The sequence below is a fragment of the Gallinula chloropus genome (genome assembly GCF_964237585.1).
Source record: "Gallinula chloropus genome assembly, chromosome: 5".
In the NCBI taxonomy this organism is placed as follows: domain Eukaryota; kingdom Metazoa; phylum Chordata; class Aves; order Gruiformes; family Rallidae; genus Gallinula; species Gallinula chloropus.
This window is the reverse complement of record NC_140090.1, coordinates 52,911,675-52,980,394: the sequence shown is the minus strand read 5'-3', so window position 1 is coordinate 52,980,394 and position 68,720 is coordinate 52,911,675. Positions and strand designations below refer to the sequence as shown.

At 40.8% G+C, this 68,720-nt stretch overlaps 2 protein-coding genes across 2 annotated transcripts; one reads left to right on the top strand and one right to left on the bottom strand.

Annotated features, from left to right (window-relative positions):
* Positions 1 to 39,504: 39,504 nt before the first annotated feature.
* On the top strand, positions 39,505 to 48,171 carry LOC311192177 (synaptotagmin-15-like; the record flags this gene model as incomplete). The annotated part of the gene is made up of 9 exons (XM_084264600.1): positions 39,505 to 39,667; positions 39,766 to 39,891; positions 42,423 to 42,621; positions 43,287 to 43,429; positions 43,946 to 44,241; positions 45,050 to 45,220; positions 45,732 to 45,852; positions 46,521 to 46,700; positions 47,886 to 48,171. The coding sequence occupies 9 exons, from the start codon at positions 39,505 to 39,507 to the stop codon at positions 48,020 to 48,022; spliced, it is 1,536 nt and encodes a 511-aa protein (XP_084120726.1). The 3' UTR covers positions 48,023 to 48,171.
* Positions 48,172 to 53,649: 5,478 nt separating this feature from the next.
* Positions 53,650 to 68,048, bottom strand: SHLD2 (shieldin complex subunit 2; the record flags this gene model as incomplete). Its single annotated transcript, XM_084264799.1, has 8 exons — positions 53,650 to 54,004; positions 54,585 to 54,700; positions 58,082 to 58,316; positions 58,987 to 59,193; positions 61,480 to 61,614; positions 64,346 to 64,540; positions 65,359 to 65,466; positions 66,548 to 68,048. 8 exons carry the CDS (start codon positions 68,046 to 68,048, stop codon positions 53,832 to 53,834), a joined length of 2,670 nt encoding a protein of 889 aa, XP_084120925.1. The 3' UTR covers positions 53,650 to 53,831.
* Positions 68,049 to 68,720: the final 672 nt, after the last annotated feature.

Here is a 68,720-nt window from a genome sequence, read left to right as displayed (position 1 = left end):
TCCATTTTCATTGATAACTTTGGCAGGCTAATATATTGTTTCGGTTGCAGTTGTCCCATCACCTGAAATCCACTCACGTTGCCTGTTTCCCATAATGCAATTGAGCAGAATGACATTCAAACACAGCAAAGTTTCCCATCTTCTGTGAGAAGCTTTTCACCGCGAGCTGCGTCGTGGAGACTTGTGATTGGCAGCAGTACCCTCTAGCATCAGGGTTCACGCAAATTTGGATGGTATGCAGGAAAAAGGCACATGTCCTTGTTCAATTAGAAGTTAAACTCATTACAGACTCCACCTGCACAAAGCCTGACCTGTACAACACACAGGCTCTCTGGCCTGTGGGACTCCACAGGCTGCAGGCACCTAGGGACAAGACAAAAGCATGTCTTCTTCTGGGAATGGAATTTCAGACTCCTGGGTTAGAGGCACTGCTGAGTCTATCTAGAGTCAAGCAAACCACTTCTCGCCAGGCTGGCCAGCAAGGTATTTCTGCATGGTTTTCAAAAGCCCTCACAAAGTATCACTCAGAAGAGAAACAAGACCTGGGAAACTGACAGTTTTAAAGCACTTCATTCATCTTCTCCAGCATATTATCTATCCTGCAGTCACTTACACGTATGGAATACAGTCTGCCACACAGAGTTCAAAGGAGTCAATAGGATTACACACCAGAGCATAGCTGTCTGCAAGGTGAAGACCTTATATTTAATCCCTTTACAAGATAACACCTGCTCTCACACACACGGGGTTGAAACATTTACAGATGGGAATCCTCAGTCACAAATACTGGGTCTCAGGTGAAAGGCAGATTCACACATATCCAGTTACAGGTGATGTAAGGCTGTGCAGACTTGGAAGGGCTCTCTCACAAAGCCTACAAGGCTCAAATACACCTACATACACAGATAGAGAGACCTCTGTTGGCTTTCTTTATACAACATTACTGCAGAAACCTCTGTACCTGGAGGAAATTATGTAAATTTGAGCCTGAACTGAACAAAACAGTTCAAATATATTGACATCTCTGAAAGGAACATCCAGTGGGATGTTGACAATGAAACCTTCAGAGCACTCTGAAGGCATTTATTTTTGCCCCATCTGCATAGGCTCCAACTGCAGGTGAAATCATGACTAAACACAGGGCAATGCTACATATATTACACATAATGAAAAGCATATATAACGTTATAACCAGCAACTACCAACAGCAATTGAGCATCTCTGCTCAGACAGACCAGTGTTCTGTGCTGGCACAACTGTAACAATTACCCTATGCCTTTTGGGCCTTAAAAGCAATGGGAACAATTACCAGTTAAGAAAAGCAGCATCTCACCTGATGGTTATCCTTAACTAGGCCCTAACTTTAGGACATGGTTAAGGATTGAGAAAAAAAAATAGTAACAAAGAAAACAAAGCCCCATTCACACAAGAAGAATCAGCTTCCTTTAGAATAATGAGCTTTCTTACCACATACAAATCCAAAGTTACATTTTCCCAGATACCCTGAACACTTCCCCATTTATAGGCCACTGACTGCTTCCCCCCTTCATTCCCTGATCCTTCTCCCCACTCTGGAAAGACCTACAAGCTCTTACACAACCAGAACATTTTGTCTCCCTGGCAGAGGCAGGGCCCTGAGCCAGAGTTGCCTACGTGGAGCTCTGCATGGAGGGTGATGGCTGCAGACCAAATCCATGCCAGGTAGACCCATCCTTTCCTCTGCCCCAGCCAAATGTTCTGTCAGCACAAGTGAGCATGCAGGTGTGCCACAAGCTGTATCAGTCTGCTAACCATGAATTTTCTTTTCTTATTTCTTACTTTTCTTTTTTTTTAAACTGGCTCAGCTCTCACTACATGAAATCATCAATCCAGCCACACCAATCACTAATGCCAACACAGGGAGGAACAGAAGACCACTCTCCTCTGCAGAAACACAAACTTACTAGCAGCATAAACCCAGAGCAAACCTGCACATGCCGTGCTCCTTCCCAAGATTTTGTCAATGGCAGAAGTGCCTGGATGGTCAAACCAGCACGGGTGGCAGGTACAAAGAATGGGGTGACAAGCTTTCTAAAGCAACCACCAAACAAAAGCACAGAACCTCTCTAATTTCACAGCCATGCGATGCCATTGTATTTTGTGAGTCAGCGACTTGGGAATGGGTCATACCTGCGTGAACACAGATATAAACACATCTGACTTAGCTGGTACTTAGTGACCTGAAACAACTTCTCTGTGCATGTTGAGTGGAGAAGACAGCTGTGATTAACTTTGCTCTTTAAAAAGTCAATAGCAATTTATAGGAAACTAATTTTATTTAAAAATACCTGTTGTAGATTCTGAGTTGATCTGAGAGATTTTAGTTTTGAAATTCAAAGGAAATGTGCACCTGAATACACAAACAAGGAAGCATGAACTTTGAGGCCGATATCCTGCTATGAATATATAGAAAATTGTTAGACAAACAGAGAAGGGATTAGGATAGAAATGGAATTAACATCCACTATTTTTGGCTTAGCTTCAGATAGCTTATGAGGGGATCTAGGCTGCTTTCACTAATTCCAATGAACTACTTTAAAGCAACAAATGTGTATTTTGCTATGACTTATGATTAAAGTTGTGACCTATTTAATGCAGTAGTAATTTTAGTCTCAGGATATTTAATATCATGTATGTTATCAATTGAAAGACGTTAATTGGTAAGATAATTATGATTCCAAAATTCTTCAGTATTTCTGTCTTCTATGCCTGTACTTTTAGTCACAAATTTGATAACAAACACAAATGCATATAAAGCAGAACAACTCCTTACTAACTCATCAATAAGTAAATCAAGCTTTTATGTAATATATATGATGCCAAATGGTATTTCCATATGATTGTATTTAGCATCTCCATTATGTATTTGCTAGCGATTACTTTCTCCCTTGCACTGGCAGGCTTTCTGGGAGATACAGTAAACAAGACATCCAGAAATAATCACTTTTCATAAGGAGGATAGTAACATGGGATATTAACATAAGAGGATGCATTAATAACAAAAGAAATCCAGCCATGCATGCATTTCATCCAACAAGCAAAGAAAGAAACTACAAAAATGCCACAGAAGTAATTCAGCTAATGGATTCTTTATCTGGGGAAAGGGTCTTTTTTGAGTGCTCTCTTGAGCAAAAATCTGTGCCACAAATTAACTTCCACACTGACAGTGCTCTTGTGTAAGTGCTCTTTTCCTACAGTGTCCTGGTTTCAGCTGGGATAGAGTTACCTTTCTTCCTAGCAGCTGGTATGGTGGCTGTGGTTTGGACTGAGGATGAGAGTAATGTTGATAACATGTTGATATTTCAGTTGTCACCAAGCAGCCAGGGACTTCTTATCTTCTCATGCTGTCCTGCCAACAGGAAGGTGGGGGGTGCCTAAGAAGCTGGGAGGGGACACAGCCAGGACAGCAGACCCAGACTGGCCAAAGGGACAGTCCATACCAGGCGATGTCATGCTCCGTATATAACTGGGGAAGCTGGCCAGAAGGCAGCACAGGAATAAGCACAGGAGCTGAGCATGGGCTCTGGGTGGTGAGCAAATGTGCTGTGCATCAAACACATGTTTTATACATGGAGAACAGGGTGATATTAATTAATTCACAAGATTGACTTCAATAGAAGGCTGCTATCTAATCTTATTACATGCACCATGGTAATGAATTTGAAAAGGCAAAAGCAGTTTATGGTTAAAATGACAGCACTTTGATTATAACCGAAGGTACAGCTGTCACTTAGCCATAAACACTGCTGACACCTGCCTGGGACACAAGACAGCACGCAGAAATAACTAAATTCATGCCTAAACAGCCAAGTTACCAGAAGCAACGCAGCATATTCATACTGTGCTCTCTTCAGGCCTGGTATTTTAAGCAATGTGTCTTCCTCGTTGGTGTCTACAACAACCTCTAAGATAGATATTTACCATGGTAAACGACACAAAGAACATCCTCTAATACAACATTAATTTCCTTTAGAGGTGAACTCATAACACCAACACTTGAAAAACAGAGTATGGTCAATGGCCACGTTGAGAATTACTGCTAATAAGATAAGAAACATTTGTTTTGCACTTAGGCAAAGGTTGATGTGGTAGTATTATGGGACCTGACAGCCTCTTCCTAACTACCCACCCCCCCTCCTGAAAGAGATAGCATTCACTAATATCTACTGCTGGGTGAGTGGGGGTGGGGGTGGGGTAGTGGGGTGTCAAACCACTTGAAAGGCATTGACAAAACAGGATTAGCCACGGTAAAAAGCTTAGAGGGTTTTTGTGTTTTGAATTGTTGTTTTATTGTGTGATGTGTAAGGGAAAAGCAGAAATAGAGGAGTTAAAATAAGGCAAAAGGTATCACTCATCAGGGAACTTCAAAGTTCCCTCTTTCTCTAAATTCTGTAGATAGAACTATATCAACACAACTAGATTAATACAGAATCAGGTTGAGACCCCAATTACTTAACCTTTAATCCATCGTCTTCCCTTAGGCTTTCCCTTTGGAACAGCATTATAAATTAACTATGCCTTGCTCAGTTCAATCTGCTAATGCCCTCTTGTAAATATTTTGGGTGATAATATTTCCAGCTATCAGACACTAGTGATCTGGGCATCTACAAACAGTCAGGTGCACACAACAGACAAGTGCACACTGTGTATGTGGAGTGAATGGGACTTTCAGTTCTCTCCCACTAGAAGCACCAGTACCAGTGGTGCATGTCCCTGGGACCATAACTCACTTGCAGGAAGAGGCGTCCATTTGACAGGCTAGAAAACAAGAGAGCAGAAGAGTTACAACCCTTAGTACTAAGCACAGCAAAAGCATAGATTGTGTGAATTACATACATGTGAGATGACTAATCACAGCTTTTCTTTAATTTCTGTTAATTACCACTTTACCTATCAGGCTTAGCTTGATATTTCCAGCCCTGACTTTGTCGTTTCCCCAACTGAATCTGAGTATGCTGGAAAGATAACTCTCTGCACTGATTTGCCACAAGATGGAAAGGAAAGAGTGCCCTTTATACTGTGTATCAATGAACCCTTGGAACCCTAGCAGAGATCTCTTGTCCCAAATGGGACCCTAGCAGAGATCTCTTCTTCTAAATGCTGAAGTTACCATAAATAGCTTGATGACCAATGACCTCACCAGGGAATAATATAATAGTTGCCATGTCAGATAATGAACAGAGTCAAACCTTTGCAGATACATTCACCTCAAGGCAGAATGACAAGGCTACTGTGTCCACAATTATCCCAACAGCATAAGAAAATTAATGCCAAGATGATGTGTATTTGCTTTCAAGAAACAGCAGGGGCAGCTTGCAGCCCTGGTAGAATCTGAGACAGGAAAAAGAGCTGGGAACTCTAAATTCTAAAATTAAAAAGGCTAAAATGACAGTGCCATGAGAGACCAGCCTGAGAAGGATGAACCAAAAGTAACTTTTAATGACAACTATAACTGAATTCCCAGAAAGGAGAATTTATGTGGGGCTGTAAATTGGGAAACCAGAGGGGTGCACTCTATCATAAGGTGGGCATGCATAGGGATATGGTCCTGACACCACTACATGATGCACTGTGCAACTATGTGTCCTCTTCACCACCCTTCTTTATTTAAACATCTGTCCCAGAAAGAACTTTAAAGATCCCTTGGGTTTTTGATATTTCTTTAGAAGACATTTATAAGCAAAATATCACTCCCTCTGTGCCTCCATGTGCACACAGACCTACCTCAATGTACAAACTGCCATACAATATACATGACAGAGCTAAAATATGAGACATTGTACAGCCGTATTTGATGCTCACTGTCAGTATTTGACTGTCAGTATTCTTTAAAGCTTATCTTTTCAGCCCTAAGACTTAAAAGTTTTTTTCATTATAAACAAAATATGCTGATACAGTCATGTAATCAACTGTTTTCAGCAGCTGGGGCTTAAAAAAACCCAAATCATCAAATGTCATGACAGCAGGCAACACTGACCTAGAATCATGCTTACAGTTAACAGTGTGAGCCTACAGTAGTGGTTTAAGTAAAGCAGAATTGTGCAAAATGAAACTGTTAATTCAGCTGCCAGGTTTATGCTGTTAGGAACTGCTGGCTACTAATAGCCACTGGCAGTACAAAAGCCCTGTGAGAAAAAAAAATATGATTTCTTTATCTATATTTGGGTTTATTTCAGAGAGACAGACAGCAGTGAACCATTTCCTCTTCACAGTAGCTGATCAAATCCCATTCCATCACATGTACCAATTTGGAGGGGACAGGGTCAGTCAGTACTGCAGGACTCATCCTCTCTCTCAAGGTCCCTCTTTGGGTCCACTTTTCAATCCCAAACAGACTATCCCAAAACAAACCTATAGAACTGGAACTCTGCAGAAAAAAACCATGGCCACAGCTTGCTCAGCAAGCCTCTACCCATCAGCGGCTCAAGTCTGAAAACTGGCTGAATCACAGTTGTCTGTGAAGCATCACAAACTTAATCATATGGCAAACAAAACCCCCAGTTATGGCCTGCTTCCAATTCCGTAGCAAGGGAGTACAGCTATGCATTAATGGGATCTGCTTGTATGAGGCTAGGGGTCTACACATCTAACAAACTCCACCCAAACTAGAGAAGTGATTAAAATATCCCCTTGCAAATTCACGGGTCTTAGTAGAAAACATTAACATCTTCATCTTTTCTCTTTGCTTGAAAACTTAACAGCAACAGTTAGAGGGAAGAGGTGTGCTCAGCTTGGCTTAGTCTCCCTGCCCTACAGATATCCTAGCTTTAACTTCAGGGATCAGCCCTGTAGTTATAGTTACCACTGAACAGGAGGGCAGTGACATACTCCACTCTCACAAGTGAACAACGTGCAGACAGCCTACGCCCTGCCACACAATCTGTGCGAGCTGACGGACAGCTCGTGTGCCTGTGGCTCTGCAATGACTGGAAGGAGGTGGCCAAAGCACAGAGCTCAGCCTCTAAGACGCCAAGCTTCCCAGAAAACCCTCTCTCTCAGGGACAGTGTTAGGCCAATAGCCATCTCAGCTCTATCACTGGTTACAGTGGCAGACAAAGCAAGGTCAAACCAGCCTTAGAAATACTGACTGCAAGGACAGCAGCTTTCACGTTCATTTATCATCCCTAATGGAAGGATGGCAATTCCTATAGCAGTGTCAAATGGGAATAATGGTGACATAAGCAAAAGTAACAGCAATCTGAATCAAAATTCTCTGTTAGGAAAAAGGAAGACAACATTGAAGGATGATCCACCAAAAGAAAGATGGTTCATTCTTCTACATGTGATACCTTAATCTCTTTCCTGCCTAAAATACCTGGCAATTTACCTAGATAGACCTAGCAGTTCACCCTTGTTTCTTGTTCCCTTATTTTCCCCTGTGACTGAACACCACACAAGGGCTACAACCCCCCCTTTAATTCTTTATTTAAATAGCAGTGTTTACAAACTGTACACAAAACGTTGAAAAAAAGAAAGACTCAAAATGCAATCCATCCACCTCCAGAGGTTGCTCTCAGCAGTGGCAGGGAAAAGACCAACTTCTAGATTATAGACTGACAGAAGATTGACTTCTACATTATTATAAAAAAAAGTTCAGTAATTAGAAATAGGAAACAATTCCCTTATAACTCTGCCTGTGCTCACTGACATACTGCATGACCTTGAGACAGTCATTCACTTTGTGACTCAGTTTACTCATCTGTGACTCAGGGATTAGATGCAGAAGCCCCTGATGCAGATAGGTAAAGGCTTAATTAATGATTTGCAAAGCACTCTGAAAACCTAGAATGAAAGATATTAAACATAAGACATTGAGAAGAATGTACTCTGGCTCTTGTTCGTAATATTTGGTTTGAGAGGAATAAATAGAGTATCTCTATGTGAAATTCTTGTTGCACTTGCAAAAAACCTCATCTTATCAGTGAAGTTCATACAGTATCCATGCCTCAGAAGCATCTGCTTAAAGCACCCCCCGTCCTCCCACTTCCCAGCATCAGGTAAATCTTAAGGATTCCCCAGTATTAACAAAATTTCTCAAATTAGTTGCCATATGTATATATCGTATATCATATTATACATAAAATATATATTACATGTGCATGGTATATTAAGTAGGAATGATTCAGTGTAAGTAGATCCATTATGCCTTCATAAACAGTGCTGTCACAACTGCAGACAACGTTCTCCTACAGCGCTGCATTCACTTACAGGCTTTTATTTACTACGATGAACTTCTCATGAAAATCTCCCTGGCAGAAAGATTCTGTGACAGACTTAAGCCTGGTTCAGACTGCAAGATGCCTTTTGTGCAGCTGTAGGCTGGAAAAGAAGTGACAGTCTCTAGTCAAAGGGATAAGTGATGCTACACACACATAGTCAAGTGAGTGTTGAGAAAGATTAAAAATACTATCTAATCATGTTTCATAGCATTGCCAAAAGTTCACATTGTCTGTCTGTAGTATAAGACAGCTTTGAAAATGAACGACAAATATAGGAGGAACAAGGAAGAACAGTTTCCTTTTCAAATGTAGTGTTTTGTCATAAATAACAGTTATTGTGGGAAACTAAGTCCCAGTCACTCTGTGGTCTAGTAGGGCCTCTGTGGGCAACGATGAGTTTTCAAAACAATATGTGGGCAATCATAGTTTTCAGAAAACATCTGAAAGGGATGAAAGGGAGCATCTCTCTACTGTCTCAGGACTGAGAGAAGAAAGACATTAGAAATTTGCTAGAGGAGAGCCCAAGTTCACAAGATGCTGTCTAAAGCCTGTTTGACAGCAGAGGCTTACAGAGAGAAAAACCAAGACACAGTAAAGCAGCAGACTGAAGCTTGCAAATAGTTTGTCTAATCCAAGTATGCAGAGAACTTACATGAGCCAGCAGTGTGCTCTTGCAGCTCACAAGGCCAATGGAATCCTGGGCTCCATCAGAAGAGGGGTGGCCAGCAGGGACAGGGAGGTGATTGTCCCTCCCTACTCTGCCCACGTGAGGCCCCATCTGGAGTCCTGTGTCCAGGTCTGGGGCCCACAATACAAGAAAGATGGGGAACTGTTGGAGAGGGTTTAGAGGAGGGCCACAAGGATGATTAGAGGGCTGGAGCACCTGCCCTGTGAAGAGAGGCTGGGGAAGCTGGGCTTGTTCAGCCTGGAGAAGAGAAGGCTGAGAGGGGACCTCATTGCAGCCTTCCAGTACCTGAAGGGAGCTTATAAGCAGGAAGGGATTCGACATTTTAAAAGGGTAGACAATGGCAGGACAAGGGGGAGTGGATTAAAACTAAAGGAAGGAAGGTTTAGATGAGATATTAGGGGGAAGTTCTTTACAGAGAGAGTGGTGAGGTGCTGGAACAGGCTTCCCAGAGAGGTGGTGGATGCCCCGTCCCTGGAAGTGTTCAAGGCCAGGCTGGATGGGGACCTGGGCCACCTTGTGTAGCTCCAGGCCTGGAAGTTGGTGGCCCTGCCTGTGGCAGGGGGGTTGGAGCTCTATGATCCCTGGGGTCCATTCCAACCCAGACCATTCTCTGATTCTATGATTTACACCCTGCTTTACATACAGAAGCAACTTTCCTCTCTCCTTGGTTAGTCTCAACTACAAAAAGAGCTGCAGAAGACTCTACTTGCTATTTATAGTTCTGTCATTCTTAAACGTTAATATAGCGAGCTTATTTGTTAATAAGCAATGCTGATTCCTGTCAGGACCGGGGTAGAGGAAGATCCCACCCGTATGACATGGCCAGCTAGATGATAACTCTTTAAGCATTTGCTGTTAACTGCTAACAACAAGATGCTGATTGTAAAGAATTAAGTCTCTGATACAAGAAATGGTTGCTTTTCAAACACTGATTTGACCATATTCAAGACCAAAGTGGACAAAAGTCTCAGAAATCTGATCTGACCTCAGAGCTGCCTCTGCTCTGGGCAAGAAGCTGGAACAGATGAGTTCCCAAGGTCACTTCCAAACCAATGATTTTTATTATTTTTATTGATGTCATAATTTTGTGCTTTTATCTGTCATTGCCAATGATAAGTTATCATATAGCTCCTCATCATGAGCCTCAAAAGAAGGAATGTGCAACCATTCTGCAATGTTAAAAACTTTGTTTAATTGATGAGTGGAATTAGTGGAAGGTAAAACAGGAATGACTTTTGAAAGGAACCACAAAAGTGATCCATGTTTTCTACAGGCAAGTTGATATATATGAAGGAGACAATGAACTACATAATCTGTTAGCACCTTTCCTGTTACTAAACCAACAAGAGCACTCCAACCCTTCCAGACTTTAGAGACCATTCAGAAACAAAAACACCAAAACAAGATCTATCTTTCTCCTTGACATTTCTAAACGTACTTATCCAACTTATTCAGTCATAGACACCCAACTTTGCCAGCAGATTCTTTGCAGAAAACAATAATTTTCAGTCTAAAAAAATAATATATCCAGTTTAGAAGAGTTAGGGTGGCTTTGCACATTCATAATCGCTCCGATATCCATGCCATGTTTGCTTAGTTTGAGCTGAAAAGGGAGTCAGATCTTTCACTTCAGCTCAGGTGAACTGGGTTCTATCAGTCTTACGCACTGTTGACTAGAGTAAAGCTCTCCTAGTCGAATGAAGGTCTTACAACTGCTCAATCCCATTAATCTTTATTTGCACACTCAGGTGTGCCCTTGCTAAAGCTTAATTAGCAAATTCTGCAGATGGAGAACTCTTGCTCCTTTCCCTGTAAGAGTTCAGCTCCGAGTTTGGAAGACAGACTATTTTGAGGATGTGCAGGGGGACAGGCCAGCTTAAAGTCAATCTTTCTCACAGTGCTTTTTTGGTGCAGAATGATGCTTGGATATAACTTGTATGCTTAATGCTCTCTCTCAACACCATGCTAGCAAAGACCTGGCTGATGTCAGCTTCCTTTAGTTAGCCTGTGGCTATTCCTATATGCTGAGTATATACACCTAAGCAGTCCCAAAGTGACTTTTTGTGGTTCCTCTTGCTAAAGATACTTTCTCTGAGTGGAACTTTATTTGAAGAACTTTAACTTATATGGAAAAGAGACCATCTTTGCTCCCATTATCTACTAAGGACCTGGAGGATCCTCCTAAAGGACAGTTCCTAACATACATATGAATTATCAGCTGCATAGCTTTAGATTAATTCAATAGTTATACAGCTATAAAAAATATTGCATTAAATTATCTTAACCAGACAATGACTCATTAGTGTCTCAGTTCACTGCCTTCTCCATTGTATCCCTCAGGCAGATATTCCTGACCACCGTACAATGTTTAATTCTCCCCCTTTCTGCTTTTACAGAAAGGAACTCTCAGTACTGAAACACCCTCACCCCAGGAAAAGAAAAACACCCTGACTTTTAAGAGTTTGGATGATTCGGATCTTCCAGAATTGTAATAGCTCCAAGAGAAGTGCTTCACATATGATACTGTATAAGCTTTACAGTTTACGCCAGTTAAAAAACCTCTTATTACTGTACAATGAAACTGTAAGAATTAACCAGAAGGCCAATGCCCACAGACCTTGTGGTGTTGCTCATGGTCACTGGAAATGAAAGAGGGAGAGAGGGAAAAAAGAAAAGTATGAGTGCAAGACTGAGAAGGAAATTAAAGCATAGAATCATTTGCAGCCTGTTGTTCTTGGGCCAGAATGGTTGGGACTACAAGCAACAAACATCACATACATTTGCCAAAGATACAAACGTTGTTTTCATTTAGGAAGTGAGAATTACCCAATGACCTGAGGGTCCCTCACAACAATAAAACTGTGACACGTGGTAACAAATATGGGACTTTTGGGTTTTTCTGATTCACTGAAAAAATACTTACAATACATGTAAAACAAATAAATACTATTAACAGCACTCTGTCAGGTTCCCCAGCCTTTGAGAACATCTTTCCTAGGCTGCATTCTCCTGCAAATTGTGTAACGTACTTTGATACCCAAATACAAGGCACCAGTCAAGTATACTCCACCCTCATTTAAAAACATTAACTGTAGGGGAAAGGAATGGAAAATTCAGCCTCTTTAACCTCCAGAAGAGGTCCTGAAGAAGGAAGAAGACTTTGCTGCTGCTCTGCACGGAACAGCCAGCCTGCAGAAAGGTCTAACCTTGCATCAGTGGTACAGCAAATACCTCTGCTCCTCTGCGGTGTTTTAGAGCACCTCCAATTTACCCACTGCCGTTTCCCTCAACAGAAAGAAAAGTAAACTGCAGGAGTACAACAACCATCAATCACAATCTTTGTCTGTCCCACCCTCCCTCGTATGCTCTTGTTTTTCAAGTGTACAGTTTTCCATGGAAGGAAAAATGTGTATTTGGTATGGTTACCTAGTGGGGAACTGGCACATCTGGTAACTCCCCAGACATCCCACGGCTATATGCAGTTTACTGCTTTTCTTCTTTATGTGGCCTGAGATAACTGTCAGATGAACTGAACAGCAACTGCAGCTCTCTCTAGAGTACAGCTAAGACAAAATGTCTGAATAGTAAAAATCAACAAAACCCTACAAACAGAGGAGTGATTTACAGAGTGAATGAGCCACAACATGAAAACACCAAGACCTCATTTAATCCACCTTCATAAATGAAACATTCCCCAAATGTAATTCTTTTAACACAAAGGCTTCATGCAGAGGTCTTTGAACTCGGCTCTTGCTGCAATCTAGGTCAAATGCAAACATTCAGACATATGCTGAGACCTCAACATGCAAACAACTATTTGCAAGCTTTAATCAACATCCTGGTGCAAGGAAATCACCCATACTTTTCTATCAGATGATTACTTTGAAGTATGAGTCACTGGAAAGGAGGTAGGTTTTGATTTTTATATGGTCCATCTTATTTATGCCTGAGCTCAACATCTTACAAAATGTATTTAACCAATGGTTGTTTTTCCAGCCACTTTTCATGCTTCATGCATCTGCTCTCGCTCGCTCTCTCCCTCCCTTTTAAACCCCTTCCCCTAGAACCAGAAGTGCATCAGTACAAATTCTTACTTTTAATCACAGAAGGTTATAAACTACAGCATATGCACGAAACACTCTTGTGCTATGGCTTCTGATTTAAAACATGTACCCTAGTGACAATAAAAAGTCAAGCCAAATCAAAGCTTTGAGCTTGGAGAAGACATGTTTTGGTTGAAGAGTGATTCTAAAAGAGCGATTGATCATTTATCTAGAAGAGCTGATATGCAGAAGGCACTGAAATAATCCCTAGTTTTTCTCTAGTGTTGGATTTAAAAAACATGTGGTACACATGGTGGCAAAACCAAGGGAAGCCTTTATCTGGCAGCTAAGAAAGAGCTCAAAGGTAATACTTAAAAAGCAATACAATTTATTCTTTTTAGCATCAAAAGCCCCACATACACACAAGACATAATAAAAAAGCATCTTCACAAACTTGTAGATGTACACAGGAATAAAGTGAACAGAATTATAGGGATATTTTCCTCCCCCAAAGAAACAGTGACGAGCATATTCCAGAAACACTTGCTGAAAGACTAACACATTCACATTGACTGGGAACGCACCAGCACAACCCGGCCCCGCCACCCCTTCTGCAGGACTACATTACATTCAGTGAAAGCTCAGAGTCACAGTTCCCATTATTTCAGTAAAAGAAAGAGCTACAATTGCCTGGGCTTTTCAGTCCAGCTATCAACCCCCCGCTGTCAATGCAGCACTTACAGAAGCCTGGGTCTGTCTCTGTGCAGCTCCTCTCCCTTCCCCTCATCTGCTTTGTTACTCCCAAAGACCTGCTGGCAGAACAGAGAGGGCTCGGTGTCCTTACAGAAGACAAGAGAACAGGCAACGCACGACTCCCGTGGTCCTTACCTTGCCCCTACTCAGAGACTGCACACCCAGCTTCCCTGTCCAACTTACTTGCGAGGGTATTTAAAAGAGATGCTCAGAAATCCGTGGAGAATGAACGCCAAGAGTTCAGATTTCCTTTAGAAACTGGGCTCCTTGATACGCCTGATGCTGTTGACGCTAAGGTGAGCATACGATAAGGGCAAGGAGGAGGGATTGTTAGTGAGCATCAAAGACAGGAGACTGGGAGATGGGGTTTCCTCTGCCTAGACGTGACGCCCCTTCCTGCCTCCCCCCTTGGCTGGAGAGGAAATAAAATGGAGCCTGTGAGGGAGGGAGAGAGATAATCCTGCAGCTTCATCTGATTAGGGAAACTGGGCCTGTGCAGAGCTGGCAATGCCGCCAAGGAAGCACAGGGAGGGGGAGCAAAGAGGGTCAGGGAGAGGAGGACTGTGGGGTGGGCAGGAGGGGAATAGAAATAAGGGGAAAAGGAAAATTATAAATGGTATAGAGAGCAACTGGCATCTCAGCCAAACTACCTCAGATATGTTCAATTTCTACCCTCATGTAAACATGGAATCATCAGTAGGAAACACCCATTGCTTCTGGTAATTTGTCAGGATCAAAAAAGCCCCCCAAAACCCCAAACCCAAAGCAAAACAAACCCAAACCCCAGAAATGTATCAGTTATATAGGCATGGACTGGGAACAGGGATGTCTGAGTGGACTGAAGAATGAGATTGTTTAAGCTGAGTAGGGAGAAATGGGAAAAGCAGTGTGCTACAGATAGTTACCGAGTCTGTCATGGACAAGTTTATCCCCAGCCAGCAACTAAGCCCCACACAGCCACTTGCTCACTGCCCCTTCTGCCGGGGTGGGTGAGAGGCTAAAAGTGAGAAAACTGGTGTGTTGAGATAAACCAGCTGCAAAACCAGTCATTTCCTACATGCTTCCTGAAGACACTCCCATGCACATGCAGAGTGAGTGATTACTCCCTCGGGCTACAGGTCAAGAAGGATTTCAACGGTTAACAGCTGTGCACAAGTCAGCAGCAGCTGTCGGCTCCTTTCTGTTACTTTACTACAATGAGGCGGAGTAAGCACCTGAAATCACCCTTTTGGGCTGACCTTGTGCATCCTTCCTGCAAGGCCAGAACCAGAAGCGCCTTGAAGCCGTCCCTTCCAGAGCAGTTTTGCCAGCATTCCTGGCAGCCCAGGATCATGCCCAAGTGGCTCTCCCCACAGTTCTATAGGACTACAGCGGTGCTGTGGGGAGAGAACAACTCTACAGCATTTTGCTTCCTTTCTTATTCCAGCGAAAGACTTTTGGCTGCCTCACTGAGACACACCCCTGGCACTGCAGCTATTCCAATACTATTCCTTGGCAGCCAGTAGCCAGCTATAGAACAACTCAGCGTATGATCCTTTAAGTCAAGTGCAGAATACAATGTGAAGGTAATACTGTATTTCTCTTTTTCTTTGAAGCCTCTTTAGGAAGAAGTTGAGTAGCTCTCTTGTCCTTGATTTGGTAGGTCCAGCAAGGTTGACTATTTTCAATAAAAGCATCAAACTGGGCTTACTGGCGACCAAGTTTTTCCTCAACAGGTTACACATCTGAGCAACCATAACAATATGATTAGCATAAAGCTTTTTCATTTTACATTTAATGACAAAAGGTGTAAAGATGTCTTAAATTCAAATATGGAGTATTTATTCTGGATCTTTCTTTAACAAAGTTGGCAGTTAAAGTAAACTGGGAAGTCAACAGTTTACAGACACATTAGGCTAAATCCAGACAATGTTGATTGATCTATTTTGGGAAGAAGGGAAACACTGTTTTTCCACAGCATATTTACAGAGCAGTGCTGCCACTGCTGCTCAGCCTGACTAGCATTTCACTGAGAACTCCACCCAGGATTTAAACATGTGAGAATGTGTTTGATTTCACGGAATTAAAAAGTCCCATGCACAGCCACAGAGGAGGGATTTCAAAACGAGTATTTTCTAAATTGAGTGCTTTAAGATCAGAAGCAAGCAACCCACCAGACCCATGATTTTGAGTCACCTTGTGTAAGGGAAGGCAGTTATCTCTGCTTGCCTGCTAAAGAAGAGCACCATCGGGCAAGTGCTGTCAGACCCACAGGCCAGTTTTTGTCACCCCAGCCTCCAATGCAGGCAATCAAAGCTTACACATTCCAGAGAGAAGCAGCCCAGTCCAAGCACAGAAGCCCTCTCTCTAACCTCATGCACCTCTATGCAGACCCTGGAAGGCTGATATTTGTTGTCTGTTGATTTAAAGGCACTTAAGCCAGTGAAACTGCACCTGCAACCAGGCTGACTTGAGCTTCATGTGTTTCTGGGGTATGTTCTAGTCTCCAACAATAATGGAGCCCTTCAGGAACAATACGCTGTCTTGAGGGTAACGCTGCCTGAATGTCACTTGCCACAGTCAATTTACATCAGGCCTTGGCTATCTCCATTTCTGAGTATTTCTGAAGAGTAGAAGCACTTTAGTGCAGGCTGACAGCACTTTCAAGCTAATAACTAATGCACCACAGGCAAACTTACTGTGTCTGTAACCAGTCAGAAGCTCTCTGCTCCAGACACTGCCAGGCCCTCACTGAAATATACATTCTGTACACAGTGCCAGGCTTTCAGCTTTGCTTATACTTGGATACCCAAAATAATTCCAGCCAGTTCAGTACAGGAGCCAGCACAGCAAGTGTTTTCACACACATTGGAGGTGAGGGAAATGCATCTTAGACTGTCTGAAAACATAAAACTGACCATCACCACCTATTTGATGGAAGAAACTAATTTCTAACAGACTTTTACAAAGAAAACAATTCTATCAGATTAGCAATATCACAAAAAGCTGCAAATTAAAATTTTAGATAAACATGTAATACCTGTAATTCAAAGATAAGTTACAGACAGAATCCATCTGATCACATTAATGTTCTACTTAAGAAAGCAATTCCATTTGCATATGTAAATGCTTAATTTACTAATAACATCCGCAACTCCAGACTATCTTCTCATGTATAGGAGATATTTAGGAAAATGAGCCCTTCTCAGATTCTCAGACTCCCCCATGCTGCTGTACTGACTAAGGACTAGGCACAGAAACTCGTGTGTTTAGGTATCTACATCCAAACAACCCACAGAATCACGACCTCCCTCCATTATCATTTCCCCAGAGTATAAACCAGTCTGTGTGATTTCTGTGTTCCTAACCCTCCAGCCACTCCTGGCATTTATCTCCCCAGTGAAAACCTTACACTGCGGGGTTAGGTTAGCACTATAGTGCTGAGGCTGAGTGTGAATACGGGGTGGTGTGGCTGTAAAACCACACCAGCTAGGGGTGGCCTTGTCTCCTGTAGAACAACCTGCTTGGGCATGAATACTTTTAGCCTGCTTAAGGCAGTGCTTGCCATTAACAACTCAAAGATCCACTGAGAATTAGAGGGAAAAGTGAGAATGAACATGGCAATCTAGTCTAGTGATTAGTCAAAATGTAGATGGGAGACTGGGGTCCAGTCTCTGTTCTAAGGATGGTTTATTCATTTAATCTGATGAGCATTCTGTGTCACAAAGCCTGAGACCAAACCCTTTCCCTAGAGATTTTTATTGCCTGAGTTGCACTACAATACATATGAAAACCTAAGAAAAAGCTACTGTTAAAAAGCAGCCTTACTCTTTAAGGATTCCACTATTATATATTGAAGATAGATATATCAGTAGGAAAAAACCCAAACATTTTTATACAACCAATTAAGGATATGCCAGGATGGGAGGGGTATGTGTATCTTTTTAGGAAAGAGTAGCTGTCTGACACATGCAAGCAGCATGATGACTACTTCTGCCTGGGAGAAAATAACATCCGGTTAGACAGCCTAACGGTAGCAAGTATGGTCTATGAATAAACCTCTATTCTGTAATTTTATTCTTCTGTGAAAAGGAAGACGATTTGTGTGGGTTTCTCTCATCTGTTGGTTTTATAAAGTCATCATAAAATCTGATAGGTCATCTACATTCATCTTTCTTGGGAATAATGCTGTAACACTACTGACATGAGTTATTTTCAAGGAGCAGCACTCTTCTTCATGAGATTAATCTTTTTGAAAGCTGTCAGGCTTTTTAGTACTGTGAAAACTGGTGGGTTTAAGCCGTGTCATCTCCTTTCTTTTTCATCTTGGATTTAAGAGCAGCTTTCTCAGCAAAGCAGAACAGATCTTTTGCCTTTAGTTTGCCATGGCAGTCCACAAGGCAGCCTGCTGATATCAGCAGTCTCATATATTTGAAAGACTTAGCAAATCTCTACACAGCAGCACTAGTTTTTTGTTTGGTTACCAAGTGAACAGGACAACAGCCGATTATGAAGAATGCAAACAAGATCCCTCTTTTAAGCACATTTTGTTATAAAACAAAGATTTCATGATGTGAAACTTTAAATCTTATCTTAAATCAAGGGACTATCACATGGGCACTCCACTCTCACTTCTCCTTTTCCTCAGATCTCATTTCCTACCAAGCACAACCACCAGAATGTCTCCCCTGTTCTCTACAGTTCTTAAAATCCAGTAGGAAAAAGCAATAAAAAATTGCACAAAGAATAACACTTCAAGCCACTATTGGGGTAGCTTTAAGCTGCCTTTCATGCAATAAGGGCTTTGGCCTTTTTGAGAGTTTAATCACATGTTTAGCTTTGCTCTGCATTTCATTTCTAGGCTTCCTTCCATCTGTTCCGTTGGGCTCAGACGAAAAGAAGGCAAGCTACCGGTGCCTAAGCCATGGGGCTCCCAGGGTCTGCTCCCAGAAAAAACAGAAACAAAAACCCAAACAAACAAACAAACCAACCCCACATAAAAAAAAAAACAACAACCCAACAACCATGCAATACAAAGCACAGTGCTCTGAGAAGTCACCAAGAATTCTGTCCTATGTGACTTGTCCACCAAGACACTTTTAAAAACCTGGGTATGAACTCTTACAAAAACACATTCACATATATACTATACCTCTTTAGTTTACTTTTTTAAATGGTGTGATTCAAAAAATTATTTGGTCTTTGGACAACAAATAGAAACAGAAGTATCAGAGTCTTTTCTAGATCTTAGCTGGTGCCCAGGGCTGAGTGCTGTGAACAATGCCTGCCGGAGAGACAGTTCTACCTGATGGGAGTCAAGCATCTAAATACAGATTTCAACTTTGATGCCTCATTCCCAGATGTAAAATGAGGAAATGGTATCAGCAAAAAGCTGGGGAAAGCACCAAGGAAAACACTGTGCAAGAGGAAAGTACTGCAGCCTGGGAGCATCATTTCTGACCCTGACGTACACAGCTCTGCAACTCCAAGAAAGGCTTTCGTTTTCCTGTATGACCTGGAACATTCCCAAGTTATTTAGACCACAGTCATCCTAATGTAATTGTCTGTTGGTCCCATGGCATGTGGATTGACTCCAGCCTACTCAACACTCCTAATCCAGCCTCCCTCTTCCTAGATAATATGCTTGGGCAGCATACTTCTTATACTGGTCTTGTGGGCTAATCACAGAATGATCCAAGATGCTCATCCAGGATATGCTGGAGAGGGAGAGTATGGTGGAAGGAAGAGAGACAGAGGACAGATGCTCCAGGGAAGTTGGGGGAATTTGAAGAGGATTTGGATCTAGTCACTGTAGCTGCCTATATTGGACCACCCTCATAGGAGGCATGGATCTTGATTAAATGAAACACAGACAAAACTATTATGCAACCAATATACCAGGGTAACATTCCAAATTAGTCACCAACTGGGAGTATCAGCACTGTATATTAAATAAGGTTTGCACAAATAAGACCTGTAAAGTAGTACATACAGATTTCAGAGCTGCCTCACAGAAGGGAATAATGCTATTTCAAGTGCCAGCGGCAGCCCAGTGAGATGGACTGTAAACCCCAGGCTAGCTCTGCCTGCAGTAATCTGCAGGGTTGACTCTGTGACAGATTGAAATGCAGTAACAGTGTTTATGCAACTAAATCTTGTTCTAATCTACTAGTTTATGTAACCTTTGCTCACGGACATACTGACTTACAGGCCTTGGGAATCTACAGAAAATCTCCTTCTTTAACTCTCTCCCACCCTTCAAACCCTCGTTGCCAAATAAGCAAATAAATTGTCAGAGAGCTCTTCTATTCTATTTGAGGAAAGATTACATGGGTAAGGAGGAAAAAAGATATAAAGTCCTAAAACCAGTGTACTTCTCCATACATACAACCCAAGTTATATAACAAGCTGGCTGTTGGTAGGCAGGAGCCCCCCCCAGGTCAGTTTTTCCAACCACAAAATATAACATTTGAGCCCCATGCTGGGAAAGGAATAGAAACTGTTTACTTAGCTCAGCATGAAAAAATACTGCTTTCTATCACTCAGACATTACTTTTCCAAGTAAGGGAAGGCTATAGAATCTGTGGGACTGATACTGATCCTTTTTAAAGATTTACTTCTTTCCTTCTCCTATTTCTTGCATTTTCTGGCTCATTTTCACATGTATTTTAAGTGAAGGGCTAATGATGGCAACAGTGTGCAGCATTCCTGCCACATGATCAGAGTTTGAGTGGTCACTATATGAAGGGTCCCCACATCAGCTTACTTTGGCCCTTCCTAGGCTCTAAACTAGATTAGTGAAAGGATTTAAGATAAACCCTTCCTGGGGTTTTGAGGTCAGGTGGCTTTTTGGGTTTTCTTGTGGTTTTTTCTGCCATTTGAATAGCTGCTGCAATGTTGCCCATATGACACTTGTTACCTACGTTATATCTGACTTAATTTCTAAACCTTTGTATGGAGGATTCATGCACAGCTCAAAGCTGACCAACATCACTGGGAATTCAATGCATTTGGAGCCAAATCCCATTGTAATAAAGTGTATTTGGGCAAGGTCATTATGTATTTTTGATGCCTCTCAGTGCTACACCAGTATTCTGTAAATGGATCAGGTATTCCTTACTATTTGTTGCAAAAGGAATTATAAGAACAGCCACAGTGCCTTTTTCTAAGTCCCTTCACATATTAGGATGGTCTTCTAAGGGATTCTGTGATGACACTGATCCATTTATTCTAGTGGAGCCAGAAGCTGGGCCCAGACAAAGTCAGTCCCCTTTTGGCTCTGCGCTGTGTGACAGCTGGCGAAGGAAAAGCCAGCGGAGAGCAGCCAAGGGTGGTGCCTACCTGGCAATCCCCTAGCTGCCTTGCCAAGAGAAAGGGATCCCTTCTGCAGATGAAACAAAGGCTTAATTATATGTAAGGTTTATTCTTTTTTCCCTACACTCAGGATTTAAAAAAATATTCTTATATCCTTGACCCTCAAGATCTCACTCACTACAGCCTCTCCCAGGCTTTTGGGCATAATTCTTTTTTTTAACACAAAAATGTATGCAATGACACCTGTAAATCCGTTGTTGCCATACATGCAACAGGTTTAGGTGCATGTGCCTGCAGAGGCAACGGTAAGCTAAAGCAAACAGATCTTCAGCTTTCAGTATCTCCTTCCAATTGTGTATGTTCCCCCAAAACAAACATCACATTTTGAGCTCAGTTAAAAGTTTGCACTGAAACGGGGAATGTTATAGGAATGTTATGTTATAGGAAGGTTATAGGAATGTTTGTTATAGGATTAAATGGTTGAGGGTCTGGCAAGTAGAAGTGTCATAGGGATGTTTGTTATAGGATTAAATGGTTGAGGGTCTGGCCAGTAGGAATGTCACACTCTTTATTCCATGGATGGCCTGCTTAAGATATGTAAACGACCAGAGAGATATGGAGTAGATAACGGGAAGCTCCCGAGGACTGGTGGCGCCTGGTTTGGCCCCCTGCTCAGATAAAAGCCCAGCTTGCCTAGTACGCATGCGTCAAGAAGAGAGGTGAAAAGTTTATTTCTGAGGATGACTTTGAGCCTTCATCTTGGGACCCCCGACCACCACCCCCAAAAGACACTGCGCCTGCGCCACTAGGAGGAGACTATGGAAATGCTGATCTTAATACGAAGCGGGACAGGCCATGCATATGTATAGGCGTGTTGGGCAATCTTATGAATTTTGTAACAATTTGCTGTATAAATATGAGTGCGTTACTGTACCGGGCGCACGTCTTTGGAGGAACTATCCCCCGTGCGTCCGCCGGCGATTGAACATACCTTCTTTACAACTTTTTAAGTTGTAAAGTGTGTTTTCCGCCTATCAGTTTTGGCACCCCAGATGGGACCTTCTCTGCCTGGCTGCGGGACCGCCTGAGGCGCGGACGCCCTAGCTGCAGCCCGAAACACTTTCCTTCGGAGGGACTCCGCTCTCAGCTGGTCACCACAGGGGTAGACAAGGACCATCTTCTTTGCGGACAAGGTATGTGAAATCATATTTCTGGGATCGTGCACCTGTATTGATCGCGATCGGGGCGGTCGATAAGCCGCGGAGAGTCCCCTTGTCCTGGACCTGGAAGTGCCAGAGCAGTGGGGGGGTCACTGAACTGTGACTTATGGCCCATACGGCTAGTACCTGGTAACTGGTTGACTCGAGTCATCTGTGTACTGTTTTGTCTTGTTCTACTGCAATTGCGTCCCTTTTGCTATAACTGAGTGTAACTGTTTATCGTGTGAGTGACCTGAGTGAAGGAATGAATGAATGAGACGTAGTCTGACTGTGAAGCAAGTGCGGAGTCCCGCCCCGCGGCTCTGAGACGGACAAAGTGTATGAAAACCATTGTCGTGCATTGTATGTTGTTTCAAGCACTACCTAAAACTTTAAAGAAATAGTGCTTGGGTGCGTTTCAGTGTTGGCAACACCTTGTCGGTATTTCTTAAAGTGAAAAGGGAAATTTCTGGGCTAAGTAGCTAACGGTTTGAGATTGAGATATTAAGGAGAGAAATAAGAGACATGGGTAATATTCAGGCAGGGATTGTGAAAAAGAGTCCATTAGGATGCATACTGGCACATCGGAAGGAAACTGTTGGAACAAAGGGAAAAGAGAAAAGGAAAACGCTTATTAAATATTGCAATATTTTGTGGCCAGTCTATAAATTGGAAGATGAGGAAAAATGGCCTTGTAATGGAACCTTGACCTATAATACCATCTTGGAATTGCTGTTACATTTAAGAAGGGAAAGAAAATGGGATGAAGCTGCATATGCAGAGATGTTTTTCAGCCTTAGAAACCATCCTGAGTGGCAGCGGGACTGCGGGCTAGTTCCCCCTCAGGACCATCTGATATTAGCCCATGAAGAGAATCGTAAAAGGGGGACAAAAAACGAATTAAAGCAGTGCTGCTCGTCCTGTAACTTAGGACACAGATGTACTAATAAAAACAAAGTTTATCAAACAAAAGACCCGGACAGGTTGGAGGATTATATGCCTCCTCCCGCTCCTCAGGCTGTAGCAGAAGCAGGAGGAGTTGAGGAAGAACAGGAACTGGATGATGGACCTGGGTTTAGTCCTATTAGAACTCGCAGCTATGGGCGGGGACGCCCAGTGATTCAACCTCCCCTAAGGGAAGCAGTGGGCTCGACGGCACCAACAAGAATTAAGGTCCCCTTTACAATGAATGATTTGGATGATTGGAAAGGAGTTGTAAAAAACTATCGGGATGATCCCTCCGGGGTTGCTAAACGATTTAAGTTAATAATTAAGACCCAGGACCCTGACTGGCAGGATATTGATGCCATGTTAGATGCAATGACAGAGACGGAAAAACAGCTGGTTTTAAAAACAGCTAAGGTGCAGGTACAAGCCCAGATTACAGCAGGGACATTAAGGGGACAGGTTGAACATCATATCCCTCTGACAGACCCAAGGTGGGACCCAAATGATAATAACGACTATCAGTTGTTGAAACAATATCAGGCATGGGTTGAATTTGGTCTGGAGAATGCAATTCCCAAAACTATAAATTGGTCAGCACTCTATGCAGTAAAGCAAAATCCCTCCGAAACCCCTACAGAGTTTTTGGAGAGACTCAGGCTAGCAATGCGTAAATATACCACCTTGGATCCCTCAGCTGAGGATGGTCAGCAGCAGTTAGTATCGTTATTCCTGGGTCAGTCATCTGATGATATTCGTAAAAAGTTACAGAAATTGAAGGAGCCGGATATACGGGACATAGAGAAGTTGACTGAAGAAGCCTGGAGGGCATACAGAAATCGGGAAAATAGCGAGAAAAAAAGGATGGAAAGGAGAATAGCGACAGCCATTGTTGCAGCCTTGGAACAACAAAAGTCACAAAGACGGGACTTCCCGAAAATAGATAAAGATCAGTGTGCATATTGTAAAAGGAAGGGACATTGGAAAAACGAGTGTTTTGAGCGGCAAAGAAAAGGGGGGTTCAAGCAACGACAGCGGAGGCCCATAGTTGCTGCCCATAGTTGCTAATATTGAACAGGATTGATGGGGACCGGGGGACTCTACCTTAGCGGATCCACTGGTTGTATTAAAGCTAGGGGAAAAACAAAAACGTGTGGAATTTTTATTAGATACAGGGGTAACGTATTCAGTACTGAACCAAGCGTTGATCCCTGTCGGAAAGGATTACGCGGTTGTAAAAGGGGCTACTGGCCAACAGGAAAAGGCATATTTCTGTGAACCTTTAAAATATAAAATAGGGAAACAAGTTGGCATTCATAGGTTCTTATATATGCCTAATTCGCCAAAACGCCTCCTGGGGAGGGACTTATTAGAACAATTGGGGGCAGTTATTAAATTTAAAAAGGGAGAAATTACTCTAGAGGTAGAGAACCAACAATATATTCAAATAATGAGTTTGCTTTTATCAACAATCCCCACTGAAAGTAAAATTGATGAAGAAATTGTAAACCAAGTGTACCCGGGAGTGTGGGCCACTGACACCCCAGGAAGGGCGAAAAATGCACTACCAGTTGAAATAAAGTTAAAGGATAACCAACGCCCGGTAAGGATAAAGCAATATCCACTAAGGCGGGAGGGCAGGGAAGGAATTCGGCCAGTTATAGAAAAATTTCAGCAATTAGGATTGTTAAAGGAATGTGAATCTGATTGTAATACCCCAATATTACCTATCTGTGGAAAGTGCTAAGAAATGTTGCTTTTGCAAACTGAAAAATGTTATTGTATTCTTTACTGACTTAAAGGACTTAGGCTGCCTCATCAGGAATCCTGTGTAGAGAATTTAGGATAGCACATAAAATAAGGTGGAATACTGTTCTCAAATAAGGGTTCAATTTGAGTACATAGCTCTGCTAAAAGATACAGATGATCCTGCACAATGAGATAAGGGGTTAAATCGTGACTGAGGACATGGGCTGGAACTTAAGGAAATCAGGCTCAACGAACAGGCTTCAACCATGTTGATTGTACATCAAGGCAAACAGGAAAAACGGGCAAAACGATGCGGGGTCTCTGGGGTCTCGATAAATCTAAACACTTTGACCAGGAGAGAACAAACCTTTTCAGAGGCTACAAAATTAACACGTGTAATCTGAAACCTGTATTGGAGCTTTGACTTCCTTCAGCCCTAGGCCATGTCAGTTGCTGGGAAGGTTAAGATAAAGACAACTACTTGCCAGTAAGCAGTTGTCCCAGACAGAAGGACTCATACATTTTAATTTACTTCACCAATGGAAGTGGGAATGTCCCAGACATGCCATGTGTATTATATTGTGTACTGCTGTGGATGGGGCGCCTGGGTTGAGCCTGTAAAATCCATAGTTAAACAGAGGAAGGAGGTGAAAGGCTCAACCTGAGGAAGACTCGGAGCCTTCATCGCTGAGACCCCCGACGACCACTACCACAGGACAATGCGCAGACGCAATTGGGAGGAGTTTATGGAAACCACCTCTTTGAACTCATCTTAATAGGAAGCGGGACAGGTGATGAATATGTATAGATGTATGGTATAAAAAGGCTGCAAACTCTGACCAAAGGTGTGCCTACTTTGTTGGGTCACCCGGTCTTGCAAGAACGTATAATAAATTACTGCTTCACTACTTGTCTACCTTAAGTCCTGTTTTTAGGACCTTTTGTCATTTCTAACAGTTTGGGGGCTCGTCCAGGATCAACATCATCGCCGTGTGGAGCTCCTGCCGCCGAAGGACAGGGAGACACGTCCCGTTGATTTCAACGTTCTCGTGTATCGTCGACCGGAGTTCCAGCGGCAGACTGACTAGATCCCGAGACCAATTTTAAAGGTAGACCTAGTGAACCAGTGGGAAGGATAGTAGGCGCTATTGTAGCGACCAGGCAACTCTGTGCATGGGCCAAGGTAAGAAAATCGGATGTTAAGTATTCCCTTGGTGGTCGGGACATTCGGGGAGACGTGTGTGTGTGTGTGTGTGAGACACACACAGTTAAGTACGAAGTGAGTGCGGGGCCCGGATCCGCGGTTCCGTCTTTCCGCGAGGGAAGCGGCCGGAGAAGGGCAAAGGAAAAGGTGGATTTGTTGTTAAAAAGTCTCCAAGGAACCGAATGGGAAATAAGGATAGCCGGCTTAGCGAGAAAAAGGGGTTGGGGAGAGAACCCCTGGAAACCTTCCTCCATACAGTCCCTTAGGGAGGATGGAAAGACATGCCTTGTTGGGGATACCTGTAAGTTGTGAGGAGACGTCCTACGCGAGGTAAAGAGCATTGGTGCTCGCCCCACGGGTGGATTCGAAACTGGTAAAGGTTTGCGCGCATACGTGAGAGACCCTTTGGTGATCTGGGCTTCTCGCTATTTGGGCTAGCAGAAACAATGTGGGATAGCTATCATTGATAACATTCTGCAGCCCATGGGAATTGAAATTGACATCCTTGTGGTTATAATTGGGATTTTCATAACCATTGTTACGCTTTGTGTGTGCAATAAGTTTTTGTGCCCGGTACCGTGTGTTGTAGGAGAGGTTTGTGTGAGAGGTTTTTGAGTGAACAAGCCAGTCTGACTGCGGGGCGAGTGCTGAGTCTCCACGAGGAGAGCAGCTGGAGACGGACAAAGTGAATGGCAGATTTAAACTGTTTGTGTAAGGGAAATGAGTTTTGAACCAGGTGCTGTTTTCTGGTGCTCTGTATGCGGATCGAAGGATTTTTGTGTATGTGTAAACTGTTGTTTGTATGTTCTGTATGTAAGCAGGAGGTTGTGATGCAATTTGGAAGCAATCTTTGGTGTGATGAATGAAAGGGAGATTGGTCTGATTGGGATGGCGTTTTTGGTTCGGTCCAGTTTGAGCAAGTGGTGTGTATGGATTTGAAAAGTGATAAAAAAATCGGTGGTGTATGGGAGGAGGACTGTTAAGAGAACTTTTGGGTCTACCGACCAGGGTCAGGAACGGGTCTTTGCCTGTTTTGTGAACAGTGTGGTTTGTGTATGATGTTGCCCTTTGAGTTGTGTAGCGTAAACTGTAACTACAGTGTGACCTCCTGAGAGTGAATAGGGGAAATTTGAATACTACAGTATGGCCCTCTCAGGATGTATTGCCCCTGTGAAGTTTGTACCTAATTATAGTATGGCCGCCCCTAAGGCAGTCAATATTTCTAATGAAGTTTTAGAATGTTGAGATGCACTGCAGTACGTGGGAAAAGAAGTTAAATAGTTAGGACATCTAATCAGTGAAGGGAAGGAGAATAAACCTGGAGAGGATAAGAGGAATAGTTGAGTTACCTCTCCTGAGAACTAAGAAAGAGCTGCGAAAATTTTTTGGAATTGACAGGCTATTGTCGCCTGTGGATTGAATCACATACACTAAAAACAAAGGGATTGTATTTTAAATTGTTAGAAGAAGCCTAATGGCTTGGTATGGAACAGACTAGCAGATGAGGTAGCCAAAGAAAGCTGCCTTGGGGCCTGAATTTGTTAAGACATGTAATCTTACTCCTTGTGTATCTGAACCCAAGGAGGTTCCAATTTTTATTAAAGGAGAGAAATAGAAATGGAAGGAATTGGGAACTATTGAAACAAAAGAAGGGAAGTGGATTCTCTCGGATGGGTGAAAAATGCTAAAAAACCCCACAAACAAATCATGAAGGAAATAATGGCCATTTTACACCAAAGGAGTCATTGGGGGGTACAAATAATGTGCGATTTAATCCTAAGGAAGTATGGATACATAGAAATGTATACTGTAGCTAAACAAATCTGTTAAAGGTGCATTGTTTGTATAAAGATAAATAAAAAGGTTCTCAAGAAACAGCCTCAAGGACGAAGAGAACCTGGTTTAAGACCTTTTCAAAGTATTCAAATAGATTTCATGGAAGGTTGAAATATCCTGGTATTGGTTGGCCACCTAACAGTATGAGTGGAAGCATATCCAATGGCTTCAGCCACAGCTGCAGAGGTCATTAAAATCCTTCCAGAACAAATTATTCCCCGGTATGGAATAATTGAAAATATGGATTCAGATCAAGGGAGTCACTTTACATCCAGGGTGCTTCAAGGGACTATGGAAGGATTAGGGATATCCTAGGACTTTCATCCTCCCCGACATCTGCCCTCCTCTGGTAGGGTTGAACGGATGAATCAAACCCTAAAGAAACAATTATCAAAGTTAATTTTAGAAACCAAATTACCTTGGATTAAATGCCTGCCCATTGCCTTGCTGAGAATTCGAATTGCACCTAGGAAAGACTTAGGCGTATCTCCCTATGCAATGTTCTTTGGCTTGCATTATATGGGTGAAATCAGAAAAATCCCAAGGTTTGAAACCAAAGATACTTTTCATAAGAACTATATACTGGGGCTAATCTGTTCCTTAGCCTTTCTCAGGAATAAAGGACTCTGCACAAACTCCACCATTGGAATTTGCAGCCCATAATATCCAACCTGGAGAATGAGTTCTGACTAAGTCATGGAAGGAATCCAAGCTACAGCCTGAATGGGAAGGCCCTTTCCAGGTTCTACTGACCACTGAAACTGCCATGAGAACTGCTGAGAAGGGTTGGACTCATTACACCTGGCTCAAAGGACCAGTGGAACAACCATCTGAGGACAAACATTGGTGTGTATACAGCCCACGGAGAATCCTCTGCTCATCAAACTGAAGAAACAGTAATTTAAAGACTGTTTGAAATATTTAGTAGTGATTTTGTTTAGGTTTTATTATACTGTTGTATTTGGGGAGGGGTAAAAGGTCTGAAAATGTTCAAAATGATGTTAATATGGTGTTTGTATGTCACTTTAGAGAAAATAAGAGTGTTGGGTCATGCTAGAAAACCCCTTAGTAATCAAAAGAACTTACAATTCAGCATTCCAGAGAGGACCGGGATCCAGAGCATTATGTTTGATGCTTGCCAAATTTTGGATTGTGGGAATCTAAAAAAAACCCAAAGAGCACTGAGCCAAGCAGAAAAGTACATGTGTCCTGAACCAATACAAGGTTGGACACTTTATGGGATAGGTCCTTGCCCCTCTTGGAACAATGTTTGGTGGACTACTAAGGTTAATGGATGGACAGCAGATGTAAATCGAAAAAGTTTATACTAGGAACCCCTAAAAGAGATGATTACCATCTCAAAAGGACATACTACCCACAATTGCCAAGAAAAAGAGGGAAAGATCCAGTAGGGCGATTCAAAATAACGGTAGAAAAACCTGAAAATAAAACTTCAGATAAGGGAAAAGAGTGGAAAAGTACACAGAAACCTAGGACAAAGATAGGAGGACTTGTCAATGATCCTACAACAGTAAAAGTAATTAGAATTGAGGATTTGAAACAGACATTTGAAATAGAAACAGGATATGGAGAGATGAATGCCTGGGTGGAATGGGTAAAATACACTGTGAAAAGTTTAAACAAGAGTATTTGCTATGCATGTGCCTCAGGTTGACCTAAGCCACAAGTTGTACCTTTTCCCCTAGGATGATCCCATGATCACACAGGAATGGAGTGCATTATTGCACTGTACCAGGAAAGACAGCCTGGGGAAATGATACCTGTAAAACACTCTCACTTCTGTTCCCAGCCTTGCTGAATAAGGACATTCAAACACCCCCTGTTCTCACAGGTGTAGTTGGAAACCACACGGCTTGTCTCTCACGACAGGGCGGAGTGGCTACACAATTTGTAGGGGAGTTCTCAGGATGTAAGAGAACGTTGAATGTGACAAATGTTAAAGGTGGGAACTATTCATCATTACAGGTTCCCAGAGCTGACTGGTGGTGGTATTGTGGAGGAAGAGTTCTGAGGAATATTCTTCCGCCCAACTGGAAAGGCAATTGTGCTATAGTACAATTGGCTATCCCATTCACCCTGGCATTCAGAGAGGATAAGGCTTCTAGAGAAAAAGAGATCAGGGCCAAAAGAAGCATATTGGGAACGTCCTTTGGTGACAGAATATATAAAGACTCAATTGGAGTTCCTCGAGGGGTTCCTGATGAATTTAAGGCTAGGAATCAGATTGCTGCAGGTTTTGAATCATTCTTTTTTGGTGGGTCACAGTAAGTAAAAATGTAGATTGGATCAATTATATCTGTTATAATCAACAGAGATTCATAAGTCATACGAGGGATGCTGTTAAAGGAATGTCAGAACAATTGGATGCCAATAGCAGAATGACATGGGAAAATCGGATGCTCCTAGATACGATGCTAGCAGAAAAAGGAGGAGTATGTGTCATGTTAGGGGGAAAGTGTTGCACATTTATACCAAATAATACTGCTCCTGATGGAACAATTAACAGAGCTTTACAAGGCCTTACCACTTTGGCTGATGAACTAGCAGAAAATTCAGGAATAGATACTTCTCTTACTGGGTGGTTGGAATCCTGGTTTGGAAAATGGAAGGGAATGGTGATATCAGTTTTCACTTCCCTGATAGTGGTAACAGGAATTTTAGTGGCCATAGGGTGTTGTATAATCCCTTGCGTTAGGGGCTTTATACAGAGATTAATAGAAACTGCAATAACTGAGAAGATGCCCCTGGGACCACCACCTTATAATATGCTTCTCCTAGAGGAACAAGAAACAGATAATAGAGAATCTCAGGAAAAAGAATGTGAAGCAATGCTGACCAGATTAGAAGCTTCATATGAAACAGGACTTTGACAATATGCAAAAGACAACAGTTAGTATAAAGAAAAGAAGGGGGGAATTGTGGAAAGTGCTAAGAAATGTTGCTTTTGCAAACTGAAAAATGTTATTGTATTCTTTACTGACTTAAAGGACTTAGGCTGCCTCATCAGGAATCCTGTGTAGAGAATTTAGGATAGCACATAAAATAAGGGGGGATACTGTTCTCAAATAAGGGTTCAATTTGAGTACATAGCTCTGCTAAAAGATGCAGATGATCCTGGAAAATGAGATAAGGGGTTAAATCGTGACTGAGGACATGGGCTGGAATTTAAGGAAATCAGGCTCAACGAACAGGCTTCAATCATGTTGATTGTACATCAAGTCAAACAGGAAAAACGATGTGGGGGTCTCGATAAATCTAATAATTTTGATCAGGAGTGACCAAACCTTTCACAAAATTAACATGTGCAATCTGAAACCTGTATGGAGCTTTGACTTCCTTCAGCCCAGGGCCCTGTCAGTTGCTGGGAAAGTTAAGATAAAGACAACTACTTGCCAGTAAGCAGTTGTCCCAGACAAAAGGACTCATACATTTTAATTTACTTCACCAATGGAAGTGGGAATGTCCCAGACATGCCATGTGTATTATATTGTGTACTGCTGTGGATGGGGCGCCTGGGTTGAGCCTGTAAAATCCATAGTTAAACAGAGGAAGGAGGTGAAAGGCTCAGCCTGAGGAAGACTCGGGAGCCTTCATCACTGAGACCCCCGACGGCCACTACCACAGGACAAGGCCACTACCACAGGACAATGCGCAGACACAATTGGGAGGAGTTTATGGAAACCACCTCTTGGAACTCATCTTAATACGAAGCGGGACAGGTGATGAATATGTATAGATGTATGGTATAAAAATGCTGCAAACTCTGACCAAAGGTGTGCCTACTTTGTTGGGTCACCCAGTCTTGCAAGAACGTATAATAAATTACTGCTTCACTACTTGTCTACCTTAAGTTCTGTTTTTAGGACCTTTTGTCATTTCTAACATATCCGCAAGCCAGACTGGTCGTATATGGTGGTCCAGGACTTATGGGCTATTAATAAGATAACTGAAGATCGCTACCCACTGGTAGCAAATCCTTACACATTATTAACTGTGTTGACCCCTGAGTATGTATGGTTTACTGTTTTAGATTTGAAGGATGCCTTCTTTTGCCTCCCTCTCCATGTCCAAAGCCAAAAACTATTTGCATTTGAGTGGGAAAACCCTGGAAGTGGGCGTAAAACCCAGCTCACATGGACAGTGTTGCCCCAAGGATTTAAGAACAGTCCAACAATATTCGGCAGCCAGCTCGCCAGGGATCTCGAGGCGTGGGAAGCCCCAGCAGGAGAAGGTCAAATACTACAATAAGTGGATGACATCCTAATCGCTACCAAAACAAAGGAGGTATGCATTTCTTGGACTGTAAGCTTACTGAACTTTTTAGGGCTACAGGGATACCGGGTGTCACGGAAGAAGGCACAGGTGGTACAACAGCAGGTAACCTACCTGGGATATGAACTCAGCGCGGGGACAAGAAATCTGGGACAGGCCCGGAAGGAGGCCATATGCCAAATGCCCAGGCCCCAAACAGTTAAAGAACTACAAACCTTTTTAGACATGGCTGGATGGTGCAGACTGTGGATTTATAACTATGGTCTTCTTGTTAAACCACTATACAAGTTGACTACAATTCAACAGAAACATCTGCACTGGGATAGAGAGGCAATCAGGGCCTTTGAACAGCTAAAGAAAGCCCTGATGTCAGCACCTGCTCTGGGAATCCCAGATGTGAATAAGCCATTCCTTTTATTTTCACATGAAAAACAGGGGGTGGCCCTAGGCATTTTAGCACAGGACCTCGGCCCATACCGGAGGGCAGTAGCCTACTTTTCCAAACAGTTGCATGAGACAGCAAAGGGATGGCCTGGATGCCTGAGAGCAGTAGCTGCTGTTGTGCTGAACATACAGGAAGCACGAAAGTTTACCCTGGGCCAAGAAATAACTGTGCTGGTATCCCATACAGTGTCTGCTGTTTTGGAAGCAAAAGGGGGGCACTGGCTCTCTCCTCAAAGATTCCTCAGATACCAGGCTGTGATGGTGGAGCAGGACGATGTAAAAATCATAGTTACTAACATTGTCAACCCAGCTTCCTTCCTCAGTAAAAATGAAGGAGAATCAGTGCGTCATGATTGTTTAGAGACCATTGAAGCCACATATTCTAGCAGACCAGACCGTTACCTGTGGGCACATCTGCTCAGAAGGCAGAAATAATTGCTCTGACCAAAGCTCTCGAATTAGCACGAGAAAGGATTCTTAATATCTATACAGATTCCAAGTATGCCTTTGGAGTGGTACATGCACATGGAGCCATTTGGAAAGAAAGGGGACTCTTGAACTCTCAGGGAAAACACATCAAACATGCAGAAGAAATACTAAAGCTCTTAGAGGCTGTGCAACTCCCTGAGAAAATTGCAGTCATACATATAAAGGCACACCAGAAGGTGAGCTCTGATTTGGAAAAAGGAAATGCCTTGGTGGACAGGGAGGCAAAACAGGCAGCTAAAAGGGAAGTCAGGACAGAAGGAGCCCTAATTCCCGATAAGCAGATTACCTTAGAAGTCTCTTGCAGAGAAAACCTTGGAGCCACAGTGGGAAGGACCATTTCAGGTACTCCTCACCTCCTTTACTGCAATCAAGATTAAGGAACAGAAGGCTTGGACTCACCACACTAGAGTAAAGAAGGCCCCAGGAAGGTGGAGAAGTGAGCCTGCTGGACCCTTGAAGATCCGACTACAGAGGCAACCCCAACAAGGATAACTCATGTGACTGTGTTTGTAAGTATGTGCCTGGTATACATTGGTGCCGGATTCGAAGTATGGGCCCCACATAAACAATATGAAGTTGAAGAAGGGGAGTCAGTGCTCTTGCAATGTGCTTTTACCAAACCCCAATCAGCAGGATATGAAGTATTATCTGTAAGTTGGGATAGGCTTGAAACTAAGAAAAGAGGGGAGCAATGTTTAGAAAAGATTAAAAATTTATATCTAATGACACAAGGGATAGACAAATGGAATAGGCAGAGTAGTCAATATAAGAATCGGGTAATGACAGACAAAACCTCACTACTCAGAGGACTATCTTATATAGTTATTAAAGAAGCTGTTATACAAGATTCAGGAGTATACAGGTGTTTGATACAGAATAAGCAAGCTGGGACCAATTCCGAAGCTATGGTATTGAAAGTGCGTAGCTCCAAAAGAGCCAAAAGGGAAATTCCAACTAGTTGGCATAATAACCATAATCAATGGGAGCGCAATATGCACGTTCAGCTTATAACAAAAATAGCAACATCAGTTAACCTAAGCAGTTGCTGGATATGCCAGAAGTTTCCTGAGCATAGTAACAAACAAGACATGCCCCTAATGGGCATCCCAATCCCTTCTGCTTGGACAGTACTGTGGAATCAGACTATGAACATTTTACATGAGTCTAGTACAGGGAAACCAGGAATCCCATTAAAAAACAGGTGACCATGGAAAAATCAGTAAGGTGCTTAACAAAACACCTAGGCAGTACTCCGGTAGGGGAGTATAGCCACTGCCACTATAATACCACATTTGGCGGCAATTATAAGCACAGTTATTATTGGTATACTCCACAAAAGGGGTTATTTTGGTTTTGTGGTTCCACAATAGCCAGGGAGGAACTACCCCCTTTCTGGAAGGGGGCCTGCACTCTTGGAGCAGTAATACCAGAAGTTAGAATAATCAAAAATATACACCAAAGGAGAGGATCTGACAGAAGACAGAAAAGAGGAATTAACCCCTTAGTATTAAGAGGAAATGCTTTCCACTCCTTCGTGAGATGGCTGATCCCCTCTATCGGGGTTAGTGAATTAGAAAAGGCAGTGGTAAACATATCAGCAGTAGTGGCAGAATTTGCAAATACCACCACGGATGCCATTCAGGCATTACAGGGAGAAGTGCACCAACTCTCAGAAGTGGTAATACAAAATAGAATGGCTTTGGACATGATATTAGCATCTTATGGAGGCGTATGCAAAGTGGCTAACTCAAGCTGCTGTTCATATATTGACCAAAGTGGAAGAATCTCGAAAGACTTAAAATTGATGAGAAAACAAGTTAATATTCTAGATCAAATAAAGAAAGATGATACTTCTTGGGGGTTTGCTGAGGTTTGGGGACAACTGACATCTTGGATATCAGTACCATGGATATGGGTAAGACACCTCATAATGATAATTATCATCATTATTGGATTTTGTATTGTGGTTGGGACCAGCATAAAATGTCTCCAATGCATTATACAAAAGAGCTTTTAGAAAAGGGCAATCTACAAGGGAATGAATGAATCGTGGCACCATGTAACCAATTGCATACTTTATGACATTGAGTGCATGTTAACTAAAGTCTCATGGCATTGGAGGGATATGTAGTAAAAGAATTTACTAACTATGAAGAAAAGGGGGAAATTGAAACGGGGAATGTTATAGGAATGTTATGTTATGGGAAGGTTATAGGAATGTTTGTTATAGGATTAAATGGTTGAGGGTCTGGCCAGTAGGAATGTCACACTCTTTATTCCATGGATGGCCTGCTTAAGATATGTAAACGACCAGAGAGATATGGAGTAGATAACGGGAAGCTCCCGAGGACTGGTGGCGCCTGGTTTGGCCCCCTGCTCAGATAAAAGCCCAGCTTGCCTAGTACGCATGCGTCAAGAAGAGAGGTGAAAAGTTTATTTCTGAGGATGACTTTGAGCCTTCATCTTGGGACCCCCGACCACCACCCCCAAAAGACACTGCGCCTGTGCCACTAGGAGGAGACTATGGAAATGCTCATCTTAATACGAAGCGGGTCAGGCCATGCATATGTATAGGCGTGTTGGGCAATCTTATGAATTTTGTAAGAATTTGCTGTATAAATATGAGTGCGTTACTGTACCGGGCGCACGTCTTTGGAGGAACTATCCCCCGTGCGTCCGCCGGCGATTAAACATACCTTCTTTACAACTTTTTAAGTTGTAAAGTGTGTTTTCCGCATATCAGCACCTCATATTAGGTGCTGATTAGGGCTATGTTACATATTGTATAACTGTTGTGCCATTTCTATGATTTTGTGCTTCCCCACACTTTACCCATATTTTAAGATGCATTCCTGTCAGTAGATTCTCCTGCCTGCTTAGCAATCCTTCCCTCATTTGTCTTAAGAGTACTCATATCTTACTTACATTAGGTCTGGCCTAAATCCATTACCTGTTCTGGAGGGAGTGAGAGTTAGGAAATAACTGCCTGAAATAAAAACTCATCTTGCCTTGGAGCACCATTTGCTGTTCCTCACTACAGCTGTGTGAACAGTTTATTTTGCACATGTACATGAGCAACCTTGCAAGGCCTCAAGAAAAGCTACGGAGTTTAGACTACTGTCACCAAGGCTAGGTGCTGTACAAAAATCAGCCAGATATCGCCCCAAAAAGCTTTAAAGCCATGCAAGCCAGAGCTTCCCAAGTCATTTTCTCTGCAAAAATCTCTACAGGTCTTGTGCACGTCAACCTGTGCACTTGGAGCTTACTAGCAAAAGCAATTTTAAATTAATGTTTTGTACTTTTTTTTCTTAAGACAGCAACAGCTGCTAACTTTCTTAATGCAATTTACACTAGCAAAAAAAACCCCACAACCGTGAGAAAATGTTCCAGACTTGGTATTTCTGAAATTCCTATTGCAAAACACGGGAAGGAAAACACATGTGAAAGGACTACGGGTTCACATTGTCTGCATTCTGTTGCATACAAAACCAAAAGGCACCTTTAAGAGAACTTTTTGTTTTGCTCTGTTGATTCACACCAAATCCCAACTTAGGACAGGAGGTGGTGCTATAGATTGTGGAAATTTTATTATTAGCCAGCACCAACAGTTGAAGCACACTAGAAGCAAGAGGTTAAAAACAAGAGAAACATACCGAGCTGCTGATATGCAGACTTTAGCTATGTACACTTTGCTATCAGTAGGCACACTATAACAGTGCTGGAAAGATTTGTAAGAAAAGCTGTAAAAAAGAAAGCAAATGCTTTGTGTGGTCGTATCTGTCAGGGACTTAATACGTTGCAACAGATGAGTATCAAAAGATGAGTGGCATAGCATGAAAAAAACCCCTGTCTTCCACAACGTGCTCTGTGCAAGCTGTCACAATTTTTCATGTGTCCATGGCTCCATTGACCAGTTCTGTGTCAGTAAGAATCTGATGGCACAGATATGCTCAGGTGGAAGGTTTGCACAGGTCCAGAGAGCATTCTGCCTGCCTCTCCCTGAAGAGTATCAAGGTTAGCTGCAGCGTCAGGGATTTTACTAGGCTAAGATGAAATAGCAAAGTAGGAATCCAAATCTCTTAACTAGGTTAATGCTACCTTCTCCCTCTTTTCTTCTTTTGCTGTCTGTCTTTCTCCTTAGGATCTTCTAGAGGCACCAAACATGGCAGCTTTTGAAAATTTTTCTCCCGCTGCCCATGTCGGCCCTGTCTCTAAACCCATTTCATACACACATACTACAGAGTTTTCCTGGGAGAGCTGCTCTAATGTAAACTGACACAACTCAGAGTCTGAGTGCTTAAAAGGCAACTACTGTCAACAGCAAAGCGGAGAGAAAACAATGCTAGCAGACTCATTGTCTCCTGGATGCACTTATGCTCCCATTCCCATCTTTTCTTTTGAAAGAAAGCAAACAAATGGCTCCCAAAATGATTCCAAATGATATTTTACGCAGATTAGATCTTTCTTTCACATTTTCCTTTCTGAAACAGTCAATTATCCACAGCCTGCTAAAGCTAAGAACTAGGTGTCAGTCCAAAGCCAACGGTAGATTGTGGGAGAAATTCTTATCTCAGTTACACAAGTGTGAATCTGGAGGAACTCCAGTTATTAAACAATCTATAAAATAAGGATAACAATAACTATTATTTCAAAAAGCTTTTATTATGGTTAACTACCGATAATTAATGTTGATGCAGAAATCAGGAGCCTGGGAATGAAATACTGACTATAGAAATTCTAAGTACTCATTATTTCTGCTATTCATAATTATACTTGTTGATGTAATTCTTTGTTGTAGCTAGGGTGCCCATCAATGCTCCCTGCAGACCCTAATCTGTTATGTCCCTGACCGATTCACCAGCCTTAATAAAATTAGTCACATTTTAATTAGAAAGAAAGAAAAAAAAAAGTCTACCTCTTTCTAGCTGAAGGTACCAATGTGAAAGTCAAAATTCACAAACACAAGGAAGTGGGGGCGAAGGCAGAACAACTTGAATACATTTCACTTAAAAAGCCTGGATTTAAAGATCATTCTAGGTTCTGCAAAATGGGATTAAAATTTTAAAAAGACAAAGTTTTCAAAAATCCTTTCATTGAAAGGGATCTGTTGTAACTTTAAACTTCTTAATAAATTACAGTATGGATTAGACTTTAGAGGGAGAATGACAAATGAATTATGCTGGAATTATTTATTAGAAGGATCTACCAATGCTCGTGATTCTACACCTGTATCTTCTTTAAGTATTTCTCCATCATGGGGTGTTCCTACAAACAGCATTAAGCTATTACATGTGGTCAACTTGATTGTAAACAGAACGTATAAAAGGTGCTGAGCAAATGTTACGCTAAGATACCCAACTTAAAAGATTCACCTATTCCAATTTTACCTACTCCAGTAGAAATTTTAAGAGTATCAGATTGTGGTGTTTTAGGCCTGGCTGGAGGCCAGATGCCCACCAAAGTCACGCTTTAGTTAAGATATGTCTGGTTGCATTTGTTCCCTGCACAAGAGATCATTACCCTTCAAAATACAACCAGGAAAAGGTGTCTAACGAGACTTTCTCTGTCCCTTGTGTTGAAGCGTTTTGTTACAGCTGACAGAAGTGCATCTTAATGTCTCGCCCACCCAAACTTTCAGAGCTAAGCTACTGGTATCAAAGTCTTTTTCTGAGAAGAACTGTAATTCTCAGAGTTCTCTGGCGAAGCCGATGTCGCACAGGGTTTTTTCCCGGGCCGACAGATGATTGATCTAGCACAACGGCTCCTTCCCTGCCTGTTTCCCCGCTGCCTCCCTCCCTCTGGCAGCTGGGCATCCGTGACGGCAGCATGGATCAGCATGGAGCTGGCTCGGCGCAAGGAGCCTAGCTGAGGGTAGGGCTTCTTCCCAACACCTCCCTTTCTTTTTTTCTGATGGGAAGCAGAGATACCTCTATGTTCACCCACGTTCCCAGTCTCCCGTGTGCGCTCCGTGAGGCCGCGGGGGCGGGCGGGGGAGCGGCTGCCCCAGGGCGCCGCCGGCCCTTAAATTGCGGGGGGGTGGGGGGTGGGAAGCGTGTCAGGTAGCCGTCGCCTGCGAGCGAAGGGAGGAAGCTGGCCCCAGCAGCGGTGGGACCGAGGCCTCGAGTGCCGGGGACCGAACACCCATGCCCGGTAAGTGCGGGGAGCCGCGGGGCAGGAGGGAGGGGAAGGCTCGGCTCAGTTCCTCCTGCAGCCCCGCTCGGCCGCTGGCCCCGCCGGTGGGGAAACACGCAGCCGCCGCAGAGGTTCGCAGCCCAGCCCAGCCCTGCCCGCCGCCGCGTTAGGGTAAGAAATGAACTCAAACCTGCCCCTGAACGTCGAAGGCTGTAAAGCTTTCCGACCTCCCCCTGGAACCGGCTGTAAAAAGCAAGCCCGCGACCCGCAGGGCTGTCCGGGACCTCCGACCGAATTACGCCGCGCTCGGGGCGCTGTGCTGTCTGTCAGAGGACAACTGGGCAAGTGCAAAAGGTTTACCTCCCACACCGACCAACCTGAGGTTTATACCATACAGATTTATTCTCTAAGTGTTCATAAATCTACATTATTTATATAGAGATGAAAGCTCTTGATGGCAGCTGCCTGGCTGTAACTCCAAACTGCTTCCTGCAGTTTCAGAAAAGCTCCTTACAAGCATACCACCGGACACTGAGCAAAAAGGGATGGATCCCGGAGGAGACAGGTGATGACCAACATTCCTCTGTGCCCCTATTAACAGGGGCCAGGCCCCCTCCACAGGCCAGCTGGGGATGAAGTGTTCCAGCAGCTCTCCTCCCTCTCCAGCTGCTATGATCCCCTACCACACCAGAATACAATACATCGATTTCTCACCACAAGTGTTACAAAAAACCCCCACCATATTTTCTCCCTGCACACAATGGATCCAGCTTATTTCAAAGCAACCAGCTCACCATTGATGTGTTGCTGATCTGACAGTTAAGATGGACTAGAAGTAAGCCAAATTATCCTCATGGAAATGGGTAAAACTTTACCTTGCGTCGACTGCTGTGTAAAAATAAACCAGCAGGACTTGAGTTAATAGCAGTAGGTTGGTCTTAAGTACTCAACATCATTCTGCAGTGAACAAATTCAGCATATTAAATTTATTATAAGAGATTGGAAACTCATTCTAACTCCAGAATCGGTGCACAGCTGCTGCACTACATATTGCATTATATATCAGCTTACTGTCCTCAATGGTAAACAGTGACTAACTGGTTCGGGGGAGACAAGGGGCTGCTGCTCAGAGCATTTCAGGCTTGGGAATGGAAAGGACAAGTTAAACTGAGTCCTGTTGAGCTTGTTTGAAATGTTAACCTTTAAAGTATCCACATCAGACAGTAAAGCCACCAGCCCATGGAAACATCTGTACTGGTTATAGAAATTAATGCTTCACTATTACATTCATCAGCATGAAATGAAAGCACTTTTTCTGTGTCAAAGCCTTCTAGCCTGTAATAAAATGGCAATCTGGCTGAAGACATACTTAAGCATGCCCTACCAAACGGAGAGGAAAACACACATACTCTCCATGCTCAGGAATGTGTGTTACACATTTCCTCATAGTGTGCATTCTTATAAACAAAGTTATCAGTGTGGCACAACCAGACTTGTCTCTATTAATATTAATCCATACCAAATAGGTACTTGTTTTCTGTTCTTATACTGATACTATTGTACTAATTAGCCCAGCTAAATCCTGAAGTTTACTCAGCCCACCGATAAGTTGCAAGGACAGGTGCCTGTTGCTGTGGTATAGCCATGAGCAGAGTGGTTGCCCATGGGAGACATAAGTGGTACATGACTCATGGGGAAGCAGGCAGCCAGTTCCTGCAGAGCTCTAAGGAAACACACCTGGAGGAGAGTTGCAACAATATGTTGGCTCCCATGACCGTACCAAAGGCAGGAAAATGAGATAGGGTCAGATAAAGGCCCTTCAGGCATTATGGCCGGGTTAATTTTGCAGTGCAAGGTATTTACATAAGTGTTATGTAGGTGAAGGACATTTCAAGTCACTTACTGCAGCATGGCAACAGTGAAAAACATCAGTAATACTTGTATTTGCAACTTTCTTCCTACACTCTTTATAGTTCTAATCAATAAACTGTATCAAATTACTCTTGAATTCTTATTCAAAACTACTACTAAATATTTCCATGATCCCAGTTATCTCTACCTAAAAGCAGAGAAGAGGGCAGAAAAAAAGCCAGCACCAGTTCTGAGAGAACAGCTGGTGGCTTTGTTGCTTCAGTTTCAGGGGAGACCCTGAGAACTAGCAGCAGTACCCAGTGCCCAGCTGATCCTGAGCTGACTCCCATGGCTGCAGAGTGGAAGATAATTCTGCAGTTTGGGCTTGGTTTCAGACAGAGGATATTCTGGTAGGCTCAGTTCTCAGTTGAGACGACCTAGTCATGTCTTGATGCACCGGTACTACTGAGGCAGTCAGCCAAGACAGGCTGAGTATAAGGTACCACGCAGAAAGGGTCTTTCCAGCCTTTAGCATGCTCAACTACCACAAGAAAACAATGAACTGAGCTCTTAATACCCTTGGTCTAGTGAGAAATTCTCACAACAGAATGCCTCATTCATATTAAGAGCATTATTTTTTGTATTTATTAGTGTGGAAAAAAAATAACCTAAATTACACAATTTTTATCTGAAGTAATCAAGATTCAGGAAACAATGTTTAACGGATACCGAAGTTTGACTTTACAGATCAGGAAACACATGCATCCTTAGAAAGAAAACAACCCAGAGATTGCTTTATTCATTGTGCCAGGATCTATTCAACATAGCTGAATAGTTGGAAGAAGAAACCAAGATAATGGTACCTTTTGGAGCATTAGGTGCTCCCAGTTGTTTTTTTTTCTTCTGTTACAAAAGCTTTAGCACATCTCCCATGCTGAGGTAAACACACTAACTTAAGAGGCCAAACAGCTGCTTGCATTTTGGAGGGTTTTTTTCCTTTTCTGAAGTCTCTTTCATTGCCATCATTGCCCAGCATATCTGAACACTTTCTGATCTCTCATTGCCAATGACATACATTTTCAGGTGTTGCATCATGCTATAAATAACTGAAGGCAAAAATGTGCATGTGAGAAGAACGCCTCAGTGAAGTGAAGACTTGTCAGCTTTAATATTCCCATACCCCCAAAAAAACATACCTAACTTTGATCCTCCTACAATGCTTTATGTGCTTCCATGTTTGAACAGAACAAGCAGCTGCTGTTGCTGGAGGTATAATAGGAGTGATCCTTTTACTTGTTCTCATTGGACTAACTGCATACCTGCTCTGGAAGAAATCTTGCTGCCTCCTCTCTTATGAAAAGCTCACCAGTCCCATCAAAAAGACAAATGCATATGCCATTTTTCAGGATCAGCCAACTTCTGAAATCCAACCAAAAAGCACAAGGTATGTATGTTTGGTTTTAAAGCAGACACTACTGATACTTTATTTCAATTTGCCAGATCTCTGAGGGGGTTATCTAAATATATGCATGTACAGAAATGAGACTGCTAAATTATATGAAAACATCAGTCGTGTTCTGTTTTCTTCATGAAAATAATACTTGAACTATGAATGCAATGATTACTTCCAATTTGTGTAGAAGAGCTGTAATTGGTGAAAGGATAGTTTTATCTGTTACCTGGACAAATTCAGCCTCTGCTTTAAAGTCATTCCTGGTGGTCTCATAATGAAGCATCTGAGAAACAAACAAGAGAACCTCAGTTCAGAAAGAAGACTCTTTCATTAGCTACTGCAGGGCTTTGGGACTCTAAACAAGGAGCTGCATTTAATTCTTACTTTCCTTTGAAAGATCGCTTGTGAAGAAGAAAAAGGGGGAAAAAAGTGAAGGATCTGAGCAAAGAATTAAGATCTTGTATCTCCTGCTCGACCTTTAGTCATAATACAAATAGAATCAATTGCAAAACAATGGCTATTTATCTTTTCCACCTATGAATGTCTGTAGAACTTTTACAAAATCATAAGATAGGCACAGTAAACATCTTACTGTCAACAAGTTTGGTTTCCATATTTAAACCAGAAGAGTCAGTAGCTGTTGTTGTCTTGAGCAGATCCAGAAGTGTTCCGTTTATCATTCCTCCAACGCTGCACGGGCAGGACTGGGATAACCTGACAAACAAGGAATATGTTCAGAAAGACAGTGACCCCTACATGACTCTCCAGTCTGGGCCACGATCATCATTTCATTCTTTGGGTATGGCCTCACAACAATGGGACTTCTTTAAGGGTAGTCTTTTAAAGGGGAGCTTTATTATGATGATGCTTTTTTTATTGGGAGCATACCAGACAGTACAAGCCCTAAATGCTATATATTATTATTTTTTTAATCTATGTAGGAATTGGTCCAGAAAGTGGCTGTTCTGATCCCACTGCTGTGGGACCTCGTACATATGGCAAACAAAGCAATCTCTCCTTCTGTGTTTTGTAAAGGGACAATATGAGTGTAAATCAGGCAGTGTCTGATTGTCATCCCCAGACTGAAACAACAAATACCCCAAAATATCAAGGTACAGTCAGAGGAATGCGAGAAAGAAAAGCGATGCAGCCCAAAACTGCTCCAAGTTTGAGAGAAAAGGAATTAAAGGTTTACGCAAAAAATGGATCGTTAATAAAGAGATTCATGTGATTGCCTTAATAGGGCAGTGGTTATAAAAATACCTGCTACAGTTCTGAGACTAATCTGGGGGTGTTTGTTTTTTGTTTCATGAAGCTGGAGCTTATGTTGTTGGGACCATTAACCCAGAGCTGTACAAGTTTCCTGAAGACAAAAGTGAGACGGATTTTCCTGAAGGCAACATCGGCCGCCTCTGGTTCTCCATAGAATATGAGCAAGAATCAGAAAAGCTCCTTGTCTCTCTGATCAAAGTCAGGAAGCTGCAGCCTCCTGCCAGTTCCTGTAGTCCATTTGTGAAAATCTACCTGCTGCCTGACGAAAGAAGCTATCTGCAATCCAAAACAAAACGTAAAACCCTTAACCCACACTTTGATGAAAACTTTGTATTTCAGGTACTTTTGAGGAAGCAGATTTTTGGCTGCCAATATTAACTTGTCAAACTACAGTACACGTTTTGTGAAAATTAATTTTCTACCACGATAGAAGTTGCTTCCACTGGAGACAGGATTACTGGGGCTTCTGGAGATTCTGGGCTACTTAAGTCCATGGCTCTGAAATTGATCTTACTTGTGGTCTGCACCAGAGTTGATGATTCTAGAACTTGCCTTGGAGGTGATGAAAACTCCAGTTTGAACTGTAACTGAGCAGTTCAGCCCAGCAACTCTAGAAGTACACAAGCAACCTACGCTGACCTAATGCTTTCAGAGCTTTTTAGTTTATCTGCTGTGAAAGTAAACTAGAATCAAGAACACCTTGATGTCTGGTATGCTGCTTGTATGCACAGTGCTGTAAAGCTAGGAGCTTGGCTCCCTATGCCAAAAGGCTTTGAGCAAGCCTCAAACAAGACAAAAAGCTTTAAAATTAAAAAAGTTTGTCTTTCAGACAACTGAAAAAATGTTTGCAGATTCCTAGACATTTATGCATGGAATTGAATGCATCATATAATACCAATCTATAGGAGTTGAAAACTCCCAGCTAATTTCACATGTTTCAAATGAACCGATTCTATTTTAGCTTGGATCTTTAGACTCCTGCATAAATAAACTTTAGGCAAATGAAGAAAGTAGATTTCAGATAATCAAAGGAAATCTCCACCTACTTTTAACACACTTAGAAAATTTCTTCTTTTGAAGTCATGCTATACTAGAGAAGTCTCACCTGTTTTATAATTATTAATGCATTCTTCCTTTTCCTGTGCAGGTTTCTAGTAGGATGTTGCTCCAAAGGACTCTGAAGTTTCTGGTTTACCATGTTGATCAACTGAAGAAGCATCATCTCCTAGGCCAAGTTATCTTCCCATTGAAAAATGAAACATTGACTGATGACAACAAACTAGTCATATGGAGAGATCTGGAGAAAGAAAACTTGGAGGTATGTGATAACAGGTTACTTCCAAGTTACTTGCTGAACTTCTGTCATATTACAGGTATTGGAGGGGTATGACTGAAGCAGAAATGTCCTGTATCAAATACATCAATGCCGAAGTATTTGTTAAACATTTGGAATCAAAATCTCCACCTTACTAGCCTGAAGATCCATAGCTGTTGAATAGTACTTACCCAATTGCTCAGAAACAGTCACATGTGTTAGGAAACAGTTACTTAAAAAGCACCTTTCATTGTTTGCTTGTTTTGAATTAAGAAGAGTAGAAAAAAAGCAGAAGAGGCAAGGAAACAGGCATCCCCTGGAAGATACAGGAATTCAAAGGTTCAGGAAGGCTGATTAATTGGTTCTATCAAATGTCACAACAAGATAAAGCCAGAACAATGCGCTCACATGCTCTGGTGTGGCAGCAACCGCTAGCGTGGAGAATGTTTTCCTATTTATCTCTGTGAAAAGAGTTTTTCAGATCTATTTAACAAGTATTGTTCTGCTTCCAAAGCCTCCTTCAGAGTACGGTGATATCCAGTTCTCCCTCAGCTACAACGACTACCTGGGACGTCTCACTGTAGTGGTTCTGAGGGCAAGGGGATTAAAGCTGCAGGAGGAGAGCCATGATATCAGTAAGTGTGATTTCCACTCTGCTATCAGCTCTAGAATTCCTGTTTTAATTTGCTCCTTCCTCATCTCTCCACCCAGGCTTGTACTGAGTGACGCTGAAAAGAAAAAAAACAAGCATTTGGGTGATTTGATTTGTCTGGAAACAAGCTATACTTTGTTACTGGGGAAATTAGATTTTGATAGCTCAGTTCTGCTGTTTCGCTTTTGTTTCATAATAAATGGCTTGTCTCACATCATCAGTGGCAATTATTTTCTCTTACTTTAATAGAGTGAGCAACATCCCTTTGGTGCACTCCAATACAGAGAAGATAACATTTCAGAGAATACTGACATTAACAGTTGCCTCAAGGCAAAAATCCAGAGGTGACAGCTTCAGGACAACTGCATGCACAGAACAACTGTACTGGGGGAACTGAAATGGGAAAAAAAAATCCCATTTTAGGACAGCCTGGCTGTTGTTCAAAGGACCATGGCATGGAGTCACAATTTTTCTCCCTTACTACAGTGGGGATTTTGCTTGGTACATCATGCTTAATGTTGTGCACTGCCGTCTATGTTTCATGAATCATTCATGATCTAATTTTATACTTAATATTGACTCCTGAAAGCAAGAAATTCTCTCAACTGCCTCTGATGTATTTTCTTACTGAATTATTTTTTTTTCTCCAAGGTGTGTATGTCAAAGTCTCCCTAATGAACCATAATAAATTCATCAAAAGTAAAAAGACAGCAGCTGTTCTGGGATCTCCCAATCCAGTGTATAATGAAACCTTCAGTTTCAAGGCAGATCAGACAGAGCTGGATACAGCAAGCCTGAGTCTGTCTGTGCTCCAGAGTATCAAGGGAGAAAGTAAGCTATATAACTTATTACAGTTAAGATGTTGTAGATCTCTTACATATTGCAGAGATATTTAATCCTGGGAAGAACTAATTCCTTTTTGGCAATAATCAGTAAAACATATAAAAGGTTTGGGGTATTTCACAGGTATTTCTTGAAAAAAGCAGAACAACTTATTTGCAGTAAGTGTATATCTCTTTCAGGGGCTGACCATACATGTAGTGAAAGACACGAGTAAAATAACTGTACTGATAGTGACTAGGCTACAAAGTGCTGTGCTTGTTTCATTCTGGTACCTTAAGAAAACAAACATATGCAATTATATTTTGTGAACACTTCTGTGTATAAAGCCTAACCACTAAAATTTTGAAGTCACTCACTGTTCCTAACAAAATTTGAAAGAGGAATAGGAATTTTAATTATCTCAGCAATTCAAGGAACAAGAAAAGAAGAAAGATTACCAGCATCTCCATTCCCTGGCAGAAAGACTGATGCTTGGGGTCACCACATACTCACTGTCAGAGAATCTATTAAGGAGTGCTGCTTAGAGAAGCAAAGCAGAATTCAGTATTTCCTGCTCACAAGAAAAACATATTCCCTGCTGTGCAAATATGACCTCAATAATGAAACATTAATACATTTATCTGGATTCATATACTCCTAAAAAGTTACTTTAGGTGAGATTTTAGGCAGATACATTTTGTGGACATTATTTTCCCCATCCACAGCTGAAAAGTTCAGCTATGAAGAAAGAATCCGCTTGTTGGCAACCCACATACTGTGATTCCCAGCTGTCTTAGTAACTTGTCTTTCCCAAGTAAGAGCATCATATGAATCCGAACTGAGGTTGCTGATGCCCAAAACCAGGGCATGCTTCCACAGTACACTTGGGGTAGAGGGGCTGGGCAAACACAGGTCTGCATGCTTTAAGCTGGTTTTAGTTTAGAGTGCAGGCAATAGGGTAGGCCTGAATTGGCTAAGTACTCACCTACTGCAGTACCTTTTAATGCTGAAGAGCAGCTTGGAAATACTACAGAACTTTAAACCTAGGGTGAATTTCTTAATGAAAATTTGGTTTAAAAATAACTTTCAGAACATGCATTCCTTAGAGAAATATAAGTTAATATTCCAATTTAGGTAAGAATTCCAGAGTAGTACTCACCTGTAATCACTAACTACATTTTTTTTCCCTACCAGAAGCACATCTGCTAGGACATCTAGTAGTTGGGCCTTTCATGTACACCCGTGGCAAAGAGCTAGAACACTGGAATGAAATGATGAGCAAGCCCAAGGAGTTGGTTAAAAGATGGCATGCTCTCTGCCACAGCACGTAAACAGCACGGATTACAAAACCCACACCTTAAAATGGAAAAGTTCTTGCTAGTTTTCATACTCTGATAAATGGTACAAAGCCTTTGCCCATTTTAAACTCCTGAGTAGACAAGAATAAAATAAGTAAACTCTTTCCTTGCCCAAATGCAAATAAAAGACTTGGTCACTGGTAGGCTGGAACTCTCTTTCATCTCTTTAAAATGTATTTCCAATTTACTTAGCATGCAGCAGAATAAACAAAACTGGAAAACAAACATGATTGCCCAGTCTTTTAGTTATTTTGACTAGTAAATTCCAGTTTTTGGTCATGAGCTATGTGCACAAATGAACATCATCATGTGGACAGAACCTGAAATGACTTAAGAACTGTCAGTAATGTCAGTAATAGACCACTGCATTCCATCACCACAGACAGAACAGCTTCACCAAAAAGGATGTAAGCCTGGTAAGCATGCCAAGAGAGACAGAGTCCAAAGGATGTTGATCAAGTACTAAATTTAAAATTAACTTAAAATAGCAGCATTATATTCAAAACCTCTTTTGTATATGAACAATGGAAAGCAGTGAGTGTTCATCGATCAAAACCCTAGAAGCACCTGTACGCACCCCTGAGCAGATTATTTCTTACAGTAATCCAGCTAAACCCTTCCAGCACAACACTGTTGACACTAAGGTAGAAGCATAAGAGAAATCCTGAAGTCACAAATGACTGGAGGCTTGCAGGACTACTGGGTTCTCTGAGAAAGTAATACAACAGACCTGGCCTGTCCCTTCGTATTTCTCTAAACACATCTCTGCTGGAGACAGAGCATTGATTACAAGAGCTTTGGGTTTGACCTAGCATGACCATTCCTACATTGAAAACCCAATTAGCTTAAGCCCCCAGGACATATGTCTGGTTTAGTGGTAGTGTTTTCTTTGTTAAATAAATTACTGTTCTGTAAAATAGTTCAGAGCAATTATTTTTAATCAAAATATAGCTAACAGGACATTTCTCTCTTCTTTGTTGTTCACTGGGGACCTGAACTCTGTACCTTTCACACCAGTCACAAGCCAGACACATAGTCTATTGCAGCAAAACATTTTGTACAATTGTTTTAAGAGGACCACAATCTCTGCAGCTGAAATTAAGCCAACTTCCTTTCAAATGAGACACAATATTAATTCATTATGTCAAAAAAAAAAAAAGGAGCCTCCTCTGGGGAAATAAGAACATTCCATTTTGTTACTATCTGAAGTAAGTATTAAGAATAAGAATACATCTGAGAGGAATTGTAAGATAACAGACTCCATGTGATCCCTCATTTGCAATCTTACATGGTACCCTCAATCCATCTTGCTAACTGCACCACCAGAGAGAAGATGAGCACAGACTCATTTGAGTTATTTGAATTTCAAAAAATTTTCAGTTTTCATTATATTTATCATAAATGAGTAATACCAGCACCTCCAGCCCCAGAGAGCTATTTTCAAATTTTAATCCTACAAAAACACTGAAAACTGATCTAGTAGACAACATATTTGATTGGGGAAGGAAAACGATATATACACTCTATGGTAACTACACTATGACCATCAAGCAATTTTACCAAATACATTATGCCCCTCTATGATATAAATCATACCAATAAACATTAAAGACCTTAATGTTTCAGATAGGTTTACTAGGTTATGCAGGAAGGTGCATGTAATGTACAGTCTGTATTTATAAAAATACAGTAGGAACTCACCTGTCTGATGATGTACAACACAGTCTGAGTAACAAAACATCACACTGTACTAACACGGTCTCTTCTCTTTGCCCCTCTCGTACATTAAAATATCAGCACTTCCACAGGCTGTGTTTTCAGTAATTCCAGCTAAAAATCACAAAGGAAGTTTTAAAAATGAACTTACCAAGATACTTGACTTTGCTCTGAGACGGGGCCTTTTTGATCCTTCCTGAACAAGAGAATCATTCCAAAAAAACAGGAAACATTATTACCACATAATAAAGCAATTTCTTTACTAAATGCCTTCTACAGATCATCCCTCTGGCCTTGTGCTGGAGACTTATATTAAGATGAAGGAGGAAGAATGATTACAAGACTTCAGTGGAGCCTAGTGCTGCATTTACTCTAAACCATTTTTAAATTTTACTGATATGCACAGCACAGAAAAACCACAAGAAATACACGAGAAATAGATACAAGACCATACAAAATGTGATGCACTCCTTGGTATTTCCCATTACTACTGACAAATACTGAAACTTCTAAGGCTCTACTATAAACCTAACGTGTAACTTTACCAAAAGTACAACCTTGTCAAACAACAGTGAGCATCAGTTTATCACTGAGAACAGACATTGAGCTGGTTTCAGCAGGGCTGGCGTTAGTTTCATCACAGCAGCTAGTATAGGGCTATGTTGTAGGTTTGTAATCAAAACAACATTGATAGCACAAGAATGTTTTAATTACTGCTGAGCAGAGCTTACACAGCCAAGGCCTTTTCTGCTCCTCACACCTCCCCCACCAGTGAGTGGGCTGGGGGTGGACAAGGAGCTCGGAACAGACACAGCTGGGACAGCTATCCCAAGGGATATCCCACCTCATATCACATCATGCTCAGCATATAAAGCTGGAGAAGAGGGGCAACAGAGCCATGACATCTGTCTTTCCAAGTAACCATTGTATAGGATGGAGCTTGGCTTTTCTGTGGCTGGCAAACACCTACCTGCCCATGGGCAGTGGGGAATGAATTCCTTTGCTTTGCTTGCATGCAGCTTTTGCTTTCCCTATTAAACAGCCATTATTTCAACCCACAAGTTTCCTCACTTTAATTCTTCTGATTCTCTCTTCCATCCTCTAAGCAAGCAGCTGTGTGATGTTTAGTTGCTGGCTGGGTTTAAACCTCAGAAATGAGTGATGGTTACATTCTCAGAGAAGCAGCCCTACCACTGCTCAAGCAGAATATGTGTCTCCTAATCACAATTATACCTATGCTAGTCTTTTAGGAAGCCTAAGGATCACTGCTATCTATGCTGCTATATCCATCTGCAAAGTGAGGAAATGAGACCACATGGATACTTGCTGTTTTTTTAATAACTCCTTGCCCTTAATTTAACGTTACATTTTGGAAGGGAGCACGACGGATTACAGGTGATAAAGGATAGGAAAACTCCTTCAGAAAAAAAATCTCTGCCAGATGGAGGCACAGAAAGTGAAATGGCTTCCTGTCTGAAAGGCAGGGAGAGAAGTCTGAAGTAGTAAACAAGGAAGCAGGACTTAGAAATTTTACACAAGTTCTAACATGAAGATAGGAGCTAAAAAAGCTGGAGTTATAGAAACTCTGAATTATGGTGTCAGGTTTGTAACTTGGATTTCAAGAAGGAATACTGCTAAATAAGTCAGAGTGGTGAACTGACAAAATCACTGGAAGAGCATGAGCCAGTCACCTCGAGACTGAAGCCCAGTACATAGAACTTGGTGAGCTGTGCACAGGCAGCATGACTTCCACCCAAAGTTATCAAACCATCTAATGAGGCCACACATTGGCAGGATGTAAACAATCTTTAGGTTCTCTAATGTAACCTATGTCTGTTTTTCAAGAGTCTGAAAACTCAAAATGTTTTGACTCATACAGGATCAGTATTGGCACTAATACCTCATTTAAATCCAAACACTGAAATTGCTCTTCCCTTCAACATAGTTTTACCCAGTATTAAAAAATACACATGCAGACACTACTTCAGTAGAGCATAGTTACAATATGGTAAGACACAGATACATAGCACTTTCTGCAAGCTGATGGGTTAGGACAATGTCATCCCATTTTTGCCAGGTCACATAAAACTAAAGGGCTTTCACAGTGAAATTAAATCAGATTGTTTTCCATATTATCTTTAGCATGATTTATTAAGGGTAGCCAAAGTTAGTTTTCATTCTTGATCATCAGATGAGAATGTGATGAATAGTGTTTCCTGTGACCAGTTCCTCCCTTTCCCTAGGGCTTGACATTATGGAAATTATCATTCCCCTATAGAGACTCTTCAGTGCTTCCTTTATGTAAAGGGCTACCCAGTTTCTTCTGGAGATTTTGTCCTGCCCTTTGCACGTGATTTGCACACCAGCAGTGTTAGTGTTGTGCAGTTTTTGGTGTCACTGTGCTTTCTTACACCAGTCTCAGGTTTCCTGCTGTGCCAAGATACCGATTTTGCCTGCATAAGATCAATCAGCATTTCTATGCTCACCAGCAAAATTTATGATGGTTTCAGACAAAAATATAGGTAACTTTTAGCATGAAACTGCTAGGGCTTAAACCAGAAGACTAAGTTTCCTGTGAGAAGCAAGGCTGTACAGACTTAAGTTTGATTGATATAATCTGACCAGATTGATCAGTGCACCATTACTTAAATACAAAAATCAGTGACTCTGTGAAACTAGAATTCATATCTTCGAAGTAATCCAATCATTAAGATTCTCTTGCTGCCAGACTGATTGGAAATATTACTATCATCTTTATTGGTACATAAGAAAACACATGGCTTTCACACAGCTCTAATCAACATCATTAAAAACCCAACAGTCTCAAATTGGCTTCACAAGATAGAGAATCTAGCACCAGAAACATGGTTATTCAATTGTAAGTAACCAATTCCAAGGAACAGTACACAAACACTGTTCAACCATCACAGTACTTGCATTAATACATTTGTACACCTGATTTAATTCTGTTTCAAACCAGTTCTCTTCGAAGCTTTGAGTATAGCTGAAACAATGTGGAAACTGATTTCCTAAATGAGAAGTGTGCAGGTAGGTATCTGCAAGGATCTAGCAAGACAGCAAACACAGATCATACCCCTGTGGTGGTTTTGCCCTGGCTGGAGGCCAGATGCCCACCAAAGTCAGTCTATCACTCACCTTTTCCGCTGGACAGGGGAGAATATAGATATTGACAGGCTCAGCCACTGTCTTTTACTGATAATCACTATCAGAATAAACTAAGACTTTAAAAAGAATTAAGTTCATGTCTAAATCTGATCAAGTTGGGAGAAAATTTTGCAGACCTGTGTTAAACTGATTCAACTGACTTAGAATCATAGAATGTATTAGGTTGGAAGGGACCTTTAAAGGTCACCTATTCTAACCCACCTGCAGTAAGCAAGGACATCTTCACTAGATCAGGTTGCTCAGAGCAATTAAGTTTATTTGCCAGCTTGTGCTGGTTAAATACTGCAACAATAAATGCTACAGCAATTATATAATTTAAAGGGTCCATGAAAGGATGCACCAGTTTAAACTGGATTAAACCTTTTAATTAAAAATTGTTGCAATAACTTATAGATGCACAAAATTAGATTCAGTGAGACAGTTCTGCTTTACAAGAGAAAACAATGGCAGAAATTCTGCTGTTAAAAGGAAAGAAATGGAAACAGCAAAGCAAAGAAATATCCTATATGATATGTAACTTGGTTAAGACAAATAAAAACATTTGTAACTAAAACACTACTGAATGTCATCCTCTAGCCTGCCATACCAGAGAAAAAATATCAGTCCCAATACTAGTGAACTTTTCTAGGGAGAAAAGGAAAGCAGATACCCAGTAAGACTTTAAGATACAAATCTATGTATAAAAATATACTTAATGACAATTTATGAAACATGTCACTAGCAGATATTCCATACCAGTCCTTTTGTTTTTTTCTTTAAGTTAAAACCAAAATGCTTCCTTCTATTTTGAGAAAAATATTTGTTCCCTTGATTTTTCTTCTGTTCACCACCTGTGTATTGATATGGTCTCTGTTACTCAGTTGTTGCAGAGGTCGATGCTTTAAAGAACAGGATGAAAATTAAGTAGATGGAAATCCTTTTGCAAAGGATAGCTGTTTTCATCTAGCACAAAATGGCTCCTAATGTCCAACAAATAGGATGCTTCTGTATCTGCTAACAGCAAGTGACAGGCATCTGCTACTACTGTGCTGTAGGTTACATCTGAAGAGGGCACTGCAAGAAAAAACAATCTAATTTACTCTTTATTTTCATAATAGCACCTAGCATTCAAGTTTCACCTCCATGAAAGTTACACTGAATTACTGGAAGCGTAGCTCAATATCTGAATGGAAAATTAGCTTTTGCTTTTAATAGTTCTTAAGAAGAATGTGCTGTGACTGTTTCTTACTAAACTCTAACACCGGAGAGGTGTTTTACATGATTCACGAGTCAAACAGGATGTATCAAAGGAAGCCTGCCTGAAAAGTTTTGTACATCATGAAAGCATGTCAGCTATTTCTAAAACTGTTAAAGAGATTTATGCAATCCACTTACTTACTGAATACATAGTATGAACATATAGTAGGTGTTTTATAATTATCTCAACCCTTGAGATAATTATACCTCACCTCAGAACTTCTGAGTCAGATAGCAACTGAAGTGTTCTCTTTAAGGATTTTTTTGTAAGTCTCACAAAATCATAATAATCATAATATTTCCAGAACAATCTCATCCCAATTCTATATCCTCAATTTTTGAAAGTTTTACTTCCTTTGCTGCATGTTTCTATCATATGTACTTCATGAAACAGTACCTACTACTCTGTTCAGCCAGTCTGCAGGAATATTGAAGAAGATTTTTTCCACCAGCTCAGACACCACATGAACACAAATTTCATATCCTCCATCTTCTACTGTCATCAAAGCAGGCCTAGATCAGAAAACAAAAGAGTCTTGAAAGTTAGCCACTATTTTTTGCACGGAAATTACATTCACATTGACAGAATGTATTATTACCCTGCAATATAACATCAAGAACTAGAAGAACTACTGTCTCTATGCTCTCATCTCTGTCAAGTCTGTACAGTTGGAATGAGTTTGATATTGAGGACTAAATTCAGCCTATAGCTCCTAAAGCTCTCAAGTAAGCCTTACTTTCAGACAACTGGAGAAAACAATGCTTCAGCATTAGTCTTTTCCTAGAAGATGAGAACTTCACTGTTATGAAATCAGTGTTAGGACACTTGTGGCTTAATAAGTATGTAGTAGGTACCTACAAATACAGAAGTGGCACACAGATTTGAAATGTAAAGTAGGGAAACAAACTTAGGTGTATCACTTTGGAACTGTATCACTGTATCAGCATCACTGAATACTGTCTGTCTTAATATCCTCCACAGGCACTACAGTACAGTAGTAGTAGTATTCCTCCTAGGTCTGAAATTAACCGGTGAAGGACTCCTGTCCCACAAGCACTGGTATTTCTTAACTTCATTTTTTCACATAATTCAAAAGTGGTTTTTTTCTATTTCACACAGTTCAGAAGTGATATTGGATGACAAACAACTGGTAAGAAGTAATCCTTCTTTAGTACAGGTATTCCCTATATTTCAAGTGTTTGTCTTCTTTCCAACCTGTCATTATTGATGCCATTCCTTTTTTTATTTTTCTCCCAAGTAAGTCAGATTCACAGACTGGAAGGGACCTCTGAAGATCATATAGTCCAACCCCCCTGCTAAAGCAGGATCACCTAGAGCAGGCTGCCCAGCATCATATCCAGGCAGGTCTTGAGTATCTCCAGAGGAGACTCCACATCCTCTCTAGGCAGCCTGTCCCAGTGTTCTGTCACCTTCAGTAAAGACAATTTTTGTTATGTTCAGACAGAGCATCCTATATTCCAGTCCTTGCTATGCTTCTGTGAGTCCTCCACAGTGATGTTTAAAGAGGTAGTTTCTGCTTGCTTTCAAGTTTCTGAATGATTTTACTAAGCCCAGTAATCATTAATACATGATGTGGCTTCTACCCAACATATGTTCTTTGACCACTTGAGACTACGTACAATTTGACCTGCAAAATCCACCCCGTCACTTTTCACAAAATCTGCCCTGCTCTGACCCAAGCCTGATAGGATATGCACATATCCTGCATCCCATGGGAAAAACTAAAGTAGTGCCAGGACAAAGTCATGTAAATCCTGGTTATAGCCATATTGAAAGAGCATCAAACAGTCTATGTTAAAGTACTAAGGCACAATCATCTTCAGCGCAGAACCTTTGAAAGGGAGGTGCTCCCAATGGGATGAAGTGTGCACCCTGCAGAGACAGCAGAAATGAACGAAGGGCTCGTTTTAAAAGACCAGCAGAGCTGCACTGGCAAACAGGACAGTCAGCCAGTTTTTCCTGCATATTGACAACTGGAGAGTGTTGCTATTCATTTAGTTAGCAAGGTAAAGAATATACCTAACAGCACTGATGTGAAGGCCTGTGAAGCACAAAATATGACTGCAAATGTGCCACTTTTGAGTAGGCACTTTGACTTACCATCTGTTAATGTAAAAGCTACTGCTAAATTTCATAACTTTAAGTGGTCAAAAGAGATCAAAACTCCATATCTGATTGTCTGTGAGATTATTTTAAATCTGTTGGTTTAGGTAAAAATTAAAGCCCAGACTATTTGTCATCACTAAAGGCTCCCTTCATGAGAGAAAGTTTAACCATACACTTACATGCTCACCTTCCCAGATAACTAGGAACAGCTGCTATTTTATCTCAGAAGAAATGTATTTTGGTTTGGACAATTTATGCCAAAGTACAATAAAATTATTATGACTTCCAAAAGTACTAAGTTAACAGTGTTTTTAACTTAAATATATTTGGCAGGGAAAGGTACTAGTAGATTTTGCAAAATTTAAAGCTATCAAAGCCATAGGCAAATGTGGTCTGCAAACATAACTCACAAATCAAGTGATATATTAGGAAAGATTAATTTTCCTTCATTCCTGTTTCTCAATTCATACTGTTTTCAAGGTCATTTAAGTCTTCCTTCCAATAATCCTTCTTAATTCAGCAAGAATGATCTGTCATCATGAGGAAGAAAATGCAGCACAGCCTTCAAAACAGCCTAGCACTTTTTTCCACTAGCATCACAGAAATTTCTAGTTTGTGATTAACTTTATTCCTTAAATACCACTGGTTTTAATATGGTGAACCTAAGTAATTGTAAACCAGTTAGAACCATGTTTAAGGATATAACTAAAACTTCACTGCAAGCATACATAGTTTTACTAAAAAACTCCTTACAGGCCACTGTATACAGATCCTAAAGACTATTTACTCAAAGCTGGTGAAGCATGCCAGTGAAACGAGCCTTTCCACTAGTACAGAAGGGTTAGATTCAATCCTTCTGGAGCATAGGTGTCTAGGAATCTTTTATCTCATCACTGAGATATTTTAAAGTGACGCTCATTGGTATAGATTGAAAAAGGCATTATCTGAAGGGAAAGTTACCATCACACCAAACTCCAGGGAAAGAGATGCTAGGAAACTGAAAGTTCGGATAAAAACAGATAGTACAAACAAAACCCCATCTATGATATCTGACACCTAGGAGGTGAGCTCTAAAATAGAGAGTATCTTTCCTTGACTTAGTCCTCATGATTTCTTCTAGCTTAATATTCATACTGTCCTAGCTCAAAGAGAACACTGAAATACCAACATTACATGACAGCACTCATGCAAATCTTCTGCCTCATTATCACTGCTAAAGCACACAGCATTCTGCATAACGTAAAGTTCTTACATCAAATGGATTTTTTCTACGTAAATGTGCATATACATCTTATCTCTCAGTGCCATCTGCTGATAAATTCATGTATCTGCTCTCAAAGAACATTTATAAAAACTTGTTAAAATTATTTCTGCAAGGCGAAAAAGTCAATTAATCAGTTTACAAATATAGTTGTGCATTTGCACAATTCAAACTTAGGCAGAGACAAGATACCCAAATTTTCCTTTGATCCTCATGTTTTTCCATCTGAGCTTGCTGATACAATACCAGGTATACTAGTAAACCTTGCTATTATATGATGCAGTATTTGAAGGAATTAAAAAGAAACTAACTAACAAAGACTATAACCTATAAATAACAGCAATATAATATAGCCATTCAAGAATTTAATATCACTTAAGTATCTATTATACTATATAAATTCTATACCTTAAGTGTAGAATTCTCTCTATATTGGGGAAACTTGAAATGGAGGAAAGTTGTAATTTACTTCCCTAATAGTACATATTATTTAAGCTTTGTTTACCTGTAGAATGTTTTTACTTTGTTGTATGGCAAACATCTAGTACATTGCTTGTAGATCTTGTTCTCATCTGTCTGTAGTTCCAAAGCGCATTTAGCACAACCCGAATACGTAATCATAGGCAGAGAAGCCAAAACACACTCCAGTGAAGTGTCAGCACAGAAGACAAGTTGCTTGTACCGACCAGTTGAAACGGTAAACTTCAGTTCTAAGATGTGGGCTTTCACTTGAACCACTCCTACAAAAACCCAACAATTCCAGTCAAATCCACATTCAGCTTTATTTACAACTGAAAGCAAAACCAAGGGTTACAGCTCATTCAAACCCAAAATCATCAATAAAACTATGATTTTTTTTTCCCTTTACTAGCACATGCTCATATTTTGAGATGATTTATGTAGTGAAAAAAATCACTGTGGTTAAATATTATTTTAAAACGTGTAAGTACTGTGTTTTTAGGTACTATGGTGGTAGATACCAATATAGAAAAGCCTGAACAAGATCAAGAGATTGGAAGTGAGCAAATAATTTCCATTTGCTTTTCTTCCACACTAATTCAGAAACACTGAAAAGCATAGCTTTACCTTAGGTTTCCACTACTTATACATAAACTATAGTAAAATGCTGCAATACCAGCTTTAGTTACAACTTAATGTTTAACACCAACCATAGCAATCTTCTAGGTTTGCCTGAGAGCAGGTGACTGTAAAATGTATTTTATTCTATTGTAAGAAATTTTGAATAGCAGTAGCTATTTTATTCTTGCTTTAAAGAATTCCAGTCTTGGAGAAATACTATTCAATAACCTTTCAGTGATTAAGCATTTCTTGCTATGTTCCAAAGCTACTGTTGTATGGCACTACGTACCACACATCTCAATGTTACAGAGCTGTGGCTAACAACTTTACCTGAGCATTTTTCCTCCAAATGTGTTGAGAGCTTTGTCATCCGCATGAGGGATGTTTTGTTGTTCTGAAACTTTTCTTTAAATTCAATTGCCCTTTTATCATCATCAAATAAGCATTCATGGGATGACCATGGAGTTGTGTGCAGTTCAAGGTCACCTGAGACAGAACTATGTTGGACCAGCAGGTATTTAAAGTCCCATATGTGATCTGCAGGAAAAAAGCAAAGACGAGTTTACTTTCTATGCCTCCATTAACCTATTGAGAAAACAAGGTCACTTACAATTTTGAGAAACAAATCAGCAGACATTTCTTATGATCAGCTCTGGCAACTTTATTTCAAGGCTGATGACATGTAGTGTTTTTCCTTTCCCTATAAGCTTAGCATGAGTCCTCCCATAACAGAACAATGCTTTCATTTCACTGGCACAGAGTTCACCTTTCATGACAACTCAACTTTTTGAAAAAGAAACTAGCTCTGAAGTTTTTCAGCTCCAGTAAGGAAAAGCTGGCAACATCTAGAAGAAAAGAAATAAAAATCTTCATTTTAATAATCACCTTCCATCTTTAAGAGAAGATTAAAAGAAAGGACATTACCTCCATAATGTTCTAACTTAAAAATCTTAATTTGTTTTCTATCTTCCAATGGACTCCATAATAAAGAAAAATACTTCAAAAACAGATTACAAATTAGTAATATATTTTGGGTTGCTGTTCACTTTATCATAAGAACCCAGTATTCATCTACAAATCAAGTCTGATAACCAGTTAGGCTGGTATTTTTTTTCCCCCATCATGTTTGCTCAAGCTCAAAGTTGCAGCCAAAAAAATTTGTTTTGGCAATAATGTTAGAAAAATAATTTTTAATGTATTCAAGTGGCCATACAAACATTTATTAGCATGCTTCAGTATTTCCATATTTTGGATTAGTCTGGTTTTTGTTAGTAACTTGCTAAAATTGCAAGCAGCTGAAAAATCAGCTGTCAGACATTTTACAGTAAAACACTAGACAAAAAGCTTCTGAGCAGTCCAGTTTCACCCCCTTCATACCTCTACAGAGACACTGCAGCCCCCCCTAACTGAGTATCCTTCAGTTCAAAGGAAGATTCAGGCAGTAACACTAGAGCAACACTGAGGGGAAAATGTAAACAGGAAGAAAAACAGGCACTTGGCAAGAGGGAATATACAAGAGTAGATGACAGTAACAAGATTTTGTTAATACCTGAGTTTATCCTATTATTCAGATCTTCAAAATGGTTTGTCTGTGATTAAGTATTTCAACAGTTGAGAAATCACTCTTATCTTAGGTTTCAGATAATCCTTTAATCATTAAAATTTTAACTTCTAGATGCACAGAATTAACTGGAGTGTAAGACACAAGCTTTACATCAAATAAAACCACTTAATACTACAGACACCTACATCTTATACTTTAAGTATCAGAGAATGATATATTTTTGTGTCTTAGAGATTACCTATGGTGTCTTTTATGCAGCTACAAAAAATTAAAACTCTATTTTGAGAAGTGGAATATTCTAGCATACTAAATTATTTAGGATCTCTAAGAACCCGGTGAGCAGTATATACCTGCTCACACTAAAGTTGTAAAAAAAAACCACAAAAAAACCCACCCAACCAACCAACCAACCAAGAGTCATGTAGGTATTATGTAGTGAAGTTAAACTGTTAACACAAATCTGGCCACCTTCAGGTAGTTTAAGAAGTAGGTCTAGCAGTTAAATGATTTCTAGGAGCAGAGATTACTTATAAATGGAAGTGGAACTGGCAGAACTCAGTGTCTACATTGACTAGGTAAAGATTCACTATGAGGTTGTTACCTAAAAAGCCTATTTTCATATAGTGCAAAATAAAACAGAAGGCATATTCAGCACTTCACATACAGTATTTACTTCTTAATTTTATCCATTTACCAGAAACACAAACTTGTTACTAAAAAAAATTAGTTTCACTTATTTTAAAAGAAAAAAGACAAAGCCAAAAAAAAATGGTAGCCACTACTAAAGCAGGCTATGTAATTCTTTTAAGAGATGTTTTTAGTACAGCAAAACCATTAGGATATAAAGCCTCACACTGTAGCAAGGTAGAAAGCAGAGAATGAAAAAAATCAGAGGTAGACAAAAGCAGGAATTCATACTAAAGCAGAAAACAATAAAGGAGACTCAGCAAAACCAATAACATAGTTCACACTCAAGTTTATTTTTTACAGTTCCATAACTAGGTAGCAGCATATCCTGTGTTTAGATAAAACTTTAAATACTCAGGCTTTCTCATTCTCCTAAAGTGAGTGTATTCAGATTCTGCTGCTGATGACATTGCTTCTGAGCAGAAGAGACACGTAAAAATTGGTATCAAATATGTTGCCCTTCCAAGGCAATTAAAGATTGAAGGGAAAAGTGTTACCAGCTGAGGAGTTTAAAGATACTAATAGCATCACAAAAATCCTTTTACAACTACCCATAGGAACAAGGACTTTACCTTTTTTCCTTTGAAGTTGAGGGCACCAGGCAGCCCCTGCTCCCCACAGCACCATCCTATAATGTTGATCTCTCTTCTGTTCTACTGTTAGAGTAATTTTCCTCTGGCTGCCACCTCTGTAGCTATACACAGACTCTGAAAAAGTTTGAAGTTATAGAACTTCTGCAGTAAAAAGCACAGAAGATATAAAACTCATATGCCTCAATATTAAGATAAAATAATACTATCATATTTTATGGTACAGTTATAAGCAAACAAGGATAAACCTACAATTTCTTCAGGACAGAATGAAAGCAATCCAATTTCTTCAGAAACATAAATCTAGTTTGAAGGAATGCAGAAGGTGTAATAATTTACCTTTAATCCACCTAAACACTCAGCAACTGGACACCTCCCTCTGAAACAGCAGTATCTGAGCATCTTTCAGCTCCCACTCATCCTGACTGGTGTAAGTGGAAAGAAATTGTGCTTAATCTCTCAAAAACAGACTCTCAGTCATAATTAACAGTTAAACTTCCTGTAACTTCTGTGGAATGCACAGAAATAAACATTTCTCTAGAAGTCTTCACATAAAAGAAGACTATAGTCATGTACAAGGCCATGAAGACAATTAGTAATAGTATCTGTAAATCAAAACAGTTAAGATCTCTACAGCACTCATCCAGGATACTGCCTGTAAGCTTCAGTTCAGCACTAAAAGTATAATATGTTTCATAACCTAATAGTTTTTGAATTTTGGAGATTTCTACCTTTAAATTTTTTCATTTATAATTAATGAACATGACAGTAGGGGTAAGAATTTGAACCTAATGCAAGCACTAATACAAGATGAGAGTACAAAATGACCATAGAATCATAGAATGGCATGGATTGGAGGGGACCCCAAGGATAATATTGCTCCAACCCCCTGCCACAGGCAGGGCCACCAACCTCAGGCCTGGAGCTGCACAAGGTTGCCCACGGCCCCATCCAACCTGGCCTTGAACACTTCCAGGGATGGGGCATCCACCACCTCTCTGGGCAGCCTGTTCCAGCCCCTCACCACTCTTTCTGTAAAAAACTTCCCCCCAATATCTCATCTAAACCTTCCTTCCTTTAGTTTTAATCCATCCCCCCTTGTCCTGCCATTGTCTATCCTTTTAAAAAGTTGAATCCCCTTCTGCTTACAAGCTCCTTTCAGGTACTGGAAGGCTGCAATAAGGTCCCCCCTCAGCCTTCTCCAGGCTGAACAAAACCAGCTCCCTCAGCCTCTCTTTATAGGGCAGTTGCTCCAGCCCTCTAATCATCTTCGTGGCCCTCCTCTGAACCCTCTCCAACAGTTCCCCATCTTTCTTGTATTGGGGGCCCCAGATCTAGACACAGGACTCCAGATGGGGCCTCAGGAGGGCAGGGTAGAGAGGGACAATCACCCCCCTGTCCCTGCTGGCCACCCCTCTCCTGATGGAGCCCAGGACACCGTTGGCCTTGTGAGCTGCAAGAGCACACTGCTGGCTCATGTTAAGTTTCTCATCTACCAGAATCCCCAAGTCCTTCTCAGCAGGGCTACTCTCAGGGAGCTCTTCTCCCAGTCTGTATCTCTGTCTGGGATTCTTCCGGCCCAAGCGCAACACCTTACACTTGGCAGTGTTGAACCTCATTAGGTTCACCCGGGTCCACCTTTCCAGCCTGTCAAGATCCCTCTGGATGGCTTCCTTTCCTTCTGTTGTGTCAACCACACCACTCAGCTTGGTGTCATCCGCAAACTTGCTGAGGGTGCACTCAATTCCATCATGGATGTCATTGATAAAGATGTTAAAGAGCACCGGTCCCAAGACAGACCCCTGGGGGACACCGCTTGTCACCAGCCTCCACCTGGACATAGACCTATTGACCACCACCCTTTGTCTACGTTCTGTCAACCAGTTTCTTATCCACTGGATGGTCCACCCATCAAATCCACATCTCTCCAATTTAGAGATAAGGATGTGATGGGGGACTCAATTCACATGCAAAGCTTCAAGCGAATAGAAGGGGCTCTTGACTTGCTAACACAAAATATTAAAAATAGCAATACTGTTTCATTATAAAGTAAAAAATTAAAGTAAATCCTGTAACAGCAGATTAAAATGAGCAATAACTTATTTTATTTTGAAAAACACGGGATTTAACATAATAAAAATTCTTCTTCCTGACAGGATGCTTACATAGAAGGTAGCTGGCAGCTGAACTTTAAATTAGTGAAGTTTCATTGTCCATTATATTCAGAAACTAGCCCCCTTTCTCAAGCAGTGGTCTACAGGAAGAATTTACCTCTCCAACCATAACTGCATTATCTCCCTCTTTTCAGCACTCCTACTACACACACCTACCTTCCTTGAAAAGAATTTCAGGGCAGGCCCACACTCTCAACACTATAGTTCAAACCCCCATGTCTCTTCAAGCCTCCATCTTACTGAAGACCAGGTACCATAGTATTTAGAGTCGTGGAGATGCTCAGGCCTTCTTACTGACAAGTCAATACATTAGTAACAGCAGTCTGAGGTGAGAGCTCATTCCTTTGTGAAAACACCAATGCCTCTGAGCAGGAACAGATTATCAGAACACCCCGCACACATGCCTCTCCAAAAGACATGTATGCTACTGATCAGCAGGAGTGTGCAGTAAGCTCCTTTCAGCTGCTGACTGCAGCTGCTATTTTCTTCCTGTCTTGAGCTTCATTTCTTTAACTGGTATAATCCTCATGAATATGTTATTACAAAGGTTTTACTTGCAACTTGTATGTCACACAGTGGTGACAAGATGGGAAACAAGCAGAATTGCCTTGCAAAATTACTATTTAGTTTTACCTGTTGAAGTTTCATTTAATACATTTAAAGCATTAATTTACCTGTTAATACAGTAATGTTGACAATTTTCAAGACAGCATGAATCAAGGTGTTTGGCTGGAGTTGGTCCAGCTGTGTATACTCAACACTGTCCAGTCTCTGAACTTTTCTTCGTGGAATGTCTCTGAAGTGCACTAGTTCTGATGATACGTATGTCAACAAATCATGGAGAACACCACCATCCACTATAGGATAAACTTGTATCAAAAAAACAAAGTTAAAGGGACACCTTTTTTTTTTTAAACTTGGAAGTATAAAATTTATCTGCTGGTACATATTTACACTGACAAAACCCAAGACATTTCACAATAATTCTATGGCAAGAAATCCTGGAGATGTATAATACTATCCAAAATTAAGCTATACTTGAGCTGCTCTCTCCTGATAACATCCCAAAGTTAAGTTAATTACAAAAAAAATTGGCTAATCTTACCAAGCTATGATAGGCAAAAAATCAAATTCTTTCTCAATCATTTATCCAGAACCTGACTTAAATAGCTGGCAATTAGGGACATCATGACAACAGTTAAGAACATGGCAAGTTCACGGTGATATTTCCATTCTATTTTCCTCTTAGTCTCCTGCCCTCCATGGCTCAGGTAATCTTTAAACATTTTGCAGTTTAATAGCCTGCAATGAATGAATTTCCTTGCAAGAATCTACTTGCTCCAAGTTTCTAAAATTTTCACAAAATATTAATTCTGATGAAGTCTCTGATACCTTATGATTGATTCCTGGGACAATTGTTTTCTCTTAAACTAAGCTGAAAGAATTAAGTATTTTTCAGAGTTTTGAATGGTAACCACCCAACTTTACTATATCCTGCATATGCCTATCTGATGTCACCATGCCCACATCTTGCCCACTAGAGTTCCTGTCATACTCTCCTAGAGCGTTTTGTACCTCAGCTGATCACATTTCCATTTCACCCTCTGAGTCATTACCAACAAAATAGAGCACTTCAAATAGCAACTTCACTGTGATTTTTGAGGAAACTTATAGACTAAGATCTTACATTCTTCTGGATTGAGAGCTGAGCAGTTTCCCAGATTCAGTAACTGGCTGGTAAATGTAGATTGCAGCATGATTTCTCCACACCAAAGATTCTCATACATTACTATATCTGCAAGAAAAGAGCAATCTTATCAACTCATGTATCAACTATATTGAAATTTATAATCTTTTCTTGACTATAGAGTCATCATCATACAGGTACAAAAGGCAGTTTGAAAGTGATCACTTGGAACTGAAGAGGAGTTTTTTTGTCTACCGACACCATTAACAATTATTTCAGTAGTTTGATATAATTCTTCAATTCATACAGTAACTGCTCTGAGACTGAGTATTTTATGAATTTAAGTGGGTGCTACTACTGTGCAGTGTTTCAGAATGACAAGTACCAGGGCTTACACAGAAAGATTTTTTTTACATATTTTTGATGTATTTTGAAATTAGAATGTCTAAGCAGAAAAGAAAAAGCCCAACTAATCTTCAGGCTCTAAGGTATCTACCTTTGCACCTCCCTATAAGAACCTAAAGGAGAAGAGGCATCTTGAACTGCAACATTAGTCAAACAATTTTGTTGTGTCATTTTTTTGCAAAACCTGAATGGCCAAATCATTATCAAGTCCTGGTCAACTCCAGCCCTAAATTAGGTGCAACGTTTTTAATAGCACTGCATTCTCTTACACAAGACATGTTCTTTTAAAAGAGAGGTTTGCTAATGTTAGGTATTAAAAAGGATTATCAGAAAGAATCTTCATTATCTGACATGAAACAAGTGAACTGCAAGCAGCACTTTGTATTTCTGTGATCTATGCCAGTCACCAATTCACAGCATGATCCATCTCAAGATGCCAGTGCTAAGCTACCTTTCACATCTGGTTTACAGAAACACCTGCACCTCTGCAGCAACCTGTTATAAATCACTGACAGGTTACACTATACACTTCACTACTGATGGCATTGCTGTAGTGACAATGAGCTGCTATGTCTCAGATCAAAGACTATAAAGTTCTACAGGCAGTCAATGTTCCACTGGCAGGGGACTGAAAACTCAAAGTGATGTTGAGCAATGTAAGTGACATAAGAAAGATACTTACAAATGCTTAGCCATAGATCCAAATTACTAGGTACATACTGTGCTACTTTAAACACACACGTTAAAGATCCCCATTTTAAAAATCAAATAAAGAAACTCTTACCTGTAAGCAGTACAATATCCCCAGGAAACACAGTGAGTGACCAAAATGCAGCACCACGCCACAGCACCACCTTTCTTTCAATTTCTGACTGGTCAATAACAACAATTGTTGCTACAGGAATTCTACATGAAGATTTTGGTCTACTCTTCACCTGAATTTCTTTAATATGACAAGGATGTACTACTGTGACCAAAACATTGTACTTTTGATTTTTGCAGCAGCAGTTCTTAAGTGGTGATAGTTTCTTTTGAAGTTTCTTGAACTCTATCATTTTCTCTTGATCCACTGTCATCCCAGAACCAGCTGGAGAAGAATTCAGTTTGACCTTCTTTGACTTCAGCTGCCTTTTAAATGATGAGGGAAAAATATGAAAGGAATCCTCATACTTGTAGGCTCTTTTAGAAGAGCTCTTATGACAACTGTCTACTTGAAAGCACAATATTCCTGAGCTCAATGGTTCAATATGGATTTCATTTAAAAGTTCCTCAGCAGGAACTTTGAATTCTTGAGACTGTTCTGTCTTCTCTTGAGCACCTCCTTGTTTTGTGGCTTCAAAGCAAACGTTGTTTCCATCACCCTCAGAGTTAAAAAGTTCAAGGGAACTTGCATATTCTTCCTTATATTCATTTTCAGCAACATTAAGACATGTTCCAATATCAGAATCAAATTGTAAGCGATCATACTGCCTTTCTTCAGGTGTTTTGCCTGCTTCTGATAGCTTTATAATTCTTTCCTTCATCTCGTTCTGGTCCTGTGCAAAAAGAGCCATCTGACTTGAAGTCATTATACTACGGAATTCAGTATCTGTTGATACTGCAAAGTCTGAACAATCACTTGGCTCTCTTTTTGGTTTTAAGTCTTGATTTTGAGGGAAAAACATATTTAGATACTGACTTAGACATTCATGGTGATCACTTCTACAGTCTGACCGAACACCTTGTCCCACAGACATTAGCTGTATGGTAACCTGCTTCGTACTGGCAACCAAATCAGAAATGTCAGAACTGCTCAAGTCTGAATTAGTAGCTTTTCTTTCAGTGAGGTTGGAATAGACACAGGATTGTTTTTCTTGTCTAGCTGATTCTCCAAGTTTTTGGAGAAGTTGTTGATCTGCAGCCTGATTTACATTTGCTTGTGTGCATCTATCTTTAGATATTTGACAATCAGAATAAATCAAACTTTCATGATTTTTAGGTGTGCTGGTGCAAGTTACTGCCACAGGTACAAGAGATGTCAAATTTTTTTTTGGTACAATTAATCTTCCCTCTTCAGAGCCGTGATAATTTGCAGGAATTCCTGTGACTAGAGAGCTTTCTGCTTGAGACACTACGTGTTCAGCACCTTTGGCTTTTTCAGAAAAAAGACTATTTGTATCCCATGAACAGCAGAGTTGCCTCCATTTTTCAGCAGTGGGTGCTGAAGTACTTTGCTCTGACACCTCCAGCAAGCTTGGAATACAGGGTGCTCCCACAAAAATATGAATTTGAGGATTTTTAGTCATTTTTGATTGCTGTGTAAGCTTGACTTAAACCAGTATGGTTTATGCAACAAACATATTAAATATTAGTAAATGCAAATAAATTACATTTGGCATTTTAACACTTTAAAAACACCTAAAATTCAAAGGAGTATTTCATATTTTAACTGGTAAAACACTACTTTGCTACATAAAGCCCATAAATGTATAAAATAAAAAGTGGAAGTTACTGGGTCAAACTTGCATAGGGAATTTTACAATAGGGCTTAATTTCTGCTCTGAAACACACAGCAGAGGCATGATTATAGTTAAGCTCAATTTCAGTTTGCTTATTGAGGAGTCTCATTTGCAGTCAAGTTAATCCACTATTCAGTACTTCATTTTAATTCATGTGTAATAAATGCCTGTAAAATTCTCGCAGCGTGATCAAGAGATTTCATCTCCAAGAAAATTTCAACTAAATCATTAAAAATACTAGAGCTATTTAAAATTACTTTAAAAGTTTGCTAGAAATGCTATATTTTACATGCTACTTTAGAACAAAATACTGCGTTAAGTTATTATTCTATGTAATGGAAGGTTTCACAAGATTACTGATAAATTATGATTGTTTAATAAGCACTAAGGTCAGTGAGACTTGAGCTAATGATTTAGAATTTAATTCATCTATATAATATCATACCACCCAAGAAGTTG